General features: G+C 30.9%; 3 protein-coding genes and 1 long non-coding RNA gene across 4 annotated transcripts; 3 read left to right on the top strand and 1 right to left on the bottom strand.

Moving 5' to 3' along the window:
• Nucleotides 1-40194: 40194 nt before the first annotated feature.
• Nucleotides 40195-40692, top strand: LOC124930473 (cell wall / vacuolar inhibitor of fructosidase 1-like). Its single transcript, XM_047470814.1, has one exon. The coding sequence runs from the start codon at nt 40195-40197 to the stop codon at nt 40690-40692; it is 498 nt and encodes a 165-aa protein (XP_047326770.1).
• A 1792-nt stretch (nt 40693-42484) lies between these two features.
• On the top strand, nt 42485-42991 carry LOC124930472 (cell wall / vacuolar inhibitor of fructosidase 1-like). The gene has a single exon (XM_047470813.1). The coding sequence runs from the start codon at nt 42485-42487 to the stop codon at nt 42989-42991; it is 507 nt and encodes a 168-aa protein (XP_047326769.1).
• Nucleotides 42992-54106: 11115 nt separating this feature from the next.
• LOC124932118 lies at nt 54107-56031 on the bottom strand. The gene is made up of 3 exons (XM_047472723.1): nt 55871-56031; nt 54571-55735; nt 54107-54462 (listed from the first exon to the last, which is right to left on the bottom strand). Exons 2-3 carry the CDS (start codon nt 55705-55707, stop codon nt 54238-54240), a joined length of 1362 nt encoding a protein of 453 aa, XP_047328679.1. The 5' UTR covers nt 55708-55735; nt 55871-56031; the 3' UTR covers nt 54107-54237.
• Nucleotides 56032-69811: 13780 nt separating this feature from the next.
• On the top strand, nt 69812-70491 carry LOC124928912. Its single transcript, XR_007098609.1, has 2 exons — nt 69812-69917; nt 70057-70491. It is a non-coding gene; the product is annotated as an uncharacterized LOC124928912 (long non-coding RNA).
• The last annotated feature ends 1598 nt before the right edge of the window (nt 70492-72089 follow it).

Below are 72089 nucleotides of genomic sequence, written 5' to 3'. Positions count from 1 at the left end.
CTAAGACAATTACAATCACTAGCCGCAACCCATGTTTGGGCACCTTCACTAGGTCGATGTCAATTATGCCTTTTTAAATGGATACATTAATGAATATATTCAAGACATTCCACCTGATAAGGTTTGAAAACTTTGTTAAGAGTCTTTATGGACTTAAATTCAAGGTAGGGTTTATCATTCTTAAATACAATCTTTCCAAATCTAAATTGTTGATTTTTTCACAAAGTTTTTTGGAACATATTTGTTAAGATCAGTGACAACAATAGAAAGGGGGTTTTATTATTGTTGTGCTAATTATCACTTTCAATTCAATTTTAATTATGTCATAGATGAAATATGTTTCTATTCTTCGAAAAATTGTAAAAACTTTTGAATGGTTTCAAGTGCGAAATTACTTGCTAGATTTATAGCGGCAGATATCGAACTGTAAGAGGTAGTAAGGAAATAACACAAGAGTTTTATGAATGTTCGAAGATAAAACTCCTACGTCACTCATTCTTCTGTTTTCAGAAGGATTCCACTAGAAGGCTTTCATTTGTATAGCGGCTACACAAACCCAGTCAGAACTCAAGACTTAACAACTGCCTGTTCTGAAGCTAACACTCGCTTTTGAATAGACAACATTATGTTCAACTTACAATACAGAAAATACTCTCAGATAATACAATATTTTCTCTAAACGTACAAAGTGTATGCTTAACAGCTAGAGAGAGAGAGTAATCAATCATACTAAGGATATTTTGATTGAGCACAGAGAGTTAGAGAGATTCGTTGTTGTACTATGTTGCTCTTTTATATTGAAGTCATAGAAACAGTCGAATCTAATTCTTAGATATGTGTCAACTTTCTTATGGATGTAGGTCAAGTGTATGGGATAATACACATCGGAATATATTTGTTGGATCGTGACGTACCGGATTGTACTATGGAATATTCGGTGAACGTGGGTACTGAAAGGTACAATACAGACTAGTGGAATAATAGCGTACGTGGCTGTTGTACATTTTTATCGTATTGAGCTGACTCGACAGTCTGCTTAGCGGACACTGTAGTTGACGTGGCACAACTCTTTTCTACTCTTCAAGACTGTTGCTAACGTTACTCGTTATTAGCGCTTTTTTAGACTGCTGATGAAGCAAGGCTGTTGCTGAAGCAGAGCTGCTGCTAACGCTTCTTCAAGTTAATGTGAAGCAAGGCTGCTGTTAGCGCTTGTTCAGGGTTGCTTCTGAAGCAAGGCTGCTGCTAGCGCTTCTTCAGGGTGCCTACTGAAGCAAGACTGCTCCAATCGCTACTTCTGGCTGCTGCTGAAGCAAGGTTGCTTCCAGCGTTTTTTCTAACTACTGCTAAAACAAGGCTGCTGCTAGAACTTCTGTTAGACTACTATTGAAGCAAGGCTACTGTTACTGCTTCTTCAGACTGCTGTTGACATAAGCCAATTGTCAATTCTTCTTCAACCCTATTATTGAAGTGAACCTACTGACAGCATGCTAATTCAACTTTGCTGCTTTAATAAGACTGCTGCCAGCGTACTGAGGCCAACTATATTATTGGCAATCTTGTTGCCAATGTTCTCTTCAGTTCTACTGCCAGTGCCTTATAAGTAGTACATGCGCATTAAACAATTGCATAACTTAGTTTTATTCATTTAATAACGCATCATCAAAACTTGTCGTATTGATTAAACTTAGTTTTATTATCCTAAGTTCATTTTAATCAATTAAGGCGTTTTTCTTAATTCAACTTAATTAATTATTTCCTTTTAATAAATTTACTTTTTTCTTTCTTTAACTTAATCTAACAATTTCCCCCTTTTTGATGATGTTAAAATTAAGTCATAAGATCAGGAAATTAAAAGTAAATTATATATTTATATAAATATAAATCACAAAATATACAGAGTTTAGATTCCCGCTTTTTCGTTTTTCTTCCCCTCAGTAGCTTTAGCCTCCATCTGGCTTCTCTTCCTTGCTACCGTCCAGCTCCACCCTTAGAAGAAGCTTCCCCTTCTTCCTCGTCCAGGCTTGCCTCTACTTGATATTCCCCCTCGATTACTTTCCCCCTTTTTAACAACATCCGGATTTTCAATATGATTGTCTGCTGCGTTCTTGAGGTAGTTTGTACTTCGGTCAGTTAAATGCTGAGAGTATCAATTTTAGAGGAGAGATCCCCGTGTTAGTCAAAGGCAGTTCTGAGAAGAATGGATTTCAGCCATTCAAGACTCTTTGATGATCGTAACCTCAATAGAACTCTTCGAAACTTGGCTACGGTTATCATCCTACGCCAAAACTACCGAGGTCGTTGCTTTTGAGGTAGCAGCTGACTGCTCCTTCAGAAATTCCAATTCACCAAAGATTGTTGCGATACTCTGTTGCAGAGGCGCAATGGTTGTCTTGGATGAAGTGGAAAAGATCCACCGTTCCATGAGATGACTCCTCTAGAGAATTAGGAGCCGACTGTTCCAGATGGGAACCAGCTTGAAGGATCCGAAGAGGAGAAATCTGTGTACTTACCTCAATGGCAAACGTCGCAGAATCTTTTGAAGAAGAAAATGCTCGAAGAGTGGGCACCTTGATCAGCGCTTGCGATAAACCATCGACTTCTTGAATGACTACACTTTTTTTTTAAATCCTAGAGGGTTCTTCAAAGTGGTGGAGGCATCCGAAAGGAATTACTGCTCAGAGTCAGATGAGATCTACACAGCAGCCTGGGAAGGCTACTTTCAAAAATAGTGGAAGAACTCCGTTCAGCAGCTTCAGATGACTCTTTCTCTGAAGTGATGGAGGCAAACATCTTGAGAAAGTTGCATCTCGGGAGCAAGGCTGGAGTGCTGCTCAACATCTTGGGTTACCTGCTGCTCAACAGTTATGGGGAATTGTTGTTGCTTAGCAGCTTGAAGAGGCAACTTCTCTTTAATCAGGAAAGTTGCTACTACCCAACAACTTGGAGAGGCTATTGCTGTTCGGGAGCTTGTAGAGGATGTTGCTGTGTAATTTAGATAGGCAGTTGTTTTATAGAATGGAGGAACTGTTGTTCTGCCACATGGAGAGTTGTTGTACAACAGCAAGGGACCGCAGCGTCTCAACGAAGAATAGTTTCTCTTCGACATCTAAACTATTAAGCACAATCAATGACTTCCCTCTTTTTTGTTCATCGTTAATGGAGGACTCTATGTTGGATTTTGGATTTAAATATATGTAGAACATATTATTAGATTAAAGTCATGGACTTAATGATTATGAAATGAATAATTGTAGATACCCGTTTAGTATTTGTTTATTTGGTGATGTGACAAAACAAGTATTAATAATATGGTGGGCCTTCTTATATTGTGGGTTTTAACAATATATGTGCTTCAACTAGGGTTAGGTCCCTGAGACAAGTATTATTTAAGAAACAAGAGAGGGAGATTCAAAGAAGAAACTCTCATGCCTTCTCTCTCTCAAGTCTCCTCCGTTTTCTTGTCCTTTGATTTCCCCCGTCAATATCAGAGGAGAACGGATAATACTTAGTTTGGAAGACCTAGTCGTTCCTTTCAAGAACAGATCAATCCAGATCTACAATGGGATCATCTTCAGGTATGCTTCCGTTGCGTTATAATTATAGTCTATGTTCATGATTAGGATAAAGATAAACATTATATCACTCTGTGCCCTGTATGAAAGACAAGGAAATCGAACTGAACGAGTTAAGGATATGCTACAATCTGATATTGACCCTGGCGTTTAGCCATGCTGTTCTCTCCAAAAGATTATAGTTTTCCAACCTTTGTTTAAGGATCGGATGCATAGCACCTCCTCTAAGGTTGGCCACTACTAGTGCTCTCCTCTTTAGAGCTTCCTATATGTTCTTCGTGCAGGACCACTTCAGAACTGAGGTTTCCATAAATACCAGTGCCTTGAACTTTGATCGAGATCAGCATTGTAAAGAAATTGATCGAACCACCGATGGAGCCTTTTACGTCTCCAGTTTTTGAAAATTGTAAGCCTTTCCGACACCGTCTTTTCAACCTCCTCCATGATGAGATCGACTGTTTGCTTCTCAATAGATAGAGGTTTTGGTATAAAGATCACCGGGTCTTTACCCTTTCTTGCAACTTCGGTAGGCTGTTCAACATCAGGAACAGGTTCCCTGATACAATCCCTCTAGCAGCTTGAACACTTCTTTTAATGGCTGCTGGAGATACGACTGATATAGGGACAACATCTTTTGGAGTTGATGCAGCAGGGCAAGTAGCTGTCTGGACATCTTGAGTTTCAGCAGCCTTACCAACAGACACAACATCTAGCTCTGCAACAAGGGTGACAACAATCTCGCCTGTAGGTCTTTCAGTATAATAATACTAGCTGACACAATAGCTGTGTTTCAATCGTTCCTCAACAGGAACTTTAGCAGGCACTACGGCCAGAACAAATATAGGGGCTACTTTGGGAGTTACCTCTACAGCAGGGGAGTTCTCCAATCTCGCCTTCTTCAACTTGGAGACTGTTCTCAACAGTCTCTTCAACGTTTTCACGATTCTGGCTGTTGGAGCTCGCAATCGATTCCTCAATCTTCAGCTTTCTCCTCTTTACTAATGTTGAGCGACGAGAAGGGGTTGGGCGCTTGGAGATGGTGGTGAACTGTCCACTCGACTGTTGAGCGGAGGATTCACGACTGGTATCCTTGATACCTTTCTGTTAAAGAAATTTTTTCTATTCAAAACTCTGTTAGGGTGAACGTTTACTCCCTTGCCAAGGCTGACTTGATGATGCTCCAGCAGCCTGCTAATCTAAATAGAGAAGCCATCGCTCTACTTCTTCGGCATTGTCACCATTGTCACCAGGGTAGTGAACAATACAGATGGACCAGTTGATGGCCATACCCATGGTTACAACCACCATTATTTCGAAACGTTCTTGAGTCTAGGCATCAAACGATCCTACCTTTTCCTGGATAGATTTGGAGATAATGTCGTTGAGAAGACAAAACTCCGGCTTCATGAACTTTTTCTTCCAATGAGGTCTCAATAGGGAAAGAGACATCTAAGAAGGCTGTCTACATTTTAGAGAGAGATTCGGCCAGAATCTGGTCGAACACTATAAGTCCTTCCGTTGGAAGCCAAAAATATTGGGCAAAAATCTCTTCGGAAATAGAAATCTATGCTCCTTTCACCGTAGCCTGAATAGCGTCACCGATCATCCTCGAAGACTTGAAGAACTCACGAACCTCCGGTTCGTGAACGGTGAACAGACCCCCGAGAAACTTCCTTAGACCGGAAGCTTCTAGGGTTTTGAACATTTCCACCATCAGAGGCATCTCTAGAGAATATACGGATTCGATATCCAACTGCATCGTATTTTGAGCAAAAGGAAGCCATTTCAGAAATTAGGTTATGCGATGAAGAAGAAGAAGAAGAGTGGATTTCTAGAGAGAAGGTATAGATTTTAGGGTTTTAAAATCGCAAAGGGGTTAATGAATCATTTTAGGCATGCTAGGCACCCTTTATATAGCCTAACTGACACGTGTTTTAAAATTAAATAAAATACATTATTAAATAAGTATGCGTGTGATAATTAATTAACTATGCGTGTAGGTCACATGATATATAACATGATAGACACGTGTCTTCATGTTATTTTAAAATAAATGGAGGGAAATATTTATTTTAAAATGTGATCGTTCATTGTCTAAAGAAGAATTAAACAACAACGTATGGATAAAATTAAAATAGGTGTTCTGCTCAGCTTAAGACAAGTCGTCTGATATACACTTAAGACAGTCGACTAAATGTGTTGTTTGCATGCCTTGCATTTTAGATTAGTATAAAAATATGTTGAAGGCGTGCTGCTAACTCACATCAACAGCTGTGTTGACAGTAGACTGCTCATCATTTTAGTGTCTTACTATGCTGAAATTATAAGCTTCTTAAGCACAGCCCGTCTGATATATAGTGTCATCAGTCGACTATTCTTTCAGCATAATTAGAAATATTCGTTTTAACACGCCTGACTTATCAGCTAACTAACAAATTTCTCCTATATTTATGCATCTTTAATTAATTTAGATTTAGAAGACCTAAAATAGTTCTAAAGTAAGAAAAATAGTCTCAGAGAGTGGCTACGTGAAGATGTCGGTCACTTGGTGATCGATTGACATATATTCTAGTCGAATATGCTTCTACGCCACGTGATCCCGGATAAAGTGACGACATATGTCAATATGCTTCGTTCTTGAGTACAACACCGGATTATAAGTGATCGCAATAGAACTGGTGTTATCACAGAAAATAGGAGACTCGTTTGTCTAGATGCCAAAGTCTCTCAGCTGCTGTTGAACCCACAACAATTAAGCACATCAACTTCTTACGGAAAGATATTCTACTTCTGTTATAGACGTGGCGATAGACGTCTGCTTCTTGCTAAATTAAGAGATCGAATGATCACAAAGGAACTAACACGTTCCACTAGTGCTCTTCCGATCGATTTTGCAATCTGCATAGTCTGCATCAGAGTAACTAACCACAGTCCAACACATTGAGTTCCTTTTAGATATTTCAAAATACTCTTAGCAACTATGTAATGAGATTGTTTAGGATTAGCCTGAAAACGCCCACAAACGCCGACAAAAAACAGGATGTCTGATCGGTTGACAGTAAATATAGCAAAAATCCGATGATCCCTCGTTTGGTTGTGATGTCGACATCCTGGTCATCTTCATCCTTATCTAGATTTCTAGATGAGTTCATGGGTGTTGAGGCAGATGAGCAGTTCTCCATACTGAATTTCTTAAGTACCTCCTTGGTATACTTCGCTTGATTGATGAAAATACTAGTTTCAAGTTAACGAACTTGAAGACCAAGGAAGAACGTCAACTCACCCATCATACTCATCTCAAATTTATACTAATCAACTTAGAAACTTTTCACATAATTTGAGGTTAGTTGACCGAAATATGGTATCATCCACATAGATCTAGACAAGTAATATACGTGAATCTTTATTAATTCAGAAAAGTGTTTTATCTACCGTGCCTATAATAAAATCATGCTCAAACAAGAATTTAGTCAAAGTGTCATACCAAGCTCTAGGAGCTTGCTTAAGACCATATAAGATTTTATCTAATTTAAAAACATGATTAGGTAGAGAATAATTTTGAAAACCAGGTGGCTGTTCAACATACACGTCCTCATTAAGTATATCATTTAGAAAAGCACTTTTAACATCCATTTGATATACTTTAAAGTTTTTTAAAAGATGCATAATCTAGGAAAATTCTAATAACTTCAAGTCTAGCTACAAGGGCGAATGACTCCTCAAAGTCAATTCCTTCTTCTTGTCTATAGTCTTGAGCTACCAATTGTCTTTTTTTTTCACAACTAAGCTATCTTCACTGAGTTTATTTCTAAAAACTCATCTAGTTCCAATTACAAATTGATTTAATTCGTCTTGCATAGAATTGATCCAATCTGAATCAAGTAGTGCTTCATATATTTTCTTAGGCTCAATTTGAGAAATAAAAGCAAAGTTTGCAAATTTATTTATTATTTGGTTTCTAGTCCTAAGAGGTGCATTATGATTACCTATTATTAGTTTAGGTGGGTGATTTCTATTCCATCTAAAGTTCGGTCCTAGAGGGTCATCTGTTTGATTAGCTGTCTCAGCAATATCGGGACTCTCAGTTGCCTGCTAAATTTCAGTCTGGTTGTTTGGTTGAACTTCAACCGGTTTAGCTGGCTGATCAGACGAGTTGTTTTTGTTGACCTGAACTTCATCGTCACTATTAAATTGAAGGTTAGTTGCTTCCAACCTATTAGAAACTTCAATGATTTCTATTGAATTATTTTCAACAGATTCATCAAAAATAATATGGATAGATTTTTCAACAGTTAGAGTTTATTTATTAAAAAATCTATAAGCTTTGCTAACTTAAGAATAACCTAACATTATGTCAGCATTTGCTTTGGCATCAAAAGCAGTCAAATGAATTTTTTCGTTGTTATGAATAAAACACTTACAACCAAATATCCTAAAATATTAAATTTTAGGAACTTTACCATAAACAATTTTTTAAGGTATTTTATTAAAATGTTTATTAAGCATTGATCTATTTTGAGTATAGAAAGTTGTATTAATGGCTTCTGCCCATACTTTTTGAGATATACCGAAATCAGCTAGCATTGACTTAATTGCTTCATTAAGTATTTAGTTTCTCCTTTCAGCAACGCCATTCTGCTGTGGAGTTCTAGCACTAGACAACTCGTGTCTAATACCAGACTCCTCAAGGAAAGAAGACAAACTCCTGTTTGTAAATTCAGTCCCTTTATCACTTCTAATCTTTATGATGCTTAAAGATTTTTCATTTTGTACTCTTCTAAAATTTTAATTAAATTTTCAGCAGTTTGATCCTTTGATGATAAAATACAATCTAAGTAAATCTAGAATAATCATCAATTATGACTAGGGTATATCTCATTCCCCCTAAATTGGTCACTAGAATTGGACCAAACTAATCCATGTTTAATAATTCCAAGCACCCGTTGGATTGGATATTCCCTTTATTTTTAAAAGTTGATCTGACTTGTTAGCCCATCTGACAAGGAAGATATATCTTATCTTTAGAAAACTTCAGTTTAGGTATTCTAGTTACTATATATTATGAACAAATTTTGTTAATGGTTTTAAAATTAAGATGATTTAGTCTTTTATGACATAACTAGTTTTGATCATTTTTGCTATCATGCATACATGATCAGATGTCTTATTCTTCCAGTTCATCTTATATGAGTTTTTTACCCTACTTACTGTCAGCAGGGTGCTCCCCTGCTGATCCTTAACAAGGCATGCATGTTTTTGAAAATCTACTGTATATTCGTTATCACACATCTAACTTATACTAATTAAGTTATAGCATAGATTTTCTACTAGCAACACGTTATTAATAGTAAGGTTACCGTGGATAATCTAACCCTTACCCATAATTTTATCTTTGATGTTATCACCAAATGTGATATTAGTTTCTGTGCATCTCGTTATCTCAGTTAGTAGTCAGTTGTTGCCTGTCACGTGTCTGGAGCAGCCGCTGTCCAGATACTAGACCGAATCTTCCAGGCAGCTGTCCTGATTTACCTACAAATATACATATTTATAGCCCTGGTACCCATATTCACTTGGGTCCATGGTTGATCAGTCCCTTGGGGATCCATATTTAGGTTATTTTTATGGATCTCCCATTTTGAGTTGTTAACAGTGCGTATAATTTAGGCTTGGCAGACGTCTTCTTGCCAGCTGATGATCCCTTAACTTTAGAAGATGATTTTTGATGAAAACTTTTTGACTTTCTGTCAAGTTTTTGTTTGCAATACGAGGTTTCCCGCTTCTTGGACTTAAGCCTGATTGAAGTTGGCTTAATGTATTTAATCTCATCTTTTAAAGTTAAGTCATCACAGTTGTGATTAGTTATAGTGTCAGTTAAATTTCCCTTGATAAAGCTTATGGGTTTAAGCTCGCTTTTTACTAGGTTCAACTTTTTGTTGGACTCATTTGGGTTGCCATTAACAAATCCAAGACCGGATTTGTGTTCGGAAGGCCTTTGCTGATTAATCATCTGTTTGACGGCATCTCCAAATTTTGTCCAAGAACTAATCACATATTTAAATTATTGATTTTCAGAAAAAAGAGTTTGGATTGTTTCTTTGAGCTTCTCATTCTCAGATGGGACCTCATTTATTTTATTTTTAAAAACATCATGTTCATTGTTTTGAGATGAAGATCTTGTACTGTCAGTTTGTTTTTTCAAATTTATTTCATTAAAAGAGTTTGACAGTTTCTTGTACTCAATGACCATGTCATTGAGTGCAGTAGTTAACTCATCTCTTAAAAATTCTTTAGAGGAGAAATCAAATACCTCAGTGTCATCAGTCATGAAGCATTTGACGCTTTCGTCTTCACTCTCGCTTGATGAGCTATCGTCTGAATCGATGTCAGCCCACTTGCTTTTACTTTCTTCAACCAATAGAGCTTTCTTCTCCTTCTTGTTTCTTCTGTAAGGGGGCTTCTTGTCGTCCCTCTTTGGCTTCTGCAGTCTGCCTTGAAGTGACCTAATTTGTCACAGTTAAAGCATTTCAAGTTAGCTTTGGATTCATTCTTATAATTATTATTATTATTATTAGAGTTAGAATGAGTTTTTTTCATGAATTTGCCAAACTTCTTGACGAAGAGTGACATTGCATCATTGATGATCTTCTCAGCAGACTTCGCAGTTGTCGCGGCAGGTGGCTCTTCAGCAGTCACCGACACTTTTGTTGAGACGGAGGTGGATGGCTCCTCTTCATTCTTTGAATTTATTTCAAACTCATAGGATTTCAGATTAACGGACAGGTCATGCAGCTCAAGCTTGTTGAGATATTTGGATTCCCTCTTTGTCATCGTCTTGATGTCCTATTCTTTGGGCAGAACTCTCATGACTTTAATGGAACTTCTTTTTTGCTATATGTCTTTCCCAAAGTGGAGAGTTCAATGACAATACTACTTATTGATGTTGTCAAACTTCTGTGTGGCAACCATTAGTTTGTTAATGAAACTTCGGTGTGCCATCTTGATGTTAAATCTCAAATTGTTGATTTATTCACAAAGTTTTTGGAACATATTAAATTTCAACTTATGTTGTCCAAGATGACTTCATCTTGAAGGGGTGTGTGAAATTATATTTTTAAAATATTTGGATAATTTGATTTTATATGGTATGCCCGTAATTGATTGAGTCTGTAAAGTAAATAGTTAATTTTATCATAAAGTCAAAGGACTTAAACAATATAAAAAGTCAAAGGATTTAAACAATATTTCATATCATCAATTTTAATAAATACCAGCATAATTCCCATTTTGAGGGTTATTGCTTTTTCGTCATTTCTTTATCTTCTTATCGATTTCTTTATATTGTTTTGGATTTTAGTACAATTGATAATTGTTCTAACCCCCATTAAGTGTTTATTGGGCTTAATCGTGGCATCTTTTCTCTATCGGAGGCCCTCTAATTCTTCCTTCTTTTCAAATTAAACCCACAAGCTTCTTCTTTCATTTGTTTTTGCCTTTGAACTTTGGCTTGGCTGATGTTGGTCATTTGGGCTGGACCTGTGTCAACTCCCCGATCGCCTATTTAGCTCATCTCTTGTCAGCCAGATTTTAATAAATGATGTCATTCTTAACTCGCAAAGTGAAGCTCAATCTCAAAGTGAAGCCTAATCTTTATTATTAATTCATTGCTAACATATAAAAATGGATCCTATATAGGTTAATCAATCTTCATCTCAATCGAATTTCTTTTTAATATTGATTGCAATCTTTAGGAGTGAAAAAATGACTTTACAAACTATGTAGGGAAATACAATATGGGAAACAAAAATAATAATTATTTCTTAGAAGACAAAACATCCATTCAACTATATTTGAGTGGAAATAAGTCTCCACACTCACTGAAGGGAAGTAGGGCACATTGCTTTTCTTTATATAATAGAGGCGTTGTAAACTGTAGTACCAACTCTTTGCTACAAATAAAATTACCATTTGTATTGTTTCTAGCCTATTGCAATGCTGAAATTTTCTTTTAAAGTTTTTCAAAAATCTAATCATAGTTTTTTTCAATTTATCTTAACATTTCATTTCATTTTATGTTTCTTTGGAAAAATAGAAGATTTTTTTATTTATTTATATAATATTTATTATTAATAATAAAATACGCATTTTTATATTAGTAGGTAAATTTAATTTTTTTGCTTATTTGGAATTGAATAATAGATATGTAGTTTTTTTTTGTATGTTAAAAAAAATATTAGATAATTCAAATTTATAAATTTGATTTTATATATTAAGTTTATGTATTTATAATATATTAAAATAATAAAAAACAATAAAAACGTTTAGAATAAATTTGCAGGCACATATTGATTTATTATTGGAACATAATGATTTTTTACCGACACAAATTTATATGTCGGTAAATCATTTTTACCGACATTTATTATAACTACCGACACAAAGGTATGCATCGGTATACATTTATCGACTCTATTTTTACTGACGCTAATTTATTTGCCGGTAAATTTTGTGGTGGTATATTAATACGCCGACAAACCCTTAATTATGTGCCGGTAAAAGTTGTTTTGTTGTAGTGTTACTATTTCTATAATATTTATTATTTTTAGAATATGTATTTTTTGGAATTGTGTTTCTTGTATACATATATTTTTTTTTTTTGAACTAACAAGAAAGTTCCAACAAATAGAATAAAAAAAGTTTTATAAATGAGCATTGATATATATATAGGGACTAAAAAAATCATTATACTAAATATTAGTAGTATAGTGGTTTCAAGATAAACATTGTTTACTTTGCCCCCAAATTCGATTCCCCTCTATAATCTCTAGAAGCAACTTTTATAATACAAATTTATCTATAAACATGTCATTTTGGGTCATTTTAAGCCTAATAAAGCAAATAGAATACTACTTATGCAATAAATAAAATAAATAAACAAAGTGGTTATACATTTATGAACTTATACTTATTGTATTATTTTGTATTGTAGCAACAGATCACATCAGTTCCTGAAAGTATGAAATTTGGGCAGGAATCCAGTTGTTTACATTAATAAAATTCCTAAAAGTAAATTGATTGGCCTCATCTTTGGTGTGTAAAAATTTGCACCATCCGACATAGAGTTGGGCATCATGCATAAACATTTGTATTCGACTCAGACAAGTCCTGTTAGATTATCAATCGTGTTGTGTCGTGTCTCAATCTTATGTGTGTTGTATCGTGTCTTGACCCACTCAAAATATTATGATCAACGGGCTCTTTTCTATCGTGTTATTTGTGTCCATGAGTTTATTATTGTAGTGCTAACTTATGTTTAAATTCGTATTTCGTATTATTCCAACTATACTCATTTAATTATTTGTGTCCATGAGTTTATTATTGTCGTGCTAACTTGTGTTGTGTCGATGCACGTTTTAACGCGTGTTTTGACATACTCATTTAATTATTTATTTTCATTAACCTAATCCAAACCCTTAATGCAATATAAACATGTCATTTTGGGTCATTTTAATCATAATAAATCAAATATATTACTACCCATACAATAAATAAACAAAGTAGTTTTGCATTTATGAACTTATACTTATTGTATTATTTTGTATTGTAGCAACAGTTCACATCAGATCTTGAAAGTATGGAATTTGGGTAGGAATCCAGTTGTTTCCTTTAATAAAATTCCTAACAGTAAATTGATTGGCCTCTTTTTTAATATGCAAAAACTTGCACCATCCGACATAGAGATGGGTATTGTGCATAAACGTTTATATTCGACTCGAACAAGTCCTGTTAGACTCTCAATCGTGTAGTGTCGTGTCTCAATTTTATGTGTGTTGTATCGTGTCTTGCTCTTTCGTGTCGTGTTATTCGTGTCCATGAGTTTATTATTTTGTGTTAAGTTGTGTTTAAATTTGTGTTTCGTGTTATTCCGACTAGAGTTGATTATCGTTTCAACACAATCGTGTTGTGTGGATGCCCATTTTCATGAGCATCATGTCGTATCTTGACACACTCATGTTAATTATTTATTTCAATTAACATAATATAAACCTTTAATACAATATAAACAATTCTTTTTGGGTATTTTAAGCATAATAAAGTAAATAGGTTACTACCCATACAATAAATAAACAAAGTAGTTTTGCATTTATGAACTTATTGTATTATTTGTGTTGTATCAATAGTTACATCAGATCTTAAAAGTATGGAATTTGGGCAGGAATCCAATTGTTTCCATTAATAAAATTCCTAACAGTAAATTGATTGGCCTCATCTTTGCTATGTAAAAACTTGCACCATCCGACATAGAGCTAGAAATCGTTCATAAACGTTTGTATTTTATTGGCCAACTCGTTAGTTTGACTCTTAATCCTTGTGTCTTGTCGTATTTAATTTTAGTGTGTTGTACTGTGTTCTTGACCCACTCAAATATTCTGATTCAACTGGCTCTTTTTGCTACGTGTTTATTCGTGTTCATGAGTTTATTATTGTCGCGCCTAACTTGGTTTAAATTCGTTGTTAGTGTTATTTCGACTAGATCTGATCATGTTCAACAATCTTGTTGTATCGATGCCCATTTTCCTGCTATGTCATGACATATATGGACACACTCATATTAATTATTGATTTTAATTAACATAATATAAATCTTTTACATACTATAAACATTTCATTTTTGGGTCATTTTAATCTTAAATAAAGCAACTAGATTACTACACAAAAATAATAAACAAAGTAGTTTTTGCATTACGAACTTATATTTATTTATTATTTTGTATTGTCATCAACAATTCAATCATCATATCTTGAAAGTATGGAGTTTGGGCAGGAATCCAATTGTTTCCTTTAATAAACTCCTAACAGTAAATTGATTGTCCTGCAAAAACTTGCACCATCCGACATAGAGCTGGATAGTGCATAAATGTTATATTCGACACAGACAAGTCCTGTTAGACCTCAATCGTGTAAGTCGTGTCTCAGTCTTATGCGTGGGGTATCGTATCTTCACCCAATCAAATTAATGATCCCTTGCTCTTTCGTGTCGTGTTATTCGTGTCCATGAGTTATTATTGGTTGTTCTAAGTGTGTTTTAAATTCGTGTTTCGTGTTATTCCGACTAGAGACTGATCATCGTGTCAACACAATCGTGTTGTGTCAATGCCCATTTTCATGCGTGTTATGTCGTATATTGTACACACTTTGTTAATTATTTATTTTAATTAACATAATCCAAACCCTTAATACAATATAAACATTTCATTTTGGCTCATTTAAGCATAATAAAGCAAATAAATATACCCATACAATAAATAAACACAAGTAGTTTTGCATTATGAACTTATAATTATTGTATTATTTTGTATTGTATCAACAGTTACATAGATCTTGAAAGTATGGAATTTGGGCAAGAAATCAATTGTTTCCATTAATAAAATTCTTAACCGTACATTGATTGGCCTCATCTTTGCTATGTAAAAACTTGCACAATCTGACATAGAGCTGGGTATCGTGCATAAACCGTTGTATTCGACCTCGGTAATTCATGTGGAGACTCTCAATCGTATTGTGTTGTTTCTCAATCTTATGCTGTGTTGTATCGTGTCTTGACTCACTCAAAATATTATGATTCACGGACTCTATGTGCGTTTTATTCATGTCCATGAGTTTATTTTGTCGCGCTAACTTGGTTTAAATTTGGTTTCGTTGTTATTCTGACTAGAGCGGGATCATCGTGTCAACACATTCTTGTTGTGTCGATGCCCGTTTTCATGCAGCTCTATATAGAATTCATAATTTGACATGTCTTAATTTTGTTATTATTATTTAAATTATATATTATTAAAATTTATATTCAAAGTTTTTTTTTATTGTCTTTTCCAATTAATAAAACTTAGAGCTGAAAATAACAAAATGGACTTTCATTGCTTGTGTTTTTCATAGAAACCGGATACATGGTTGTTTTTTGTGTCAACAAAAAAATCTTTCATATATGTAGATAGAGAAACTAAAACAAAGCTTGGTGTTTGAGGTTCATCATTAAGATTGCTTAACTGTAGAACTCAATTTGTGAAGATCAAAGTGTTTCTTGGCCAACATTTTTGTATTTTTTGTTCTTCTATGCTTTGTTTATTGTGGATATCTATATTAATTTTATTGTGTGTAAGCTTGTAAAAATATATCTTTTACAACCCTCAAATACCGCAAATTTTTTTATTACACCACCTACTGATTAAGACATTGATTAGAAAAAAATTTGAAAAACACAACTAATAATTAAGACATTAGAAAATTATCATTCTAGCAATTTTACACACCACTTTACCTCTAAATAGAAATCATAATTTTCACACACTTCGTCCATGGGGTATAAATACACTAATCAACTAGCCAACTTCTCTCTTGAAGCTGAATAGAAGAAGAATCCCTAGAGGGTGGTTTTGGTAAGCTCAAATTTAAGTTCATTTTTTACTTTGTGTTCTCTCATTATCTTTTTCTCTTCAATAAACACCTGATTGTTTTTACTATTTCTTGATTGAAATATAAAAAAAAAAAAAAAAAAAAAACATTGAATTTTCATATAGATCTATCTTAATATTTAGAAGTGTAAATTGTATCTTAATTTTTTTTTAAGTTCAAATAGTTAACAATAACGGGAACAATATGAACCCACCATCATTATTCCCTCATCTCTTTCCATCACAATTAGTTAGCTCTACTAATTACTATTTAAAAAGAGTTATGACAAGTTACTATATCATGAACTAGAGTTGGAAAATGAGTTAGATTAACACGAACCAACACGATATTAGCACGGAACGACACAATACGATATTAACTCACTCCAGTCGTGCATTAAACACGACACAAGCACGAGACAACATGATCACGACCCGATTATGTATTTATACGATGATACCACGGTCACAAGTCAATACGGACAAGATCCGAGTATAGACACGACACGAGCCACGAGTATATACACAAAACGACATAAACACACTTAGTCATATGACTTAAGCTAATCAACTTTACATTAACATTTTATCTAAATCTATGTATATTCTCATCAATTAATAAATTATTTAATTTTATAAATGAATATATATATATAATTTAAACTACATATACTAAATTAAAATATTGAAATAAAATATTAACTTATAATATAAATTAAAATATAATATAATAAAATAAATAAATAAATTATATGACTAGAAATGTGAGTCCCTAATAAGATCTCCGAAATTATTTTTATTAATTTTTTTAATTTTAAAAAATTAAAATTATTTTATAATTTTTAATTATTATTAATACATTAAAAAAATAAATATATGATAATTATTAAATTTTAATAATATAATAATAATCATTATAATTTATGCTCACCTTTCCAATAAATTATAATATAATAATATATATTTATAAATATGTCAACTACAAATTCATTTAATTGTTACCCACATTTCTTATGTCCTTTCTAAAACTACCCACATATTTCCCATTTTCTTCCACAAACAACCCACATTTACATTAATATTCACAAACTACCACGTTTTTTCAACTATATTTACATTCTCGTTCAATTAATAATTATTTAATTTTCTAACATTATTATCTAATTTTATTTGTATAATTATTTGGTAAGTTTTAACACATTTTGATTAATTGTCAATCAAATTTTTATTTATGAAACTATAGGTTAAATTATATCTCTACACATCTTAATATTTAACATATCAATTACTTTTTTTAAAATAATATATTTCACACATTTAACTTATTAAATTAATTAAAATTTTATAAATTAAAATAAATAAATTTATAATTATATTCATAATTTTAATAACAATCTAATTTAATAATATATATATCTAAATAATAACATGAGTGTGTCAAGACCCAACATGAACACATGAAAACGGCATCGACACGAAACAATTAGTCGAAACTCTAGTCGGAATAATATGAACACGATTTAAACATGAATAAGCACGAACGAAATAAACTTGTGGACACGAATTAACACAACAGAAATAGCATGTAGAATCTTAATATTTTGAGTGGATCAAGACACAACAACACAAATAAGTTGAGGCACGACATGAGACGATGAAGCTACCCGTTACTTGCAATACGACCATTTATGCCGATGCCCAGCTCTATCACTTACAGGTGATTATTTCCATATGAAACTCCAATATTATGGTATAGCCCTTCTATCAATACTTTTGAGAGTGGAATTTTTTTGTGCTATTCAAAATATTATATATGTTGCAAGTGATGGAACATAGCGGATTCACTACTATTAGTGTTGTTATCACGACAGCTCTCAACAACAACATAACTCGTACATATCTAATAATAAAAAACGGGATTTTAAAAGAAAATATATTGTTCCATCAAGTAAAACAATGTTAACCTTCATAGGCTATGGAATGGACCAAAACGTTTGTGTCAAGTGATAGAAGAAATGGAAGTGGATTCGGACAAACAAAACAGCCGGTAAATAGTGATAATCTTTTTCTAACTAAATTACAAAGTAATTACAATGAATATTGATTTTAATTGACAATCTTACTAACTCTTCCATTTCCGTCTGTAAATATTTTCGGGGTTGATTTTCCATGAACATTACGTTTAAAACATGGTAGGAGCATCCAATAATTAGACCATGCATTAAAAGTGAAAATACGATGACCTTTGTTGTAGGTCCTAGGATATCATGATACCTTATGTGCAAATACAAACCCGAAATTCTAACGAGAATGTGAGATCTATGGCAACTGTGGACTTCATTTTGGGGCACAAAGTTGTTTTTCAAAATTATATAATCTTTGCGCGTATACCCCCAATATGTATCAGGAAACTATCACAGCTCACTCAAGAAATAGTCATACTGACATAGGTACGCATTCCACAACTGCACCATCAGAGCAACGTCTGACTGCAGAGATGGGTCAAAAACTACTTTGGCTGACCATGGAGAATCTACTTGAGGGTGGTTATATTGCAGTCGGATATTCATCCACTTATTGATCCCGGAGGATGGATGGAGTGAGATATCACCAAACAAGTGGATAATCTATATCACATTGGGTATGATAACAGATGTGCTGGAGAAGACACCTCTATGAGAGTACGAGTTGGGAAATGGATTGTATCAATACAAATCGACACAATCCAACACGATATTTGTATGAAACAATACGATACATTATTATCTCACTCAGGTCTTGGGTTGACACGACACAAACACGAGACGACACGATCACTAAACAATTATGAGTTTATACGACCATAACACGATCACGAGTCGACACGGACACAAGACGAGTATAGACACGACAGGAGTATAGACATGACATGAGTATACGCAATACGAGCACGAGGAAACACACAAAAAGACATAAACATAATTAGTCACATAAACTAAGATACGCACATTTAAATTAAGATTCTCTAAATCTATTACATTCTCATTCAATTAATAAATTATTTAATTTTATAAATGTAATATTTATAATCAAAATTAAATATAATAAAATAAAATATTAAATTAAAATAAAAAATATATAAATATAAATATAAAAAAATTATATGAATGTATTAATAATTCTCTTCGATATTTTTTTTTAATAATTAACATGAGTGAGTCAAGACACAACATTCACACATGAAAACGAGTATCGACACGAAATAATTAGGTCGAAATTCTAGTCGGAATAATATGAAACAAGAATTTAAACACGAGTTAGCTTGAAACGAATAAACTTGTGGACACTTATTAACACAACATGAAATAGTTTGTGGGTCTTATTTTGATTGGGTCAAGACACGACATAACACACATAAGATTGAGGCACGACATGACACAATTGTAGTATTAGTGTTAACTACCTCTACTAATTAATATTTAAAATGAGTTATGCAAGTTATTATATCATGTATAGGTGATGATTTCAATATGAAACTCCACAATTATGTGTTATATTGTTTTCACTTTTATCATCACATTTTTTACAGTGAAGTTTGTGCTCTTCAAAATATTATATATATTGCGAGAGATGGAAGTAGTGGATACACTACTATTGGAACAGCTATCGCGGAAGCTCCAAACAACAGTATAACTCGTACATATATAATAATAAAATCGGGGATTTATAGAGAGAACATTTTGTTCCATCAAGGTAAAACATTGTTAACCCTCATAGGCTATGGAATGGACAAAACATTTGTGTCAAGTGATAGGAGCAAGTGGATTCCGGACAGACAAATCAGTCAGTAAATAGCAATATGTGAAATCTTTTTCTAACTAAATTTCAAAGCAATTACAATGAATATTTATTTGAATTGACAATCTTACTAACTCTTCCATTCTCGTTTGTAGATATTTTCAGTGCTGATTTTGTTTCCATGAACATTATGTTTGAAAAAATGGTAAGAATATCCAATAATTTGGCCATAGCATTAAAAAGTGAAATACGATGACCTTTTGTTGTAGATTCCTGGAATATCAGGATACCATATGTGCAAATACATTGCAGCAATTCTATCGGGAATGTGAGATCTATGGCACCATGGACTTCATTTTTGGGGACGCAAAAGTTATTTTCCCAAATTATATCAAATTTATGCGTACACCCCTAGTGGGCATCAGAATACTATCATCGCTCAATCAATAAATAGTCCTACCGACATAGGATAATACGTATTCCACAACTGAATCATCAGAGTTGCATTCGACTTGAAGGGATGGGTCAAAACCTATTTTGGTTGACCATGGAGAATCTACTCGAGGATGATTATATTGCAGTCGGATATTCATCCACTTATCGATCCCAAAGGATGGATGAAGTGAGATATCACTAAACCGGTGGATAATCTATATTACATTGGGTATGATAACAGATGTGCTGGAAAAAGACACTTCTAGGAGATTAGGAGTTGGACAATGTATTATATCAACACAAATTAACACGATCAACACGATATTTGTACAGAATAATGCGATACATTTTTATCTCACTATATTCTTTGGTTCACACTTCACACAACATAAAATAAGATGACACGATCACGATACGATTATGAGTTTATACGACCGTAAACGATCACGCGTCAACACAGATACAACACGGGTATATACACGACACGAGCACGAGTAACACATAAAAGTACATAAACATAATTAGTCACATTAACTAAGATGCTCACATTTAAATTAAGATTCTTTAAATATATTTCATTCTCATTCAATTAATAAATTATTTAATTTTATAAATGTAATATTTATAATTAAAATTAAATAAACAAAAATAAAATCTTATATTATATTATATTAAATTAAAAAAATATAAATATAAAAAAAAATTATATGAATAGAAATATAAATGTACTAATAATTATCTTTGATATTTGTTTTAATAATTAACATGAGTGTGTTAAGACACAACTTGAGACACATGAAAACGAGCATTGACACGAAACAGTTAGGTCAAAACTCTAGTCGGAATAATATGAAACACGAATATAAACACGAGTAAACACGAAACGATTAAACTCGTGGACACGAATTAACACGACATAAAATAGTCTGTGGATCTTAATATTTTGAGTGGGTTACGACACGACACATCACACATAAGATTGAGGCACGACATGACACGATTGAAAGTCTATCATTACTTGTCTGAGTCGAATACGACCATTTATGCACGATTCTCATCTTTATCATGTACATGTGATTGATTTTAATATTAAAACTCCACAATTATGTGTTATAACCCTTCTATCGCTACTTTTTATAGTGGATTTTGAGCTTTTCAAAATATTATATACGTTGCGAGAGAAGGAAATGGCGGATTCACTACTATTGGAGTTGTTATCGCACCAGCTCTCAACAATAGCATAACGCGTACATATATAATAATAAAACACGGGTTTTATAAAGAAAATAGTATTATTCCAAAATTTTATCATCTTTGCGCATATTCCCCTTATTGGGCATCAAAATACTATCACTACTCAATCAAGAAATAGTCCTACCAACATAGGAGGATACAAACTCCACAACTAAACAATCAAATTTGCGTCTGACTTGCAGGGAATGGTCAAGACCTACTTTGGACGACCATGGAGAATCTATTCGAGGGTGGTTATATTGCAGTCAGATACTCATCCACTTATCGATCCTGAAGGATGGATGAAGTGGGATGTCACTAAACCGGTGATAATTTATATTACACTGGTATGATAATAGAGGTGCTGGAGAAGACACCTCTAGGAGAGTAGGTGTTGGACAAGGGGTTGTATCAACATAAACCGACACGATACAACACAATATTTGTACAGAACAATACGATACATTATTATCTTATTTTAGTCTTTGGTTGACACGACACAAACACGAGATGACACGATCATAACACGATTATGAGTTTATACGACCTTAACACGATCACAAGTCGACACGGACACAACACTTGTATTGATACAACACGAATATATACACGATACGAGCACGAATAAACACACGAAAAGACATAAACATAATTAGTCACGTGAACAAAGAGACTCACATTTAAATTAAGATTCTCTAAATATATTACATTCTCATTTAATTAATAAATTATTTAATTTTATAATTGTAATATTTATAATTAAAATTAAATATACTAAAATTAAATAATATTAACTTAAAATAAAATACAAATATAAAAAATAAATTATATGAATAGAAATGTGAATGTACTAATAATTCTATTCGATATAATTTTTTTAATAATTAACATGAGTGTGTCTAGACACAAAATTACACAATGAAAATGAGCATCGACACAAAACAAATAGGTCGAAACTATAGTCGGAATAATATTAAACACAAATTTGCACGAAACGAATAAACTCGTGGACACGAATTAACACGACATAAAATAGTCCGTGAAACTTAATATTTTGAGTGATTCAAGACACGACACAACACACATATGATTGAGGCACGACATGACACGATTAAAAGTCAATCATTACTTGCCCGAGTCGAATACAACCATTTATGCACGATGTCCATCTCTATCATGTGCCTGTGAATTTATTTCAATATGAAAACTCAACAATTATGTATTATAGCCTTTCTATCACTACTTTTGACAGTGAATTTTGAGCTCTTCAAAATATTATATACGTTGCGAGAAATGGAAATAGCGGATTCACTACTATTGGAGTTGTTATCGCGACAGCTCTCAACAATAGCATAACTCGTACATATATAATAATAAAACCCAGGATTTATAAAGAAAACATTATTGTTCCACCAAGTAAAACAAGTTAACCCTCATAGGCTATGGAATGGACAAAACGTTTGTGTCAAGTGATAGGACCAATGGAAGTGGATTCTGAAAAGATAAAACATCCGGAAAATAGCAATTTGTGAAATCTTTTTCTAACTAAATTACAAAGTAATTACAATGAATATTGATTTTAATTGACAATCTTACTAATTCTTCCATTCTCGTTTGTAGATATTTTCAGGGCTGATTTTTTTGCCATGAACATTACGTTTGAAAACATGGCAGGAGCATCTAATAATTAGGCCATAACATTAAAAATTGAAGTGCGATGACCTTTTGTTGTAGGTTCCTAGGATATCAGGATACTTTATGTGCAAATATAGGGCAGCCATTCTATCAAGAATGTGAGATCTATGGCACCATGGACTTCATTTTTGGGGATTTAAAAGTTGTTTTCAAAAATTATATCAAATTTGCGCGTACACCCCCAATAGGCATCAGAATACTATCACCGCTCAATCAAGAAATAGTCATACCGACATAGGAGGATACATATTCCACAACTGAACCATCATAGTTGCGTCCAAATTGTATGGATGGATCAAAACTTACTTTGGTCGACCTAGGAGAATGTACTCGAGGATGGTTATATTGTAGTTGGATATTCATCCACTTATCGATCCCAAAGGATGGATGAAGTGGGATGTCACTAAATTGGTAAATAATTACATTGGGTATAATAACAGATGTGATAGAGTTAGGAGTTGGACAATGGGTTGTATCAACACAAACCGACACGATTCAACACGATATTTGTACGGAAAAATACAATACATTATAATCTCACTCTAGTATTGTTTTGCCACGACACAAATACAAAACGACACTATTACAAGAAAATTATGATTTTATACGACGGTAACACGATCACGAGTCGACACGGACACAACACGAATATAGACACTACACGAGTATATACGCGACACGAGTATGACTAAACACATAAAAAGACATAAACATAATTAGTCACATGAACTAAGATCCTCACATTTAAATTAAGATTCTTTAAATCTATTACATTCTCATTCAATTAATAATTTATTTAATTTTATAAATGTAATATTTATAATTTAAATTAAATATACAAAAAATAAAATATTAAATTATATTATATTAAATTAAAATAAATAGAAATGGAAATAAATTATATGAATAGAAATATGAATGTACTAATAATTCTCTTCGATATTATTTTTTTAATAATTAACATGAGTATGTCGAGACACATAATTACACACATGAAAAAGACAATCGACACGATTAGGTCGAAAGTCTAATAGGAATAATATGAAACACGATATTAAACACGTGTTAGCACGAAACGAATAAAATGTGGACACGAATTAACACGACAATAAATAGTCCGTGAATCTTTGTATTTTGAGTGATTCAAGACACGACATAACACACATAAGATTAAGGCACGACATGACATAATTGAAAGTCTACCATTACTTGTCCGAGTCGAATACGACCATTTATGCACGATGCCCAGCTCGATCATGTACATGTGATTTATTTCAATATGAAAACTCCAAAATTATGTGTTATAGCCCTTCTATCGCTACTTTTGACTGTGGATTTTGAGCTCTTAAAATAATATATACGTTGCGAGAGATGAAAATAGCGGATTCACTACTATTGGAGTTGTTATCATAGCATCTCTCAACAACAGCATAACTCCTACATATATAATAATAAAAATCAAAATTTATAAAGAAAACATTATTGTTCCATCAAGTAAAACAAGTTAACCCTCATAGGCTATGGAATGGACAAAACGTTTGTGTCAAGTGGTAGGAACAATAGAAGTGGATTCCAGACAAACAAAACAGTCGGTAAATAGCAATTTGTGAAATCTTTTTCTAACTAAATTACAAAGTAATTACAATGAATATGATTTAATTAGCAATCATACTAATTCTTCCATTCTCATTTGTAGTATTTTCGAGGTATATTTTGTTGTCATGAACATTACGTTTGAAAACATGCAGGAGCATCCAATAATTAGGCCATAGCATTAAAAAGTGAAGTATGATGACCTTTCGTTGTAGGTTCCTGGGATATTAGGATACAGGCAGCAATATCGAGAATGTGAGATCTATGGCACAGTGGACTTCATTTTTTGTGACGCAAAAGTTTTTTTCCAAAATTATATCAAATTTGCGCGTACACCCCTAGTGGGCAACATAATACTATCACCGCTCAATCAAGAAATAGTCCTACCGACATAAAAGGATACGTTTTCCACAACTTAACCATCTAAGTTACGTCTGACTTATTGGGATGAGTTAAAACCTACTTTGTCCGACCATGGAGAATCAACTCGAGGATAATTATATTGAAGTCAGATATTCATCCACTTATCGATCCTGAATGATGGATGAAGTGGGATGTCACTAAATTTGTGGATAATTTATATTACATGGGTATGATAATAATGTGCTGGAGGGAAAACACTTCTAGGAGAGTAGGAGTTGGACAATGGGTTGTATAAACACAAACCGATACGATCTAACACAATATTTATACGGAACAATACGATACATTATTATCTCACTCTACTCTTGGGTTGACATGACACAAATATGAGATGACACGATCACAACACGTTCATGAGTTTATACGACCGTAAACGATCACGCGTCAACACAGATACAACACGGGTATATACACGACACGAGCACGAGTAAACACATAAAAAGACATAAACATAATTAGTCACATTAACTAAGATACTCACATTTAAATTAAGATTCTTTTAAATCTATTACATTCTCATTCAATTAATAAATTATTTACTTTTATAAATGTAATATTTATAATTAAATTTAAATATACAATATTAAAATATTATATTATATTAAATTAAATTAAATTAAATTAAATTAAATTAAATTAAATTAAATTAAATTATATGAATATAAATATGAATCTACTAATAATTCTCTTCAATATTTCTTTTTAATAATTAATATAGTGTGTCAAGACACTGCATGAGACACATGAAAACGAGCATCGACACGAAACAATTAGGTCCAAACTCTAATCGAATAATATGAAAAACGAATTTAAACACGAGTAAGCACGAAACGAATAAACTCGTCGACACGAATTAACATGACATAAAATAGCATGTGGATCTTAATATTTTGAGTGATTCAAGACACGACACAACAACACATATAAGATTGAGGCACGACATGACACGATTGAAAGTCTACTATTATTTGACCGAGTTGAATACGGCCATTTATGCACGATGCCTAGTTCTATCACGTACAGATTATTGATTTCGAAATAAAAACTCCACAATTATGTGTTATGTCCCTTCTATCTCTACATTTGACGGTGGATTTTATGCTCTTCAAAATATTATATGCGTTGCGAGAGATGGAAATAGCGGATTCACTACTATTGGAGCTAATATCGTGACATCTCTCAGCAACAACATAACTCGTACATATATAATAACAAAACTCGAGATTTATAAAGAAAACATTATTATTCCATCAAGTAAAATAAAATGTTAAGACTCATAGGCTATAGAATGGACAAAACGTTTGTGTCAAGTGATAGGAGCAATGGAAGTGGATTCCGGACAGACAAAACAGCCGATAAATAGCAATTTGTGAAATCTTTATCTAACTAAATTACAATGTAATTACAATGAATATTGATTTTAATTGACAATCTTACTAACTCTTCTATTCTCGTTTATAGATATTTTTGGGGCTGATTTTGTTTCCATGAACATTACGTTTGAAATTATGGCATGAGCATCCAATAATTACGCCATAGCATTAAAAATTGAAGTACGACAACCTTTCGTTGTAGGTTCTTTAGATATCAGGATACCTTATGTGCAAATACAGGGCAGCAATTCTATCGAGAATCTGATATCTATGGTACCGTGGACTTCATTTTGGGGGATGCAAAAGCTGTTTTCCAAAAATATATCATCTTTGCGCGTACACCACCTAATGGGCATCAGAATACTATCACCACTCAATCAAGAAATAGTCCTACCGACATAGGAGGATACGTATTCCACAACTGAACCATCATAGCTGCGTCCGACTTGCAGGGATGGGTCAAGACCTACTTATGCCAACCTTGGAGAATCTAATGGAGGGTGGTTATATTACCGTCGGATATTCATCCACTTATAGTTCCCGAAGGATGGATGAAGTGGGATGTCACTAAACCGGTGGATAATCTATATTACACTAGGTACGATAACAAAGGTGTTGGAGAAGACACCTCTAAGAGAGTAGGAGCTAGACAATGGGTTGTATCCATACATACCGACACGATCCAACACGATATTTGTACGGAACAATATGACACATTATTATCTTACTTGGGTCTTGGGTTGACACGACACAAACACGAGATGACACAATTTAGAGTTTATACAACCGTAAAATGATCACGAGTCGACACGGACACAACACGAATATAGATACGACACGAGTATATACACGACACGAGCATGAGTAAACACACAAAAAGATATAAACATAATTAGTCACATGAACTAATATACTCACATTTAAATTAAGATTCTCTAAATCTATTACATTCTCATTCAATTAATAAATTATTTAGTTTTATAAATGTAATAATTATAATTATTGTTAAATATACTAAAATAAAATTTTTAAACAAAATAATATTAAATTAAAATAAAATATAAATATAAAAATAAATAAATTATATGAACAGAAATGTCAATGTATTAATAATTACCTTCTATATTATTTTTATTAATTACTTATTCTTTTTTTTAATAATTAACATGAGTGTGTCAAGACACAACATGTCACTAATGAAAACGAGCATCGACACAAAACAATTAGGTCAAAACTCTAGTTGGAATGATATGAAACACGAATTTAAACACGAGTTAACACGAAACGAATAAACTCATTGACACGAATTAACACGAAATGAAATAGCCCGTGGATCTTAATATTTTTAGTGGATCAAGATACGACACAACACACATATGATTATGGCACGACACGACACGTTTGAAAGTCTACCATTACTTTCCCGAGTCGAATACGACTATTTATGCATGATGCCCAACTCTATCATGTACATGTGATTGTTTTCAATATGAAAACTCCACAATTATGTGTTATAGCCATTCTATCGCTACTTTTGACGGTGGATTTGTGCTCTTCAAAATATTATATACGTTGCGGGAGATGAAAATAGTGGATTCACTACTATTGGAGTTCCTATCGCGATAGCTCTCAACAACAACATAACTCGTACATATATAATAATAAAAGTCTGGATTTATGAAGAAAACATTATTGTTCCATCAAGTAAAACAATGTTAACCCTCATATAATATGGAATGGACAAAACATTTGTGTCAAGTGATAGGAGCCATGGAAGTGGATTCCGGACAGACAAAACAGTCTATAAATAACAATTTGTGAAATCTTTTTCTAACTAAATTACAAAGTAATTAAAATGAATATTGATTTTAATTTACAATCTTACTAACTCTTCCATTCTCGTTTGTAGATATTTTAGGGCTGATTTTGTTTCCATGAACATTACGTTTGAAAACATGGCAAGAGCATCCAATAATAGGCCATAACATTAAAAAGTGAAGTACGATAACCTTTCGTTGTAGGTTCCTAAGATATCAAGATACAGGGCAGCAATTCTATCCGAATGTGAGATATATGGCACCGTGGACTTCATTTTGGGGGACGCAAAATTTGTTTTCCAAAATTATATCATCTTTGTGCGTACACCCCCACCCCGTGCGTACACCCCACCCCCCACCCCCCACCCCCATGGGCATCAGAATACTATCACCTCTCAATCAAGAAATAGTCCTACCGGCATAGGCGAATACGTATTCCACATATGAACCATCAGAGCGACATCCGACTTGTAGCGATGGGTCAAGACCTACTTTGGCCGACCATGGAGAATCTACTCGACGTTGGTTAAATTTGAGTCAGATATTCATCCACTTATCAATCTCTCGAAGGATGGATGAAGTTGGATGTCACTAAACTGGTGGATAATCTATATTACATTGGGTATGATAACAAAGGTGTTGGAGAAGACACCTCTAGGAGAGTAGGAGCTGAACAATGGGTTGTATCAACACAAACCGACACGATCCAACACGATATTTGTACGAAACAATACGATACATTATTATCTCACTCGGGTTTTAGGTTGAAACGACATAAACACGAGACAACACGATCATGACACAATTATGAGTTTATACAACCGTAACATGATCACGAGTCGACACGGACACAACATGGGTATAGACATAACACGAGTATATAAACGACACGAGCACGAGTAAACACGCGAAAAGACATAAACATAATTATTCATAAAAAAAAACTTGTACACTAGGGTTTGAGTTAAAAGTCACTACATTTGCATATCTCATATATCCATGTCACCAAACTCTTTTCAACCTCAAATCTATTTGTAATGTTAACAATTTAACACATTTTAAAAATGATAGAATGAAAACATTTCCAAATAAATTAATAATTCTGAAGTCTAAATAAATTTAATAAGCTAGAAAACTAGCCAATAAACATAAAATTTCTTATAAACTTAATCTTTAACAAATTATTAACTAATTTCATTAAAAAAATTATTAATTAGACATTTTTTTATGAAAATCCTTTGGCTCTCTCAAACTTGCCATAGACATTTGTACAAGGTTCATACCCTTAAGCCCACAAGATCTACCTAATTCAAAAGGTAAAATCAAGCACATTTATGCATAAAGATCACATTATAATAAATTAAGGAGTACTCCATGTTTTTAATTACTCTATCAAACTAAGTTCCTTAATATTCTTTACTCTCTTCTTCATCTTCATGGTCTTCTCTTCTTAACCCTACTTCTTATTCTTCTTCACCCTACTTCTTACATTTTTTATTAAAACACAAAATAGCATGAACCCGTAAAACTTAATCACAATATAAAGAGATATGTTTTACGTCAAGTATATGTCATTGTAGAGACCGTCTTAGGACTATTGATTACGGTGTACTTATAGGCAAACTAAGTATTCAAAGTTCTTATCTCATCGTAATGAACACTTACTTAGTTCAAAGTTTAAAATTAAAACTTAGTGGTGAATCATAAAACCTGAATGATAAATATATATCATTCAACTATTAATCTCTAAACACGAACTAGGTTAATTTTTTTTAATAAGATGTGTAGGGCATTAAAAAGTTTTACGTCAACAACTAGGATATCGTTTGAAAGTTTTATCTCTATGCTCATTTTAGGACTGAAAATATTTAAATAATCAAACTCATGTTAAGTATATACAAGGAAAAGAATGTGAGAAGAATCAAAAAGTTTATATATTAAGTTGAAAGAAACTTCATAGATAGGCTAAAAGTCCAGAAAGAATTGAAAAAAAAAACATATAGACTAAAGGTAATTTCGAAATAAATTTGAACAACTATAAGATCTTAAACTATAATGTTATGGGAATTTAGTAGTTATGAAGAGATATTCAATTCGTTGTGCTTTATATTTCATGGGTTCAGATGAGCTTTACATTTAGTCGTAACGAGAGATCAATGTTTAATTTTTTTTTAAATCTATGTAATATGATTTAAATTATAATCGTTTAATCATAACGACAAAAATAATAAAAAAACACGAATGTTCACCTTGTTACCAAACACATCAAAATACAACAAGATTAACCATTTAAAAACAACAATAAAAATCCAAAAATGTTTATCAATGAACAATATAAGATAAAATCTAACATTAACGAGCTTGGAGATTCTCGAGAAGATCAATTAGTTCACCGATCACTTTCACTGGTTCACCGACCGCTTTCACTAGTTTCCAGAAGATATCGCCATTATCGTCATAATTTTAGCGATGTGAGTGTAAATGCATTGGTTGACCGCGATCATTGAACGTCCTATAGTTTTTTTTTAGCCAAGTAGTCCATCTGAAAATAATTGGGATATAAACTCAACGACTCAATCCAACCGAGCTCTGTTTCTATTCAAACATCCCAAAAACTGAAGATTGACTCAGGCATCACTCACTTAATGTCAATCATGTTTCAAAGTAGGCTTCAAATCGCAATCACTTATTTAGAATGAAAAGGCAAATGAGGTGTTGTATTCACCTTTTCGCAACACATTTTGTAACGACTAACCATAATGCAATCGTATTTCATATATCTATCATCAGTTAAGATCTATTAAAAAACTAAAATTTTTGAAGGAAAATTAGAGAGATCAATGTTATTATTTTTAAACAATTTGAAGTAATTGCAATTGTTATTGGTTTGAGAACATTTAGAAAATTAGAATCTATTTACGATAATGAAAAATTAGAATAGTGTTCCCTATTTATATAACCTTAATTTTTACAATGTATAAGAATATATAAAATTACAGTAAACTTTTTAATTTCATCTATTATAACTCAATAACTAGAAATTCCTAACATTACATAAATTATATATAATTCTTATACCACCCCAATAGGAATAGGTGTTTCTTGCTTTTAATTTTGGTGATGTTTATCCATCAATTTTATTTTTTTTAATCAGCTGAGCGAAGTACCTCTTTTATTTCTTTGACCTTTGAACCTGGGCTGGGCTGGGCTGGGCTGAGCTGGGCTGGGCTGGGCTGGGCTGGGCTGAAGCTGGTCAATTGGGGCCTTTGTGGGCCGGGATGAGTTTGACCTCTAAAAATAAGATTCTAATTTTATTATAAATAATAATTTATTTATTTTTAGATTCTAATTTTTCATATCCATTGATACAAATTTCCGTACAAATAATGTCATATAAAAGTATTTAAGTTTATCTGTTAGCTAAAAATTATAAATTAAGGATAAAAATGGAGTGTTTATAACTTATTTTAATGTTATACATTTAATATTAAAGATAGAAATACTCTAATTTGATGGGAAAATATAGAAAATTTAAAGTAAATATTTATGTAAGAAATATCTTAAAAGGACAAATTTTACTAATCCTTATATTTTGTGATCACATATTATAGTAAAAACAACTTAATAAAATATATTTTGTTCATGAAGTCAGAGTCAGCCCCGAGTTTTGGGCTGTTCTATCCCCAATAAAAATAAAAGTTTGTTTTTTTGTTATTGTCCTAGGTCTAGTATTAAAAGTTAATTTAAAAAATTGGTTTTTGGTAAAATTTGAACCAATAACCAAATAAAAATCTTGAACCACTAAGTTACAACATGTTATGCTATGTTTAAAAAATACATAAACTTATTTTAAATATCTTATATATTTCATTAAATGTGTTGCCCTGAGCTTCCCGGTCTAGGCGGCAGGGCCGGCCTGTATGAAGTTATAACATAATTGTCAAAGAAAACTCACACTAATATCTAGATTGTTTATTTGGTATATGATATTTGATTTAATGTGCAGATTTGGATAAATATTGATTTAATGGATAGACATTGATAATCAAAAGTAAATTATTAGGAGTTCCGATCTAGTACTTCTTCAAGTAATCCCGGTGATGTACCTGTTTGGATTTCTGGAAATTATTAGGATAGAATCTATGTACCCTTTAAAGTGATGAACGTTACAAGGTGGACTATTGTGAAGGTTTGAAATGTTATAAATAAAATTTTATATAATCAAAGTTTTATTTATATATTAAAGTTAAATCTCCATCAGGATCGCAAAACAAGATGTAACCCCGAGAAGTCCATAGTCCGCAGCTTAACACGTGTTAGATGACACATGATAATACGGGGAATCACAAGGTGACTCAAGGTTTAATGCGTTTCAACTTTAGTTTGCGTGCTATGCATCTTTTTCTAAATGAAACATTATTTTAAGAGTTTATCCTAGTACCGCCCTACATTAAGTTATAACATAATTGTCCTAAAAAGAAAACTCAACCTAATATCTGGATCAATTAATTAAATTTCGCTCTTTATTTGGTATATATAGATATGATATTTGATTTAATGTGCAGATTTGGATAAATATTGATTTGATGGATAGACATTGATAATCAAAAGTAATATATATTAAATATACCTTTATAACTTTATAATCTTATTGATTTAAATCATACCTAATATTCTTTTCATATATAATTCTATTCATCCAATAGGAAAAACACTCTTAACTACAACAATTTTGAAGTTTTGCTACAAGAAGCAATGCAGACGATTAATAAGACCATGGTTATGGTCTTTTTCTGCCTCCTCGTTTTAAATAGTTTTTCAGAAGCTGATTTGATTGACTCTACTTGTAAGAAAACTTCTTTTCCTAATCTTTGCCTAACCACTTTAAGATCAAGTGGTGTTAGTGTTAAAGCAAGTGTGAATGAGCTTGTCATTAACATATTAAAAGCATCTTTGAGTTATGCATCTGATCAGTGGCGGACCCAGAAATGTTTTCTCGGGGGGGCCAAGGCCAAATATATGGTAACGTAACATTTTTTGGTGATCAATTAAATACATTTTTTAATTAAAATTTACTCGATAATTACATAAAAATACTAACAAACACAATTACAAAATACTAATAAACACAATCACTAAATTATTCTTGTTCATGACTCGGTTCAAAAGAAGACAAATTTATTTTACGAGATTCTATTTGTTGAAAATATTACAATATTTGGCTCATTTTCAATTGTTGAGAAAATATCTTTCTCAACATATACAACTAAACTATCATTCATCTATTCATCTCCCATTCGATTACGCAAATCAATCTTCACGGTCTTCATTGCAGAAAAAAACTCTTTCAACGGATGCAGTTGCAACTGATAAAACTAAAGCCAACTCTATCAATCGATAAACCAATGGAAAGACTATATGTTTTTCTGTTGCAATCAATTTTTGAGCAAGAATTCCCAAGTCTTCAATTTAAGAAAATTGAGGATCATCCCGCAAATTAAATAAGTAAGCCCGAAGTTGTTGTTCCAAAAATAAATAATCATTGCCTGTGAAATTTTTTGGATAAAGTTTGGCAAGACGAATGAGTTTACGAATATCAAATTGGGAGAATGAATTTCTAGGAGGAAGACATGATATGCAGCCAAATAATTCTGTATTAAATTCTGAAAAACGATTATTCATTTATTGCATAATCAAGTCAACAACCTAACATTAAATAATAAATAATAACTATTAATAAATAATAAATAATAACTATTAATAGATAAAAAATAATTTTTATTATACCTGACAAAAGATTTCCACACGATAATGATGAAGATTAGTGATGAGTTCCCCTTTTCTTCTCCGCCTATCATTGCTATCAATTATCATATGCTTATTCATATCAAATATTAAGATCGAATGTAATTGACAAAAACTGTTAATTTGGTCCAAAATATCATGTCATCCATCTTCTCTAAATTTTTATAATTGATTTTTCGAACTCGAAATCAATGACATGGCTTGAACTATATTTTGCTCTCCTCTTTGTAGGCAAAGTGACAACTCACTTGTAATTCCCAATAAATTTTTCATCAAATGCAACACAAAAACAAATTCATAAAAAATTAACTATATAAAAAAGATATGAAAATCTAATTTAATAGATTTTAGCCTAACTATTTTGAAAATATAAATTTTTAAAATTAAGAAATATAAAACACTATTATTATTTTAATATATCTTAAAATAAATTAAAGGTGAGGCCAGGGTTTGATCACCTGACCTCATCTTCAGAGTTCAGTTATCAAACCAACTGGGCTAAGAGATACTTGTCAAATATATATATAAAAAAATAATTTATCTTAAGGTTGGGGGAGGCCCGGGCCTCCCAAGGCCCCCCTTGTAGGTCCGCCACTGCATCTGATAGTAGTAATCAGATAAACGATCTACTTAAGAAAGAAACAGGAGGATTCCAAAAACAATGTTTGAAGATTTGTGCGAAAAATTATGATGTGGCGATTTCTGGTATACGTGAAGCAATTCAAGAGATAGGTCGGAACGAAATATCTATGGCTCAATCTCCCATTAATTCAATAGACGCTGAAGCTCGTAATTGTGACAGTGCATGCAAACTTAGAATTAGTATACCATTTAGTGCAAGAAATACTATGTTATCACATTTTGCAACTATAATGTTAGAGATACTTAAAGGTTAGCAACTATAATGTTAGAGATACTTAAATGTCTACCTTGATATATGTCATAATCGTGCAAGTCAAAGTCGATGCTATTCTAAGATGGTATTAAATTTTAAGAATAAATGAAATGATTTATTGAAAGGTAATGAGTTAAATTTTACTTTTTTTAATTCTTTGTTTTATAGTTGTATAAATAAAAAATTAAATGCAAGGAAATAAAGAGTAAGTGAAGAATAAATAGAGCCTTTTGGTTTCTTGAATATTAATATAACGTATTGTTGGAAATTTCATGCGTCTAGATTATTCAATATTCAATTCATTCGTTCAACTACTCCAAATAAACTTCTAATTTGGTTCATTTTCAATAAAACCTTCCACATTTTGAAAACAACAAATACATTATACTTCTTCTTCATAAAGTATACTCATACATTTTTTTGTCAAATGATCAATAAACATCGTGTAATAGTGTGATCCGCAAATAGAAGAAACATGGGTAGGTCTACATACATCAGTGTATCAACTCTAGTAATTCCTTCTTGAGATCCTTTCCAATATTTATGAAATTCACACATTTTTATTTTCCAATAATGTAGTTTTCACATATATAATGTTGATGCTCAATAGACTTTAGTTATGGAATCTAACCATTCTTTAAAAGAATTCTCATGACTCTATTTTGCTATCAACTTATAGAAGCAACACATCAGTGATAGTTTATGTAACTGTGTTAGCTGTATTATTTTTATCATCACCATTTCTCTTTGGTGTTTTGTAGTTCATCTTTAAGTGACAATACTTACCACAATTCTAGCAATCAAGTTTCATCCACACTTGGACCGACTTCTCATATTCCTCAACATAGATTAGATCTTACCTCAGTTGGAATTTTATCATTACCTCTACCCCTATTTTGAACATTTAGAGCAAAACCTTTGAACCTTTTACCATAATTTGATCTTTAACTTCAATAGAATTTGGAAGATGATTAGTTTATATTGGATTAATAATAGAGAATTAAATTAAATTTATATAATTTAGGTAACCTTAACCCAACCCAACCCAAATTAATATTTTGAGTTTGGGTTTGGGTAAACCCAAATTATGCTCACCCCTACTTATACACAAACTAAGTATTCAAAGTTCTTCTCTCATTATAACCGAACATTTACTTAGTTAAGAGTTTAAAATTAAAACTAAGTTGTGACTCATAAAAACTGAATAATACGAAGAAAATTCTAACAGCAAATTCTCTAATCATGAAAACACGATCGGTACAAACGACACGATTGGCACAAACGATATGATTTGCACAAATGGAATGATCATCACAATCAAAAATATATCAAGGCCACGGTTCTCTTATTTTGATTGCGGTTGTTAGTCGCTTAGGGTCGCTTTCAGCACGATAGACACAATCGGCACAAACGACACGGTAACTCTAATAGCTAGGTCATCTGTAAAACATGGTTGGAAGGTTAGGGTTTCTAATTTACTATTATCTGTAATAGCTAGGGTTTCTAGTGTACCATGTTCTATAATTGCTCTATTTTGTTACTATTTTATGTTCTTCATTTTAATGGGAAGAAAGAAAAACAATAAGGATAAGAAAGTTAAAGAATTTGTGATGGAAGGTTTAAGAGAGGCAGCTGAAAAAGAAATATATATGATTGATGTAGAAATTATTAAGGAAAAATAAGAATGCAACAAAGGTAAAGAACCAATTGTTGATAAAAAAAAATTCTGAAGAAATTGTATCAGGAAAATAGGGGAAGAAAAAAGGAATTTAGGAGGTTGATTAAAATGCATCAAACAACCGTCCAATTGAATGTACACTATCTTAAGGACTGAAATTTACTAAAGAATGAAGAGTATGAAAAGATTGTAAACTGGTCAGTTAAAATAATGAGGGAGTTGATGAAGTCCCCTAAATCTAAGACCTATACTATCATGAGCAATTCCAACTGGAGAGTTAACAAAGTCTGGAAAAATAATGCAAGAAAGAAAAAAGAGGATCATGCTTATATAAGAAAAATCTACTTGGACGATGTTAAAAAAAAATGGAGGTACTCAATTATCCTTTTGAATTTAAACTGCCAACTGAAGTGGAGGAAAAATGTGTTAAAGAATAGGAAAATATAGTTGTTGGAAACCACATAGGGAAGATTAAAGTATCATTCTCAATCACCAAGGAAGCCTTAATCAAACAATGGAAGCAGAATGGACTAAAGAAGGTTTCTGCAAATATACATTATCTCTATTTTTGGTAATTTAAGAAGGGATCAAACTTGGATTATATTCTGAAATATGGGCATACTTATATTGGATCCAACTGTATAAATCTCGAGAGATGGTCTGAAAAATTGAACCTACTAAGCAAACCAAAAGAAACAACCCAGATATGGTTTAAGTTTTGGAACATCCTAGCACACATGTATAATGTAGAAGCTTTAAGTCATTTTACAAGTTTATTGGGGAAACCATTTTACATGGACTCAATTACAGAAGGAGGATAACAACTTACCTTTGCTAGAATAAGCATTGAAGTACATCCTCGAAGTACGCTGCCAAAGAACATGACAGTAGTTGACATGAAAGGAAAGTTTACAGTTATGGAAATCTCATATGAATGGAGACCAGACATGTGTGCTTTTTTCATACTTTTTAACATGCTAGCACTAAATATGGAAAAGCAATTGAGAAAAGAGCATAAAATCCTGAAGCCCAAAAAGAAGAAAAGAATAAAAATAAATCGGAAGAATCAAATATCAAAGAGAATATTTGGGAAGTTAAAGATAATCATCAATACAGAGGAAGAAATCAAAGAAGAATCAGAGAAGGAAGAAAGTAATGATGTAGAGGAATAAAGCAAGGTAGAATCGATAATGAATAAATCAATGAAATTGATGAAATAGGGGATGCTGAAGAAGATAAACCTAAAGATAAGTAGGAGGAAAAAGCAGAAGATGAAAGCAAAAATATAATATGGTGTTAAATCAAAACTAGGAGTTGTCTAGTTTTGATTATTGACCCTCCCACTTTTGGGTTTTTTAATAATATGGTGTTAAATCATTTTTTTTTAAACTTGATAATAAATATACCCTTTAACTATTATTCTAAACGTGAACTGGTTAATTTTTTTTTAATAAGATGGGTCGGGCAATAAAAGGTTTTACTTCAACAAATTAGGATATCGTTGAAAGGTTTTATCTCTATGCTCATTTTAGGACTGAAAATATTGAAATGATCAAACTCATGTTAAGTATATATGCAAGAAAAAAAATGTGAGAAGAATCAAAAAGATTATATGTTAAGTTGAAATAAACTTCATAAATAGGCTAAAAGTCCAGAAATAATTAAAAAAAAAACATATAGACTAAAGGTAATTTCGAAATAAATTTGAACCACTATAAGATCTTAAACTATAATGTTAGGGGACTTTAGTAGTTATGAAGAAGTATTCAATTCGTTGTACTTTATATATATCATGGGTCCGAATGAACTTTATATTTAGTCATAACAAGAGATCAATGTTTATTTTTTTTTTTTAAACATTCATACAATATGATATAAATTATAGTCGTTTAAACATAACGACAAAAACAATACAAAAACACGAGTGTTTACCTTGTATCCAAACACATCAAAACACAACGAAATTAACCATTTAAAAGTTACAATAAAAAACATCAACAAAAAAAAATGTTCATCAACGAACAACATAAAATAAAATCTAACATTAACGAGTTAGGAGAGCCTCAAGAAAATCAATTAGTTCACCCACCGATTTTACTGATTTTTCAGAAGAGATTTTATTATTGTCATAATAATAACGATGTAGAGTGTAAACGCATTAGTTGACCGCGATCACTGAACGTTCTACGATTTCTTTCGAACCAAATAGTCCATCATAAAATAATTGGGATAAAGACTCATCGACTCAATGCAACCGAGCTCACATTTTATATCCAAACATCCCAAAAACTGACGATTTTGAATCAGGCATCGTCCACTCAATGTCAAGCATGTTTCAAAGTAGACTTTAAATCGCAATCACTCATTTGCAATGCAAAAGCAAATGAGGTGTCGTCTTCACCTCTTCACAACTCATTATGTAATGACTAACCATAATGCACTCGTATACTTCCGTCAAAATCTATTAAAAAACGAAATTTTGGAAGGAAATTTAGAGATCAATGTTTATTCTTTTTAAACAATTTGAAGCAGTTGCAATTATTATTGGTTCCCACCCCCAATAGGTGCTTCTTGGGTTTAATTTTGGCGTCGTTTCTCTATTTATTTATTTTCTTCAGTCAACTGATTTCAAGGACCTCTTATTCTTCTTTTATTGGTTTAACCTTTGAACTTTGGCTGGGCTGAAGCTGGTCACTTGGGGCCTTTGTGGGCCGCGGGCTGAGTTTGATCTGTAAAATTTTTTATTATTTTTTTCAATTAATAATAATTTATTATTATTATATTTATTTAATTATTTTTATATTCTAATTTGTCAAGTCCATTTATACAAATTTCTAAATTAAATATGAATTTTAATTCCGTGGAAATAATGTCATATAAAAATATTTTAATTTATTTGTTAGCTAAAAATTATAAATTATAGAATAAAAATTGAGTGTTTATAAGTTATTTGTATGTTATATATTTAATATTAAAGATAGGAATAGTCTAATTTAATGGGTAAATATAGAACATCTCTAAAGTAAATATTTATGTAATATATATATTAAAAAGACATAATTTTACTAATCCTTATATTTTGTGATCACATATTATGGTAAAAACAACTTAATAAAATTTATTTTGATTCATAAAGTTATAACATAATTGTCATCTCTTTACCATCAAAAGAAAACTCACACTAATATTTGATCAAATTAATTAAATTTCTCTGTTTATTTGGTATGATATTTGATTTTAATTGTGTGGATTTGGATAGATATTGATAATCAAAAGTAAATATTTTAAATATACCTTTATAACTTTATAATCTTATAATAGATGTATATATCATACCCAATATCCTTTTTCATATATAATTCTATTAATCCAATAGACAAAACATTCTACTAGAACAATTTTGAAGTCTTGCTACAAGAAGCGCAATGCAGGCGATGAATAAGACCATGGTTATAGTCTTATTCTCCCTCTTCATTTTAAATAATTTTTCTGAAGCTGATTTGATTGATTCTACTTGTAAGAAAACTTCTTATCCTAATCTCTGCCTAACCACTTTAAGATCAAGTGGTGTTAGTGTTAAAGCAAGTGTGAATTTGCTTGTCATTAACATATTAAAAGCATCTTTGAGTTATGCCTCTGATACTAGTAATCAGATAAACAATCTTCTTAAAAAAACAACTGGAGGATACCAAAAACAATGTTTGGAGATTTGTGAAGAAAATTATGAGGTGGCAATTGCTGATATACCTGATGCAATTAAATGGATAGGTCGGAACGAAACAGATATTGCTCAATCTTCGATTAATTCACTGGATGTTGAAGCTCGTAATTGTGACGATGCATGTCATGAACTTCAAATTAGTCTACCATTTAGTGCAAGAAATATTATGTTATCACATTTCGCAACTATAATGCTAGAGATACTTCAAGGTCTACCTTCTTGATATATGCCATAAGTCTAAGTAGATATAATTCTATGATGGTATTCATTTTTAATATTAAATGAATAATAAAAAATGAAATGATTAATTTAAAGGTATTGAATTAAATTTTAGTTTTTTTTAATTTTCTACTTTTATAAATGAAATTTTAAATGCAGTGAAACAAAGGGGAAATGAAGAATAAAGCTCTTTGGTTTCTTGAATATTAGTAGTTTGTATTGTATTTGATCTCATTTCAGTGATAAATGATTGGGTTGTATATAAATACATCTAAGATGACAAATGAAAAAGGAAAACAAATGATGACTAATTTTAAAATAATTAATGATAACTTAGTTAAAAACAATTAATGATAACTAGCTAGAACACATGCATTCTATGATTTTACAAAATGTATAAAATAAAGTTATTAGTTTGTATAATTATTAGATTTAAATTAATTTAGACGGTGAGTTTCCCTTTTATTGAGACATTGAGATGCAATTCAAGTATCATAACACTAATCGTCTTTGCATGTTCCCTTTCCCTTGAGAGATGTGATCTTTGGACCAAAAAGTCAAATTCACTGTTAAACTCTTTATTTTTGAGTAAGAGTGTTTTCTACTGTTGTGTTGTTTGTGTGCTGAAATGGCATTGAGACCTTGAGAATACTTTCCTTTAACTCAAATATAAGATTTTTACTCTTTTAATTATAAAATATTTTCATTGGATATGTTTATCTTTTATATTTGTTGAAAGTAGTTTAGACGAAGAAGGATAAAACTTTATATGAATTTTGTGAGATGTTTTTGATAGAAAATGACTCCACCCCTCAAAAAGAGAGAAAGATTGATATGAAGAATATATAAAAATGTGTGTGATAGATCTATTTTTTATATTTTTTAACCACCAATCCCAATCGAGACCCTCTAATCTCGTGAGTTTGCGATACTTTGTTACCTATCTTTTACCCCTCAACAAACTAAGCACCAAATTTACACACCTCTTATCTATCGGCAAACCAACCACCAAATCTCAATCGATCTCTAATCTTGTGACATCACGATATTTTGTTACTGACCTCTTATCCATCAACAAACCACGTCTCAATCAAACTTTTATAGGTCTATTATCTCTCAACAAACCAATCACCATCTCAATAAACATTTAATCTCGTAACCTCGTGATCTTTTGTTAAAGACTTTTTATCCCTCGACAAACCAACCACAACCGACCTCTTATCCACACATATGATTCATTTAAATTTGTATTTGTAAGGATTTTAATTCTAGTATCGAGTATAAAGTATTAACACTTTAACCATTATATCACTTGTTTATGATTGATGAGTTTGATTTTATAATTTTGTTCATAAATGCTGTATATTTTTTAAACTAATAAAATTTCAAAATTTTGATGTTTTTTTTATAAAATTCAAAAATAACATTTAACTTTTTATTAATAAACTATAACTATTTTTTTAATATAAAATATAGATAAATAACAAAAATTAATAATTTATTTTATTCAAATATATCGTAAATTAAGTTTTATATAATTTTTGAAAATTTATCAGTTTTAAAAGTATATATATATATATATATACTTACTTTTAAAACTGATAAATTTTTGGATAAATATTGATTTAATGGATAGATATTGATAATCTAAAGTAAATATATTAAATATACCTTTATAACTTTATAATCTTATTGATTTAAATCATACCTAATATTCTTTTCATATATAATTCTATTCATCCAATAGGAAAAACACTCTTATCTACAACAATTTTGAAGTTTTGCTACAAGAAGCAATGCAGACGATTAATAAGACCATGGTTATGGTCTTTTTCTGCCTCCTCGTTTTAAATAGTTTTTCAGAAGCTGATTTGATTGACTCTACTTGTAAGAAAACTTCTTTTCCTAATCTTTGCCTAACCACTTTAAGATCAAGTGGTGTTAGTGTTAAAGCAAGTGTGAATGAGCTTGTCATTAACATATTAAAAGCATCTTTGAGTTATGCATCTGATAGTAGTAATCAGATAAACGATCTACTTAAGAAAGCAACAGGAGGATTCCAAAAACAATGTTTGAAGATTTGTGCGAAAAATTATGATGTGGCAATTTCTGGTATACGTGAAGCAATTCAAGAGATAGGTCGGAACGAAATATCTATGGCTCAATCTCCCATTAATTCAATAGACGTTGAAGCTCGTAATTGTGACAGTGCATGCAAACTTAGAATTAGTATACCATTTAGTGTAAGAAATACTATGTTATCACATTTTGCAACTATAATGTTAGAGATACTTAAAGGTTAGCAACTATAATGTTAGAGATATTTAAAGGTCTACCTTGATATATGTCATAATCGCGCAAGTCAAAGTCTATGCTAAGATGGTATTAAATTTTAAGAATAAATGAAATGATTTATTGAAAGGTAATGAGTTAAATTTTACTTTTTTTAATTTTTTGTTTTATAATTGTATAAATAAAAAATTAAATGCAATGAAACTTGGAAAACGGATATGAAAAAGGGGAGAAATTTAGAGAATATTACAACATAAAGAGAGAAGAATAATGACAAATATTATGTGTATTAAACTTAATTAAGACCATATATTTATAGGTCACATAACATAGTGAACTCAAATATCAAATAGTTATAATTTCTTTTATTGCATCATGAGCCTATGCCTAAGCCTCTGTAAACCCCCAAGAAGTCCCTAGTATGTATCTTAGCACGTGTCAGATGACATGTGGTAGTACGGGAAATCACGAGGTGGCTCGAGGTTCGATGCCTTTCAACCTTAGTTTGCGTGTCAGACATCTTTTTTAAATGAAACATTAATTTAAAAAATGTTGATTGTACATGGATGCTTTTAAAATTTACTATGTAAAAATAATTAATTTTATTCAAATTTTAATAATCTGGGGATTAAATGATAATTTGATTAAAGTCCAGTTTAAATTAACCATATATAATTAATTTAATAAAAGATTATTTATTTGAAAACAGAGTCTTCAAATGATTTTTAAAAAATATGTAAAATATACGTGTAAAAACGTACTTTATACCGGAGTTTCCGTAAGGGTTCGTTTTGTGGTTACGCTCGGGAAAGGGCTTTCGCGTTATGTTCTTCGTGCCCGTCGAATGACGGTTTTATTTTTTAAAAGGCTAGTTATTAAAAGATTTGTTAATAACATTTATTTCCTTTAATTATTAGTTTGGGAGTCCTAAACAAGGATAATTTTAGATTATGTAAATAATTGTACAAAATTATTTAAAAGGGCGTACAGGCGATTACATTTATTAAAGATTTAGTAAAAACTCTTAAAATATTAGAAAAAGTATTAGAATTTAAAAATAAATTACAAATGAGACCTTAGTTAAAATATTTGTTTTGGAAATATCCCAAAAATATTTAAAAAATATTTATGACATTTTAGGATTATTTGAAAATGGATTGGGATTCCAAAATTACAAAAATAACTTTGGATTTTGAAAAGTGGAACCAAACCGGCCTTAGGATCGGAGTCCTAGGGCTTGGGTCCATTTTTACTAATTTGGGCTCGGTTTCGACCGAGGGTGGTCTAGATCGGGGCTCGGGACACTTGGTCAAGGAACCGGAGGGTTTGGCCTTGGGGTTCGGGAGGCTCGGTTCTGAACTTAGACTGTTCGGTCCTAGGTCTAGGAGTTCGATCCCAGATCTAGCTTCCTATGTCGTGGGTCTTGGGAGTCTCGGTCCCAGATTAGACCTCTCGGTCCTATGTGAGAATCATCGGTCGGAATTCTCGGTCCTTGCTTAAGAACACTGGTCTTTGGGCTCGGTCCTAACACAAGAACATTGGTCATTGGTCATTAGTCTTAGTCCTATGTCAATTTTCTCGTTTCATGGTCTCGATCAGGACTGAGAGTTCTCGGTCCTACAAGACTCTATCATCTTCTTCATTTGGTATGAAGATTGCAGGTTTCGTAACTTTCAATGTAGATCATGAAAATATTATCTGTAAATTCAAACAACTCATATGGATGCAGGGATCAAAATCCTTAATCCTAGAATTGATTAATCGATCTCTAAGATGATCAATTTCTAAACCCGATTTTTAGGTCAAGATTTGTGAACTTTTGATTTAGGCCATCTCATGACCTAATTCTTGTTCCAACATCTTTGAAATGATGTTTATAGTCAAACACAGCACAACAAGAACTTCAATCAAGTTCTATAACAACTTTTAAAATTGAAATTATAACGTAATTTTTTTTTAAATTTCAGTTGGATCAAACATGATCGAGATATTAATTTTATGATTTGAAAATCATACTAACATGTTTACAAACATGTTAAGCAGCTAATTGAATCAAAATTCAAGCTTAAAAGCTCAAGAACGTAAAATTCAAAATTTTCATATTTTCAAATCAAATTTAGATTTTTTCGATTAAAATTGAATTGATGAAATTTATTTTGACAGAAACCTTAGAAATCATTTAAGGAATGATTTCAACTAAAGAAAACACTTAATTGAACCCTAAATAAGATCAACACAATCAAACTTAGAAATATCCAGTTTTGAATCCTTATTTGAATTACAGTAGGTCTGGAAGCTTACAAGTGATTGGAGAACACTCTAATGATGCGTAGAAAGCTTTTCTAAGCCCTGGATCGAATCCTAGATCGTCGGAGAAGTTTCTTCAAAAAACAGTCGTCGGAGTTCTTCACACTGCTTCAAATTTGGCTGTAATGTTTGGATTTTTTTTGATGGATTGGAAGAAGAACACCTAAAGCCTATTTATACCCGAACTAAGTCAGTTTCATAGTCAAATTCAACATCAATTTTGCTTCTGAAATTGCTTCTTCTTCGTTTTATTAGGGTATAGGTTTTGACTTCTAAGCTTAGGGGTAATGATGGTGAGGTAGAGACGTACACGTTGGTGAAAGAATGGAGGGATAAGATTGAGAAACGGAGGAGATATGCTTTTTGTAAGGATCGCCAGCATCGATCACGAGCCTCTGGCATTCACCCTATTGATCGGGAAAGACGAACAAAATGACATCGTTTCATTTAATATGAAACATGTCGTTGTGTTCCGTTGGCGATCCATTAGTGATCAGGCGGTTAGGCTAACGGGGTTAGCGTCCCGCAAGCTGATCACGTGTGACCCAGGCGCATGTTTCTTTGGTTACAACCGGCTACGCGGTGTGGTCATGGGCGCTAGATGAAAATTCAGCACTAATCCGATGAACGAACACCCTGGTGCAGCTAATTCTTTTATTTTCGGCCACACCGGATTATCAATTTTTTTTTATAAAAGGGTTTATTTGAAATCAAATTTTAACTATTTTTTTCCATTTTTCTTCACCAAATTAATACACAAAATATTTTTGACAGCATAATAAAAATTATTTTTATTTATTTTATTTTTGGGTATTTTGGGGTATTTATTTAATTGTTATACGCCTGAAATTATACACAATTTATGTTTAAAATCATAATTAAATTATTTCAACTCCTTTTTTAGTTTAATTTGGGTTAAATAAATACAATATTTTAACCTTAAATTATTTTTTATTTTTATTTAATTTTTCTAATTATGGTTTAATTATCACAATAATTAGTCCTAATTTGATTTTAAATCTCTTTTTAGTTTATTTTGAATTTAAAAATTCAAAATATTATTTTAATTTTATTATAATATTAATAATATTATAATAAATTGAGGTATGTCAAATTTTCATGCTTACAGTCCCGATCAAAACTCATATATGACACCATAACTCTAACAATTTCCACATCGACACAGATCCAATATGTCAAAAGAAAAATTGATCTTCAAAATATAAACAGCAACCATAACAGTATCCACCTCTTCCAAAAGCCCCCGTGGAATTAATAACCAATACCAACTAAGTTCGAGCAATGTTCAAACTTAGCAATAACGAGTGTCTTTGTCATCATATTAACAAGATTATCAACAATACTAATCATGATCACATCAATATCACCAGGAACAGTAACATCAAATACATAATGATATCGCACATCAATGTGCTTAGTTCTTTCATGGAATGTCTAATTTTTCGTTAGAAAAATGTCATTTTGACTATTACAAAAGACTGTCGTCATCTCTAAATCCTTCTTAAGTTTCCCCAAATAAGTATTCTTTACCAACTCTTGTAATAGCCATGTATTCTACCTCGGTAGTAGACAACGCAATGGTACTCTTTAGAGTAGCTTTCCAAATAACCGTATAATTTCTAATGCAAAAAACAAAAATATGAGCGATCTTCTTCTGTCAAGATCCATTGAACTACTCTACAATACTTTTATTATCTACCAATTGCATTTATTAAATATGTCAAATTTAATCGAGTACAAACTATTGCATACATAAATAAACCAATTGCAATGAAATATGAAGTTCGTAACATATACTCGATATCCTCATCAAACTAAGGTGACATATGAGAAGAGAGTTTAAAGTAAGTTGTTAATGGAAAACTCACGGAACTAGCATCAAACATGTTGTAAACAAATGACTTTCAAACTTATGTATAATTTTCTAGTTGCTCTATCTTTGGAAATCCCCATTCCATTTTTTTAAATGATCCATGCGAAATAAAAGAAATGAGAGTAGTTTGAGCTCAACGAAAAAAACATTACAAAAAATTGAAAGAAAAATACACAACACAAAATTTTCACAAAAAAAACATACAAAAAGATCAAATTTTAACGAGCATAAAGGTCTTCGAGAAGATTAATGAATTTTCAACCCCTCAACCAGATTACCTAATGAAACTAATTGTCATAATAATATAATTATGAATTAAACGCATTTGTCGACAACGATCACTAAACGCTCTACAATTTCTTTCAAGTCAAATGGTCCACCATAAGATAAGTGGGATAAGAGCCCAACAACTTAAACTAACTGAACTCATAGTCTCTATTCATACTTCTCAAGAACTAAAGAAAATAATTACATATTATCGAGATGTCACCCCAAATACTGCATCCCACTGTCCGATTAATAGGCTTAGTGAATCAGATAGACCAATCATATTCATATTTACATCTGATCATAGTATCCCACAAAGAGGTAGGCTTATTTGCAGCTACTAAATTTATAATATGAAACTATTTACCAAGTTTCACATACATTTATTTTATCTCCTTCAGATCATTAACTACTATCAATATAAAATCAGCATATAAGAGGAGATAAACAAACGAACTACCGTAATTAACTTTAAACTAGACGAAACTATCAAAATTAGTATTTTGAAGTAATGAATGCTCATAAAACTGTTGAAACTTTTATACCAATGTCTTGGCAATTGCTTTAAACCATAAAAAATTTTCTTTAAATAACAAATACAATCATATTCTCTTAAGACTATAAATCATGTGGGTTGATGCATATGAATGTCTTCATCAAAATCTTAATGTAGAAATGCGGTGTTCATATTTAGATGCTCAAGCTCTAAAATATGCATTGTCACGATGTGAATTAGTGCTCAAATCAAAATGTGTTTCACAACCTTAACTTGTCTCACATCACAAGTGTTCGAGTAGCTTCATCAAACATCTTTATTTGTATTGTTCATATACCTACGACATTACATGATGAATTGTTTCTCATTAACACAACACCTTTAAAAATTGTATCATATGTTGAAAAAAAAGTCTCAATTCATACACATATGATACGTACAACTAAAATTGAATATCCAATCTTCTTGCAATCTTGCATAACAAACAAAATCTATGAGGAGTTCATTGTTTTCAGCTTTAGCAATACTGCTTTCGACGAAATAGTTTGTCAACTTTTCAGTCAGAATACCATCCTATTTCTTAATTTTATTTTGTAGTTTTCAACACTCAAATTTTATGTGACATCTTTTTTTGTAATAATTGCAAGTCTTCTATGAGTTTCTTGAATTTGATTCATTTGTCTAATAGCATTTTGAAACCCTTTATGAGTTCTCCCTCCAGCAATAAGGTCATATGTCAGATAATCAGAATGACTAATAATGCAACATAAACATCATTAATTGTGATAATATTATGACTAAATAAAATAGTATCTTAAAATGTGATATACAATGGGGGCAACGAACACAGAAAAATCAAAGCTAAATCATTATCATCATACTTGACTTTCAAGGCCTCCAAATTAACCATAGTTTTTCTAAATGTCGATAAATACTCTTGTAAAGACTTACCTTTTGGCATACGATAGAAATATAATTTCTACTTCAAATGCATATTACTAGTAAGACTTTTCGTCATACATAACTGTTTTAGCTTCAGACATAACCCATCACCACTCATCTCCTTCAAAACATCATGTAGAATATTATTCGATAGATGAAGATGTATATGAGACATAGCTTTGCGATCTTTCCTCTTATTCTCTTCTACTATCCACGAATTGGGCATCTTATCAAATCTAAATAAAGTTTTGTCCAAATCCATCTAAACGAGTATAACTCGCATCTTTACCTACCATAAAGAAAATCTAGTATTACTATCCAACAACGAAATATTGTACTTCATACTCGAACAGATATAATCTTAGAATCATAAAGATCAAAGCTCTAAAATATGATATGTAATTGAGACTAATCGAGATAATGAATATATGAAATAACAATAAAGAAAGCACGTAATGACACGATATTTACGCGATACCCAAAATGGAAAAGTACGTGCAAAGGATTAAACTTTTTACTATATTGTCAAGAGAATATCATAAATTAGAGAGAGAAAAATAATGACAAATATTTTGTGTATAAAACCTAACTAAGACTATATATTTATAGGTCACATAATTGTGCTAAATCTCAAACCGTTATGATTTATTTTATCGCACTATGGCCCTGGCCTTAATAAAACTTATCTAAGTTACCATAACTATAAGATGCACTGTATTTGATTACATTTAAGTGATAATTGATTGTGTTGTATATAAATACATTTAACATGACAAATGAAAGGGGCAAACAACAAATAGTGAACTAATTTAAAAATAATAATAATATAACATAAACGTTAAAATATTTTAATATTAAACTCATTTTGAATAATATAAGTATGACAAAAAAAAATTTGTGGAATTAATGACACAAAATTTATCCTGATTAAACATTAATCAAGTTAGTTGTAAAGAGTTCTTGAACTTTTTTAAATAAAAGTAAATAAACTCGACTAATCTTAATATATTTGTTTACAATCTAAGTAATAAAATTTTAATATTATAATGATACATATATCCTAGAATATTAAAAATAAGTTAATAATCTAACTATAGAAAGCTAAAATCACAAAATCAAATAGTTACCGAGGGTGAGTTACCATCTTTTAAAATAGAGGTTAAAGCACAATGTCAACATTTAAGCTCTTTTATTAATTAGTTAGGTTTATTAAGCACACAAATTTGTATAAATAGAAAATGGAAAATTTCTTATTAAACAATTTATATGTCTTATATGTACAATCTTTTAAAATAAACAATAAAAGAAATTAGTAAATCTTTATGTCTTTTTCTTAATTACGTCTAACAAACACATAAATTTCATAAATATAAAATAAAAAGCTTGTTATTTATCACTTTAACCTGATTAGTTAAAACAACTTAATCTATTTTAACTTTTTAATTTAAACTTATTAGGTTAATTTGTAAATAAAATACGAAAAAATTCGACTTCTTAAATATATTAGAGATCTTTTCAAATATAAAAAATTGTTTGTGTCTGGCATGTCAAATTCTCATTGAAAAAAAATATATTTAAACAATCAAAATAAACTCCTCCTCACATATTTAATTAACTGGATTTCATTCACGTGTATATACCACCACTACTCTCCCATTAAGTTTTTTTTATATATTTCAAATAACTCTCTCAAATTCACATTAACTCGAATATTAAATATGAATACTTTAACTATTCTAATATTTGTATTATTAAATTATATTAATAATTTTATGAATTAATATGTATTTTATAGGTTTGTTTTTGATTAATGGATTGCTCTGAAATATTAACTCAAGAGTAACCATAATCATTTATACTCACATCAAACTCTAAATTAAGTATGAACACACAATTCAATTACCTTCTCTTAATTAACAATTTGAAAACACGATATACCGTTCAAATTTTGTCATTTAAAAATTTGTTTAAAACTAACTTTCAAAATAAATTTTATTTTTGCACATAAAAGCCTCAACTTAATTTTTCCCACAAAATTAGGAAAATAATAAATTTAGCATATAAAACATTTTTTCAAAAGATTCTATTTTTTATGAGTTCGGAATTTGGTTACACGTGGAAATGGCTTTAACATTGTGTCTCCTGTGCCTATTAGACAAAGAACTATATTTTAAACTTTTGGTCAGTAAAAAGAAAATATATTTTTACTTTATTTATTATTTTCAAATTCTATTCATATTTTTTAAATTCTGACTTAATCTCTATCCTAGAACAAATAATACATCATAATTGTTGTAATACTAAAATTCAACTTAACTAATTTATAAATTTAAAAGTAATTATTTTGATTTATTTTCAAATAAATAAAATCAAAATAATTAACCTAAGACAAAAAAAAATATAATTAAACAATTAATTAGATTAATTATTTTGATAATTAAACATAATTAATTAAAGAAAATGGACAAGTAGAATAAATAAAATTATTTGGGATAAATGTTTTACTCATTTTATCTCAAAATAATTTTAGAAAAATTAAAAAACTAAAATAAATAATTTAAGATGAAATGTGGTGCCCATTTTATCCCCAAAAATTATTTATTTAACCCAAGTATGTAAAAAAAATTAAAAATTGATAAAATATTTGTCATATTTATTTTAAATATTTTGTGTAGTTTAAATATTTAAAAATAAACCAAAAGAAAAAACAATTTCAAATAAACCCTTAAGGTTTTAAAATAAATAAAAATCAGTAATCTTGTGCCGTCGAAACCCAAAGGATTCGTTGCAACATGAACTACAGCCTTCGGATAGGCGCCAGATTTTCATCCAACGCCTCAGCATTACCCGTGTCGCCTGCTGAAATGAAGGAAGCGTGCATCCGCGAAGCAGATGATCGAGTAACATGCGCCTCAGCGATGTTAACATAAACGCAACGGAACGTCCGAAATGCGACGGACCGCTCCGCGTCCGCGTTCTCTCCCGAAACGATGTCATTTCATTCCTCGATCATCTTCTTCGTTGCGATCGCTGGAAGAATAAGACCGAATCCCATCTTTAATTTTTCAAAGATGGAAATCAACCTTTAGTCCACTATTTCCGGTGATTCAAAATGTGAAATGAACACCCTACTTCGGTGATCATTTCTTTTATAATCATAGACATAAGTATTTCCTAAACAAGCAGCTAGGATGAAGAATAGCCAAAATATCATAAATAGATTTTGATTGATTCAATCTACGACTCTCTCAACCAACTTCGGGAGGCTATAAATAACATCCTTAACAATTTCAAAGACAAGAGATAAGATCTAAAGCCACAAATCAAAAGTTTCAGAAAATCCATCATTGAAGCTCCAAGCTTCTAGTTTTTTCGAATTTTTATGCAAGGCCTTAAAGCTTAGTTTCAGGCACCTAGAAAGCTTTCTTAAGGTTTAAGGAGTGTTCTCCAATACTTGGTAAGCTTCCAATCATCCTTTAATTTATATTTCAAGTTTGAAATTGAAATTTTTATATTTCAGTTTTCATAAGTTTGTATGATATCTAGTTCCTAAATTTATTGGTTGGAAATCGATCTAAGGATCATTTGTGAGCTTTATGTGAAAGTCAGGATCGATCAATTGATCTTAAACAAAAAAAACCAAATTTGAATTTGGAAAAATTAAAAAACGGGTTTTTTTGTTCTTGAGCTAATCCTCAAGAACATCAGCTTATAAAGTTTTCTAACATGTTTCTAATGATGTTGGGCAACTATTTGGATCATGTTGGATCAAAATCATTATTTTCAAAATAAATGGAAATTTTTAGTTTTGAATTGGTCCAAATTAACCGCCAATATTCATGTTTTGGTACCAATAATGTATATGGAGTATAAGGAAGCTATTGTCAAGCTCTTTACACTTTAAAACAACTTTAAAACCAAAATCTCAATTTTTGGCCATAAATTATTTTAAATGAATTGATAATCACCTAGATCAATTGATACCTTGGAATGATGTTCCTAATGTTCCTAGGAGTTTTGCGAAGCTACTCAGTCCCTTGGATAAAAGAATTCAATTCTCCATCAAAATTGCAAAACCTGCAATTTTGATGTTTTTGAGGACCAGGAAATTTCAACTATGACTGAGAGGTTCGACCGAGGTTTTTCAGTCATGACCGAGAAGTCCGACCGAGGATTTTTACCTACAACCGGGAAACCAAAACTAGAGGAATTTATGTGTAGTTGGCATGTTTTGGTTGTGGAGCAAAAATAATGAATATTGTTAATTTTTAATTTCAATGATCTCTCAGATAATTACAAATATAGTGGTTCATGATTGAATTCGATTCCTAATAATCAGACATACAATTAAGTGGTTTAGTTCATCCGTGTAGTATTCAACTAGTCGATTATTCATGATAAATTAGTTGGTTATACTTTTTTTAATTTATAAAATTTGTAGAAATAAATTCCTTAAATAAAATACATACAAAATTATACATAGTGGAGTGATGTTAGCTTAAATTGGTTAGTGTAAGTTTAATTTCATATATGGACATGATTTAAATTCTTTTTTAAACAAATTTAGATTAATAAGAAAAAAATGTACGTCATTTTATTTTCTTCTCATGATTATTTCTGGATATATAAGATCAAAAAAGTGTAAATGAATCACTTTATGTTGATTTGTAAAAATTTCAAATCGTATTCACTTCGTGTTAAACCGATTGAGTCGATCGATTATGTCGGCTTTATCCACTAATAAAACATGGAACCTTTAACATTGGGAAATCTCATTCCATTGTTATTAAAAAAACAATGTCATTAAAAGTCTTTATCAACAATTTTTTTACCATAGATATTAAGGAAATCTCCCGTGGCTTAACTATAGTAAAATTATCGTCGTTAAAAACTAATCAATAATGAGTATAACAATATTGTGGTTACTTACCAAAATGTCAATAATTTGTGTTAAATGGAGATATGTCGCATCGCCGGTTACTTACCAAAATGTCAATAATTTGTGTTAAATGGAGATATATCGCATCGCCTCGTTGAAGAACGAAGACAATATTAGTATGATTGAATGTCCATACTCACCTACAAATTGAAGCATAGTTCCTTTCGATCCAAATGTCCCATAAAACTATGGCAAACATAAACACTAAGATCCCTTAATTGCTCGATTCGCAAGTCAAACACACATATGTTCAGTCTCATGTAACAACATCATTCAAGAATTAACAATTTTGTAATCATTTATTATAAAACTAAAGAACAAAATGGATAAAATATTACTATACATAACATGTGTCCTAGTTTCTTCAAAATCCCTTATATTTTTGGGTAATTTTAACTCATGATAATAAAATTTATACTCTACCAATAGGAGAAAATGGTGGATTGAGAGCGAATGGCGGTTGAACACTTCTCGTTGAATCAGCTTGTAGCAATCGTTTGTCTGTACAATGTAAGATAGCAATGCAAATCGAGAATGTTTGTAACATGGACAAACGCGTTTGGAAGTCAACCGAATAGGAACCGCCATCTATAGCTTTCATTGATAAGCCCGGTTCATTTTCCTTTCCTCCTCGTCCCTAAGCACCAAAACAATATGTGGAGAAACATTCATAAACTCATAATACATTTGAAACCTAGAAAACAATTGTTTTTCTTTTTTGAAAATGAACTAGACAAACATATACCTCGAAAAAAAGTTGAAGAGGCCTAGGCTGAGGCTGATTATGGAGTGTTGAGTTAGTGAGGACTGTTATTGGACATGCCATATCCCAACCGCCACACTCACAACCTCCGTTTAGCCTCCAGCGATCGAGTAATGGCGAAGGCCCGATGTTTTCACTACTTGGCTGAGAATGGGAACCAGCTGGGATTACAATGTTGATCGTTGGCAGTATTGAATCGGGTTTTTGAGTGGATGTTTCGATTACAATAGCTGCAATTTCAGTGTGGGGATGTAATCCTGATGTAGATGAGGAGGAACAACATGAATTCTCTAGTTCATCGTACAAAACAAATTCAGTGACAACATTGTCTTTACACGAAACTTGCATCTCCCCGATTATAATAGATGGTTTTTTACTGCAATCTTCGAAAACCCATCTACCAGTTGTATTCTTTTTCACGGCTTTCCATTTAACATCATCCTCTTCGATGGAGTTAACTGAGAATTCAAATGAAGGAAACCCTTTTCTAATTCTTACCTTTAGAAAACCATGAAGATGAGCTGATGAACTTGAACCAACAGAACAACAGATTTCCATCCTTGATTTCTCAGAAGATTTAGAATTTCTAGTCATGCTGTTCCTCTGAATCTTATGGGATTTTGATTTTGCAAACGAGTTTAACATCCTTTTCATCATCAAGCTAGGCCTTGAACTATTGATTCCTGAATGAACAGGCAAATCAGCCAAAGAGAATTCTAAGAACTCATCTGAACAACAAGCAATGTTTCCTCCTCTGTTCTTCTTAATCTGTTCTTCATCCTCATCAGAACTGCAGAAAGAATCTAATATTTTAAAAGAGAATGGGGCATCACTTTTCCTTGATATTTCAATCTTCTTTCTCTCTTTACAGTTGTTTTCTTTTGAGCTTTGATATACAGATACAGAACCCCTCTTCAACAATTCATTCTTGTCTAACCCAGATGCTCTATTTGCAACAGTTTTACAAGAAAAACTACGGAAACGATTAAAGTTTATCTCTTTGAATTCTTGTTTCAAGTTCTTTCTTCTGTTGCTTATTCTATGAACTTCTGGAGGAAGAAGAACAGTATTAGGACTTTCATCTTCTATAACACAATACCTTTCGAAATCCAATTCCATTCTCCAACTCCAAGCTTCATAAACAAATCTAGAAAATAACACAAAACAGCATAAAGTTCAGATCCATTGTCTTCTTCTTCTTCGAACAAAAATCCCAAAACCCAAAACCCATAAATCTTATTACAATGATAAAGACACTAAAAGAAGTAAGTTTAAAGAATACCTGAGATTTCTCTTAAACAAATGGAATCAATAAAACCCAATGAAGAACAAATGGAATCAATCATATGATGTCTATTCGTTTGAGCAAAATGTTGTTAACCAACTACATTGTGGAAATGGATCCGACTGAAAAAGAAAGAGCCGTCAGTAATCGAGAATAGCTTCTTGGGGGCGGGGATTGAAAGAGAAAGAGAGAGTAGTGATTATTCCAGGCCCCAATGATGGGTAAAAAGCACAAATGGACAAAAATATGAAAGATAGAGTTGTTTGACTGTGGAATATCATGAATTAAATTGGATAGTGATTGATATTGGGTTATTTGAAATTTTTATGAAAAACAAAATTAATAAAAAAAATATTAAATTTTTAATAATTTAGAATTATTATAATATATTTTAGTATTTTATTTAATAAATTAAATATTAAAAAGTTCTAAAAATTATATAATAATTTTAAAAAAAAATTAAAATCTAATAAGATTGGATAATATATTAATGTACTTTTGGAGTTATATTTGATAGGGATATTTTATGGATTTTTCTAGATTTTATTCTGATTTTAAAAATTCTCTCTTATATCATATTATTATTTTTTAACCTCTTAGTTGAGAAAAATGATTTTTAAGAGATATTAATTTTCAACATTCAAACAAAATATTATTTTAATTATTAAATTATTTATTTTATTAATTAAAATATTTTACTTTATTATAATCAAAATTTTAAATTAAAAAAATATTATAATAACTAAATAATTAAAAAAAAATCAAATCATCTGATTTTTTATCATACAAAAATTTTAGATAAAACTCAAAAAAAACAAATCTTACAAAAACCAAGATCAAACAAGCTCTTAATGAGCTAAAGGAATGGTGAGCTTTTTAAGTTGATAAGAAAATGATTTATTACATCATTCATATTCATTAAATTATTTAATTAATTCAACTTAAATAACTTAACATTTTATCAAATAATATTTTTTCAAAATATATATATACAAATCCTAAGAAACACAATATCAAACAAGCTCTTAAGAACTAAGAGAGACCACCTGACCTAGACACTAGCCTAGTGACTTAATTGTTTTCCTAAAATGTCTATGCGCGCCATATTCATAGTTAGGACTTGTTTGATGTTGGTTATTTAGTGTTTTTTATTGTATTTTCAAAAACTTTTGTTCATAAAAAAAAGTGAATTATTTGGGTTTTAATTGGTTAAATTAGTATAATATTTTGTATTTTAATTTTATAAAAATAAAATAAATATATTTTAATTAATAAATTTAGTGATTTAATAATTAAAAAGAAAGATAATAAGATATAAAAAAAATTGGTAAAATTCTCAAATAACCCATATCAAACAAATTGTTATAAACACTTTATTTTTATTTGTTTCATCATGATCAAATCTAAAATTATATTGTTACATATAAAATAGTGTTTCCTATGAATTGTGGGTTTGTAATAAATGATATTCCCTCATTTTGCAAAAATACAACAAAACAGTAACAAAAAATTATCATTAATTTTGAGAGGTGTAATGATATCTAAAAAGTGGATCTCAGTGGTTCTATGGTGATGTCACAAATAAATTAACTTACTATTTGTAATTTACACCACTTTATTTACATTTGGGTTGGTAGGTTTTATATTAAGGTACATTAAAATTGTTATTTAATATTATATACAATAGCATTTAATGTCATTTATACAATAGTAGCCCCGAGATTGGGATTGGGTATCGTAAAGGAAAAAATATAATTTTTTTTATTTTTTATTTAGTAATTATATTTTATATTCTATTAAATAAATATAACAAGTTTTTTTTTTTTTTTAATAAAAATAACATAATTTAGTTGATTATATTTTACTTTTTTTGATTTTAATCCTCGGAGAGGTTGTGGCCGCCTAGTTAGGCTTAGTTATATATATATCCTGGTTTATTTGTGTTGTTAATCTGTAAGATTATATTCCACTACAAGAAACTAAAATTGAACATTGATTAATCTAAAAACATTTGTGTATAATATGGTTGATAATCTCTTAGTAATTTAAAAAAAATACACAATGAGATATGTTTTTTATATATAAAAAGTTGTAGTTAATTAAATACATTTTTAACATAACTCTTTTATTAAAATTATTAATTTCTTATCATGAGAACTAAAAAATGACAATGAATTTAACCTGGTTAAAATGCTTATTAATATAATTATTCCATAAATTATTTTTAATAATATAAACAATCTGCTATCAAGGATCGAACAATGTCATAAAATTTTTCATTAAATATCTAACATGTTGGCTTAAGAGATAAAAAAGTCGCGAGTTTAATTTTATTTGAAAGTGTTTTAAGTTTAAACGGGGACTATAACGGTGGAGTGTCAGGCTAGTTATTCTCTAATTTCAAAAATAAAAACACATCTCAAACATTTGTATAAGTTCTTTATCAAAATAAAGTTAAGGATAGAGAATGTTCCTATAGAAATAGTGTGAAGGCCAAAATGAATTTTATTCCAAACATAATAAAAACCCTAAACCTATAATTAATATATTGTTTTCTCATCGATTTCAATGAAGGGTTGGAACGTGGTAACACTTTTGAAAAATTCATTTGATATTGGTCATTGGGAAATGCATGCAATTTTTTATTGACTGATTAGGTAAATTACAGATTAGCCCTCAAGGCCTAAAACAGTATTTAAAGCAAAGTTGACAATACAGTACTAACTAATTGTGATTACTATAACTAATTGTCAGCTATGCATTCAATATTCATGAATTTTATAATTTTTATTTGAATAAAATATTAATTAAATCCAGGTCTCAATTTAAACGTAAGAACATTAATAATTGTTTTTTAAGAATTAAAATATAATATATATATATATATATATATATATATATATATATATATATATTAATTTTAAGAAACTATCACAATCTGAGATGTTTGTTCTATAATGTAAGACTTTCTTAGTATTCAATAATCAATTTATTAACATTTTCTTAGTTCAAATTTATACTCAAATTCAAATAATAAAAAAATTGTAATAAGGTTGTAATGGTTTCCTTAAATTAACCAGTGTCATAATAGATTTAACGACAATTTTTAGCAATAAAGTGGTCTTTTTAATTTATTGTTAAACAAGTTTTTCTTTAAATTGTGTTTCATTTTTTTAAATTCATACAAAATTCAATTGAAAATTTTATTTTTAATAACTGGCAATATGTATCCTTTAATTAATTCATGTCATAATCATATATTTAGTGACGATTTTTTAGTATTAAAGTGGTTGTTTGATGTATGTTATTTGGAAATAATTTTATAAAAAAAATTTGTGTTTTGTTTATTTTGAAAATTATATTATTATATATTTAGTATTTAATATTATATAATAATTAATATTAATTATATATTATTGGATGAATTGTATAATTATGGATTAAACCTATCGGAAAGAATTGCAAAACCCATTAATTCGCTTTGGGCTTATATAAGAATGTATAAGATGGAACATAATAATTATCATAAATTTATAAAGACTCAATTAAAAGTAGGCATACCTAAATTATAAAAACATAAATTATCATAACATATTATAATATAATTTTACATACCCCGTTTTTTGTCTAGAAGTCCAAAATATATACTACGATCTATAAGTTTTTTGAAAATGTGGTTTGTTGCACGATAAATGTGTAGTAGTTAAATAAAATATCGTTTGAAGTTATTTATATCAATAAGACAATATATGTCTAAGTGTTATGCTCTCTATTGAAAAATCAAATTTTCAAGAAAGTGTATTGATGCTTTATCGTCACATCAAAGAGGATCGATCGACTAACTTTTGAATTAAAGTATTTCAACATATAAGAGATCAATTTAAGGTTACAAACTATTTTTTAAATGTTTCATGCAAAATTATATAAATGAGAGTCGTTTAAGCTCAACGACAAAAATATTATAAAAAAAAATTGAAAACAAAAATTAGAAAATAGCATAACACAAAAATGTTCATCAATGGCAACAAAAAACAAAAAAAAAACATTTTTTAAAGAGCACGGAAATCCTCGAGAAGATCAATGAGCTCTCCAACCGCCTCAATCGGTCTATCCAATGAAACCTCCCCGATTGTCATAAAAATAAAACTATGAATTAAACGCATCAGTTGACAAAAATCACTAAACATTCTACGAGTTTTTTTAAGCTAAATGGTCCACCAGAAGATAAGAGGGATATGTGCCAATGACTTAGACCAATCAAGCTCACCGTCTCTATCCACACTTCCGAATAACTAACGATAGATTTCGGCATAACGCACTGAATACCAACATGTTCCATAATAAGCTCCATATCGCAACCACTCCATCATAGTGTAAGAGCAAGTGGGGCACTAACTCCGCCTCTTTATGACACATTCTACAATGAATCGCCATAATAAACCTTTTTTATGCATCTGTTATTCGTTAAAATTCCTCCATGCATGACACACCATCCAAAGAACGATATCTTTTATAGAAACTCGGAGTCCCACAATTTCTCTCATATAAGGTCGTAAGGAGTAGTCTTCGTAATTAAAGAGTAGCAATGACTAACCTTAAAATTATCGATATCTTGCCAGCGCAAAATATCACATGAAGAAGGATTCACCTCTTTACGGCCCACCAAGTTCAACACTTTATCATGGGAATCTAACTCTTCAACATTAATTTAGTCTTTTCATATACTTAATTTTCATTGCCAAACCATTACTACTCATGCCAAACATGTCATTGACTATAGCATCTCTATAAATAACGATCGATACAAGAGCCATGGACAATGAGGAAATATCTCTAACACTACACCATTCATCCCAGAAATTAATACTTCAGGTTTACCATGTATCCCTTCTATACTATAGTGGACATACTATTCAGATTTAACTCTTGTTCATGTGATAATGTACTCTAATTTTTTTTGTTTGTTAGACCTCCAATTTTAATGCAATAATCTGTAAGATATTTTTGGTTATTTATACATATTACCCAATTTATTTTTGAGATTTCCTCAAGTAAACAGTTAAAATTACAAGGATAAAAAATTCTAGTGAAATTATGTCTTTAGGTAGCGTTTGGTATGTATTACTAGTAGCGTGTGGTGCGTGGCACAAATTATATATAATATAAATTATATAAAATTATATAAATATATATGAGATATAAATAGTATATGGTAGTATAAGTTGTATATGTTATTATTGTTTGGTTTGAATTATAAAAATGATATAAGTTGTATATGATGTATAATTTCTTTGTTTTCAATTATAAACGTCCAAATTCACTTACTAAAATCATTAACTATAGTAAGCATTAAAAGAATAACTAATAAATGATTTTTTCCTATATGTACCCCAAACATCAATATGAATCAATTCAAAATATTTTGAGTTACTTGTTTCAATAATTTAAAATGACCGTTAATTCATTTTAGATTTGTTACTGTTGAAAAACAGGATATAAATCTGAGACTAATCAAGATAAATAAGAGATAAAGTATCAACTAAGAAAATACGATAAATAACACGAGATTTACGTTGAACCCATATATTTATAGTCACGTAATTGGGCCTAGTGGGCCCAATATCATACAATTAGGATTTTAATTTATTTTATTATAACGCAGGCATATGCCTAGGCCTAGATCAAAACTCATATGGATCACCATAATCTAACAATCTCCACATTGACACAAATCCAATATGTCAAAAGGAAAATTGATCTTCAAAATATAGACAATAATCATAATAGTCTCCACCTCTTCCAAAAGCCCTATGGGTTTCAACAACCAAGACCAACTAAGTTCGAGCAATGCTCAAACTTAGCAATGGGGAGTGCCTTCACCGTCATATAAGTAGGATTGTCAACAGTACTAATTTTGCTTACATCAATATCACCACCAGCAGTAACATCATGTACAAAGTGGTATCGCACATCAATGTGCTTCTTCAAAAAAATATTATTTTGACTATCACAAAAGACTTTCGTCATCTGTAAATTCTTCTTAACTTCCCCGAATAGTCCTCTCAACTAGATAGCTTCTTTACAAGCTTATATAATGGCCATGTATTATGCCTCTATAGTAGACAACACGACTGTAATTTGTAGAGTATATTTCCAACTAATCACACAACCTCCAATACATAAAACAAAACATGTAAGTGATATTCTTCTGTCAAGATTGTCAGCATAATTAGAGTCGACATAACCGAAAACTCCATCTTTAGTCCTCCCAAACTGTAGGTGAACATCAATTGAACTTATTAAATAACATAAGATTCACCAAACTTCTCTTCAATACTCTTTACCTGAATTTATCAGGTATCTTCTAGTGCTAACTGTATTTACTGAATATGTCAAATCTAATCGAGAACAAACCATTGCATACATACAGTGCCGACCCTAGGGTAAGGCAATCAATGCAGTTGCATAGGGCCCCCCACTTTTATAGGGCCCTCATTTTTTTATATTTAATAATATTATATTATTAATATTATTTTTTCCTCTTTTTTCTCCTTTAATATTAAATATATATTATAAAAATAATTTTTTTTATCTCCTTTTTAGTCTCGTATTATAATTTATTAATTATTTATATTTTGTTTTATTAATTAAAAATTAATTTTTTTTACTATTTTAGAGGCCCCAAAATTTAAATTTGTATAGGACCCCAAATTCTAGGGGCTTCTGAGGGCCGGCACTACATACATAAGTGAGTCAATTGCAATGAAATATGGAGCTCGTAACAAATACTCGATATCCTCATCAGACTAAGGTGACATAGTTGAAGAGAGTTTAAAATAAGTTGATAATGGAAAACTCACAGGACTAGCATAAAAATTGTTGAATAGATAAAAGATTTTGAAGTAGATGCAACTATCAAAATTACTTCTATTGAAGTAATAAGTGGTCAGAGTCAAAAAAAAATTATACCACCGCCTTTGCGATTGTTTTAAATCATGAAAAAATTTCTTCAAATAACAAATACAGTCATCTTCTCTTAAGACTGTAAATTCTTTAGGTTAATGCATTTAGGTGTCTTCATCTAAAACTCCGTGTAGAAACGCAGTCTTCACATCTAACTACTCAAGATCCAAAATATGCATCGCCGCGATGCCAATTAATACTCAAAACAAAATATATATTTACAACCGGAGAAAACACGTTAATAAATTCAATTATAGAATTTGACTGTAACCTTTTGCAACCAGTCTCACTTTAAACCTTGCTTGTATCTTCAATGCCAAGTGTACATTCTTTTTTTTAATACACCCACTTACAACGAATAGCCTTCTTTCCAACGGGTAATTTTACGAGGTTCCACGTACTATTTTTATGAAAATATTTCATCTATTCATTCATATCAATCATCCACTTATTAGAGTCATCACAAGTGACTTCATCAGAATATGAAGAAGGTTCTTCATAAGAATCAATAGTTTATGCAACACTCAATGCATGAATAACTAAATCAACTTCATCGAGTCTTTGAGGAGATTTAATATCACGTCTTGGCCTGTCAGTAGCAATAGAATATTATGGTGGTGTAGGCGGTGGTGAAGTATCAGACAACTCTAGTGTAGTTGACGGTAGTATTACAAGTTTAGATTATGATATGCTCTCAAACTCCACATGTGTACTAGAGTCTTGTTGAGTATTATTACCAGAAGTGTTAGATTCTTGTTGAACATCATTGCAAAAAGATATTGAGAATGTAGCATGTAACATATGTGTTTCATCGAAATTAACATTTTGACTATTATTACCTTTCTAGTTTCTGGACACCATAGTTTGTACCCTTTTACACCAAATTTATAATCAATAAATACACTTCACATGTCGAGTTTCCAGTTTTCCTTGATCAAAATGAGCATACGTCGAACAACTCAAAAATCTCAAATTATAATAACTAGAAGGAATATCATACCATACTTCCTGTGGAATCTATTTTTAATTACAGTTGATGGAGAATGGTTGACTAGGAAGCATGCTAAAGTTGTAGCTTTAGCCTAAAAAGACTTTGATAAATCAACATTAAGGAGCATACAACGCACCTTCTCCGTCAAAGTTCTATTCATCCTCTCTACCACACAATTCTGTTGTGGATTATTAGTCATTGTGTGGTGTCTTACGATTCCTTTAGTTCTACATAGAGCATTAAATTTTTCAGAACAGAACTCCAAACTATTATCAGTACATAAACGTTTTATTAGTTTCCCTGTCTGTTTCTCAATCATAGTCTTCCACTCCTTAAACTTAGAGAACACGATCACTCTTTTGCTTCAAGAAGAAAGCCCAACGTTTCTGGAGAAATCATTGATAATGGTCAGCATATAATAAGCACTTCTCATATAAGGCACCATAGCTAGTCCCCAAAGATCAGAGTGGATACAATCCAATGTTCCTTAGTGTTGTGGATTACTTTAGAGAACCTAACTCTTTTTTTTATTATTGATGACGCAATGATCACTAAACTTCAATTTACTAATACTCTGGCCATCAAGAAGTCCTCGCTTGTTCAACTCGGTCATGTCATTCTCACTTATATGACCAAGTCACATATGCCACAATTTTGTGACATCATCATTAGATAACGAGGAGGTAGCGACATCAACATTACCTACAACTGGTGTTTTTAAGAACATATAACATGTCAAGTTTTCTTTCAACTTTCATCACGACAAAAACACCTCTACTAACCTTCATAACTCTATATTCAAAATTGTACTTGTAACCTTTTGAATCGAGGGTACTAAGAGAAATAAGATTTCTCCTCAAATTAGGAACATGTTGTTGGAATTAAGCTGATTCCATTAATGAATGGAAATAAAATTATGAATAAATAAAATCAAATAAAATTTACACAAATTCAAATGTGAATTAACGGTGAATTTAATCCAAATTATAATTAAATATTAATTATTTAATTAATATTTAATGCCTAATTAGAAAATTAAAGTATAATGTTATGATAACCATCTAATTTTAATTGGCCTATCAATTGGCTAACGTTTAGACACTTCAATTAGCTAGCATTGAATGTCTAACATTGTATTTCAATAAATTAACGTACAGGCAACGATGTTAATTATTTACGGACTAATTAACAAATTAATGAGCAACATTCATTGTTGATAAACGTTTTGGATTGTTTTATTTGAAGGTTTAATTCTCAGCAATATATACCCATTCATTATTCATTTTACATCACTACATCATTTTATATTTTCTCACTCTAGAATTTCAAAAGTCCTCTTCTTGTTTTGTGAGTGTTCTTCGAGTTCTTTGCTCGATATTTCCGTTGAAACTCGGTGATAGTTCATTACATTAATCAAGTTCGACGAGTAGTGATTTTAGTGCAGAATAACTGCTGGATTCATTGTACCCTAGGAGACAACCATCTACGATAAGTTCTAGCACAAACGAGAGACGAATGAACTATTTTAAGGGAAATGTGCCTCGAATCAACATCTCAATCGGTGATTTCGTTCTTCGTATATTTAATTTTACTTAATTTATTTGTAACATCATATGTATATATATTTTCTAATTTATTTCAAGGAAAGATATCTAACACATGTCTCACATCATCAAGTGTACGAAAAGCTCCATCAAACATCTTGATTTTTATTGTTCTTATACCCACAACCTTGCATGATGAATTGTCTCCCATTAATACAACACCTTTGGAAATTGTATCATATGTTGAAAACTAGTCCTGATTGGGACACATATGATACGTACAACCATAATCAAGTATTCAATCATCTTACGACCTTGCATCGCAAACAGAAGCCATGAGGAGTTCACTATCTTTAGCGTCAATAATACTGGTTTTACTGCAATTTTCTATCATCTTTTCAATCAGAATATCTTCCTCTTTTTAAATTTTATTTTGTAGATTTCAACACTCATATTTTACGTGGCCTTTCTTGTAGTAATTGCAAGTCTTTCAAAGTTTTCTTGAATTTGATCCATTTGTTTGACAACATTTTGAACAAATTTCTTGGGTTCTTCCTCGAGTAGTAAGACCCTCTACCGGACCATCGAAATGACTAACAAAATGTTTCATCTTCTCTTTAGAGAATAATGTATCAAAAATATCAGTAGTAGTGACTACATCACAACTAAATAGAATAGTATCCCGAAAAGTTATATATGATGGGGCAACGAACACAGAAGAATCAAGGTTAAATCTTCATCGTCATACTTGACTTTCAAGGCTTCCAAATCAATAATAGTTTCTTTAAATGTCGATATATTCTCTTGTAGAGACGTACCTTCTAATATACGATAAAAATATAATCGATGTTTCAGATGAAATTTACTAGAAAGACTTTTTGTCATACATAGTTGTTCTAGCTTCATCCATAATCTAACAGCACTCGTCTCTTTTAGAACATCTTATAGAATATTGTTCGATAAATATAGATGTAATAGAGACAATGTCTTACGATCCATTCTCTTTTTCTCTTATGTTGTCCACGAATTGGGCATCCTATCAAACCCTAGTAGAGTTTCATCCAAATCCATCTGAGTGAGCAAACCTCACATCTTTATTTGTCATAAAGAAAATCTGGTATTGTGATCGAATAATGGAATGTCGTACTTAATACTTGACACCTCCAAAAATAGATATAGTCTTAGAATAAAAAAAAGCTCAAGACTTTGATATCAATTATTGAAAAATGGGATATGAATCTAAGACTAATCAAGATAAAAAAGATATGAAGTATCAACCAAGAAAGCACTATAAATAACACAAAATTTATGTGAAAACTTAAGACTGAAAAAACCACAAGAAGAAGGAAAATTCAATATGATTAAAGTAGAATATTATAACTTAGAGAGAGAAGAATAATATCAAATATTATGCGTGTTTTTTTGTAAATAAAACTCTAACTAAGACCATATATTTATAGTCACATAATTGAGCCTAGTGGGCCAAATATCAGACAGTTATGATTTCATTTTATTTTATATTATTTTATTATATCGCGAGTCTAGTCCCGGTCCCCGATCCAAACTCATCTGGGTCACCATAATCTAACAGTTACCTACTTCACAATATCTATTTTTTGAATTATATATAGGATACATGTGTTTTAATACACAGTCGGAAGGATGCTCAAATCTAACATTCAAAAGATCATTTTCAACAACACTTGAACAAATTGAATCATTCATCTTATTCAAGTCAACGTTGTTCTTAATATAAGAAAATATTTTTTTAGTATCTATAACATATAGTAAATTCGATATGAAACCGAAATCTAAAATATCACTAATATCATGGTCCTTCATTTTACAATGTGAAGAATCAAGAAAATATTTAATTTTGTTTCATTTAAAATGTTTTGAAACAAAAATAAGATTATACTCAAATTCTGGAATAAGAAAAATATTTTCAAGAATAAGTTTTTTATTTATCAATTTCACTTTATCTATAAAATTGACAAAAGCTTGTGTTTTGTTTTGTTGGGAAGAAATACACAAACTAGTTCGACTAATGTTTTATTTTCAAACATATTATGTTTTTCAAAACATACATTATTACTAGAACTAGTGTCAATGATCCATGATTGTTATTTGAGTTTTAAAAATTGTATTTATTTGATTTAGAACAATTATAGATTTCAAAAAATACTTTAGAATAAAACTAACCCACAACATTTCTATTAATTAATGATTCAAAAGAGGAAGAACTATTCTACTTCATTTGTTATAGTATAACATTCGGTATATTAATTGTTTCTTGAGAATTTTCTTGATGAGAGATGTTCTTCTTCTCATCATCACAATAACTAATCGAGTTGAAGCTATATTAATTTGATTCTTTATTTTCTTCCCTTCTTTATTTATTTTCCACCACTCAGGATACCCTATTAATTTGAAACAACCCTCTTGTAGATGTTTAGTTCCTCGATAGAATTTACAATATAAATTTACCAATTTAGTGGTTTTCTTTTATGTTCCGACTTTACTACGATAAATTCATTTCCTCCACCAGTATTGATTGTCATTGCATTATGTTCAATAATCTCCTTCTAAACATGACTATTTTTTTTTTAACCGAGAGAATATAAGCATATGTTTTATCAATATTTGTTGCAAATTCAAACAAAAAAATTTGGCTTCTTACAAAATCGTAAGAGTCATTTAAACTTGTCCAGAATTGACTCATTCTCCTCTTAACATCATTTTCTTTCACTTGGTCTGAAATTTTGCAACATTTGTAAACTCTAATCTTGCAATCGCATCTTGACAATGGGTTTAATGCTCTAAATTCATCCCTCAATTGGATCATCTTGGATTAATAAGGTACCATATGGGCAATGTTTCATTAAATTAATCTCTTTTTGAAGTTCGAAAGAAGACTGTTCATTTTTTACTTGATATCGTTTCTTGAGTCCTTGCCATAAGTCCATTGTAGTCTTAATATGAACAAAATTTTCTTTCACTTTTGCAGTTAACGAATTCATTATCCAAGACTTAGCAAGTGAATATATTCGAATTCATCGAATTTGTCTAGCAACATCTTTTGGACAAGAAACCAATATTTCTATAAATCCTTACTTGAATTTTACTTTAAATGCAATACACATGATTCTACTTCAACTAATATAATTTTTTCCATTAAAAATGTGGTAACGATTGGTATACCAGTGCATCATCTGAAAGTTGCGTCATTATTTCTTGAGGTTTAATCGACGGTTTTTCTTCGACCTTCTCTGATTTTTCTTAAACTCTTGATTTCGACGTAACTTTGATTGTTTCAGATCATTCACTACTTGCTTCAGATTTATCTTGCTTTGATACTATCTAAAGATTCAAACTAAAAATTATGTATGAGATCTTGATAAAATATATATGGTTAGCAAGAGAGAAACCAACTAATGAAAAATTCAAAACACAAAAGTGACTACTCCTACGAGGTTATAAAAAGATATTAAATTTATGAATATGTTAATTCTATCAAATTACTACAAATTTAACCTTCTAAGTTTTGTAGTTAAATTATAGATAAAATTATTACAAATTGATACATGAGAATTCTCATTTTATAACTCGATAAATTGGCATTCCCAATACATAACTAATTTTAACAACGTTAATCTATTTTTTTTATTTTTTAGTAGCGTGGTTGTTTGGCAACTAAAGAGAAGTTATTGTGTAAGTAATCTCATTCTTTTGATTGTTATCATTTTACATTAGTGTACTTTGTCACCAATTGTTTGACTTAAGTCCTCTAATTTAGAAATGTAACTAGACTTCAAGTATTTAATCCAATTAGTTCCTCATTCACGACAATTTCTCAATATGTAAGTTTTTTTTAATTCTAAATGTTCATTATTTATACACTTTGTTGTTTATGAAAGAGTATAAATACTTGGAGGGTGCTCATTTTCTTTACCACCACTCATATATGAATTGGTATTTTATTTTTGTTTAGTTGGATCGATTTTTTCGTCCCAAAATTTAAAATTCGAATAATACTCTCAACTTTTTGTAGGTCGTTTGTTGCTCATACCCGTTAAATGTCTTGATGATGTTTACTCGAGTCTATATATGTACATTCTCTTATAAGCAGCAAATGAGATAAAGTAATCAGATATGAAATTATTTCTTCTTTTGTTCAATAAAAAGTTTTTGAAGTTGATTTTCATTTGAAGACTCTCTTACATGGGAAAATTTGATCAAATGACCCTGAAAAGGGTTGTTAGTTTAAAAATAACCTAGCCCAAAAAGTTTTTGCAAAAGTAATATTTTTTCAAAAAAATTGACCATTCCCTTAATATTTTTTTTTATTTCTTTTTCTTTTCTCCCTCATTTTCTCTTCTCTTGTTTCCCTCTTCCCCGGGCGACCGTTCCTATCCTCCCTCCCCGACTCCCTGAAGAATCTTTCATAATTGAAATTTGTTTGGGAATAGAGGGTATTTTGGAGGTGCAAGAAACATTGGGCAGTATTTGGATGTTATTCAAATTAGTATGTTCTACTCTATATGAGGTAGTCCAGTCATGTATCATGAATTGTTTGTTAGTTGCTTGCTCATAACATTTGTTAATTTGTTGATGCATTGGTTGGTTGCACATATAATGTTAGTGAATGAGTTTTAATTTCACATTCTATTAAATTCCTTCTACAGTGAGGAAGACCTTCGGAAGGCATTTGGGCAGTTTGGTCCTCTCAAGGATGTCTACATTCCAAAGTCTTACATTACTGGGTATGGTTCTTTAGATTTAATTAGTCTTGTTATTGAGCTTATGCTGCTCTGTTATCTCTTGATTTTGTTTTTACATTGAGGTTCTTGATACATAACAGTGGAATAAAAGTCTTGAAGACACTAATCAAGTTTTAAGAGGTCAACGGGAGAATCAAGTAGTAAGAGATCTATTGACATCAATGAAGTAGTAAAAGTTGTGTTCAAGGTTTTGTAACGATAGAGAGAAGATTCAATGAGTTTTTTTAATTTTTGTATTCTTCTACTTACTTACTAGAAGGGCCGAATGATACTAACTCTTGAGAACTCGCCGTAAACTTGGGAGTTGTAACTTCAAATGCATCAAATATTTTGTTATGATTTTTAAAATCTCTAAGCTATTTACCATTTTTTTTAATAAAATACATTTCATTATAAGAATAATGAAAAACAAATTGGAGATTTTATGTCCAAATTCTTTTTCCTATTAGATTCAAGTTATTTGGAGACTTTTTTTTTATTTAGATTTAATCTAATTAACCAACATCAAACAAACCCTTAATTTGTAATTGATATGAAAGGGGAAAGTAAAAGAATCATTAATCAAGAATATCATTGCTAAATTAAATTTAATCACACCACAAACTGGTCAGAAAACAAGATTGAAGAAGTTTCATAAATACTCTCCTCTATATCATATCAACAAATTTCATCTTCACAAGAAGCAAATTAAAATAGACTAAAAACAAAGCATTTCAAATGAGTAAAGATATATTCACAATTCATCTCTTCTTCCTTTTAGTTCTAAAACAACCCAAAGGTGTTCTCGCCACTGTAAATCATGTAAAGAAAGTCATCTTCGTCCTTATTTCCTCATAAACCGCAGACATCATTGAAGCTGCAACACAATACAATAATTCAACAATAACCTATTTAGAGATTCAATAGAACTCATTATAGCAGTTATCAATTGCAAGTTCGTAACTAACCTATGGGTGGCAAAATGTTCTTGACAAAAATGAAGATAGCATTTTCAGGGCTCAATTTGATTATCTTCCTCACCACATACACAAATTGACCAGACGCAATGTAAAAAAACAAAAAAGTTGCTTGGAATCAAACCCTAATTGAACCCTGATCACTTATATGATAGACAGAAATAAGTATCACTATACTACAATTACTTTGTTTTTAATTATGTCGACGCAAACTATATTTGCGTGGACACAAACTATATTTTACCCGCATCTTGCGCCGACGCAAACTAACTTTTATCTCGACCACTGCATTGTCTTCTAGTATGAGAAAAAGTCCAGTGAAGCGACCTGTTCGACACCATGGTCCTCATCTTTTGTATCAACTGCTACAATCGCCTTGCTACAGTTGCATGCATGGTCTGGCGAGCTGTTGAAGTTGGGGCTTGCGGAGAAGCGTCCTCCGGCGTTGTTTGGCGATCGTCAAGAGTAGGGGATTCGGGAAGGTAACTGGGGAAGCAAGGGGAGGCAAGCGGGCAAGGGCGAATCCAGAATTTTTTTTTCCACGAGGCTAACTAAAATATTATAGGTATTACACTAATACGGGTAATAAATGAAAATATTAATCAAATCGTCCACGTGGGCTTCTCTTTTATTCATTTCCTTTTGTCTTCTTTTCTCCCGTTTCTCTCGTTATCACTCGAGCTCGTTCCTAAACCTTTCAGACGTCGAACCTCAATTAGGATTGATCTACAAGTGAAAGTCGTAGTTCCTCGGGTCTTCCGCCCCATCTTACTAATAATAATAATGAAGGGCTGCCAGCAAGCATTTTTGTAGTTGTTGGAGAGTAGGGTTTCAAACCTTGTTTTTTTCTAATATAATGCTCCCTTTTAATAATAATACCTTACTAAAATAAAATAAATATACAAAATCTAATCAAAGATAAGAATACTCGATTTAAAAAAATTATAAAGTTAAAATTATATATTTAAAGAAAAATTTGTT

Source organism: Impatiens glandulifera, chromosome 3, assembly GCF_907164915.1.
Source record: "Impatiens glandulifera chromosome 3, dImpGla2.1, whole genome shotgun sequence".
In the NCBI taxonomy this organism is placed as follows: Eukaryota; Viridiplantae; Streptophyta; class Magnoliopsida; order Ericales; family Balsaminaceae; genus Impatiens; species Impatiens glandulifera.
This window is presented reverse-complemented; position numbering and strand designations above follow the sequence as displayed.

Coding starts and splice junctions, on each gene's coding strand:
- LOC124930473 (XM_047470814.1), top strand. CDS start 40,195: ATGGTTATAGTCTTATTCTCCCTCTTCATTTTAAATAATTTTTCTGAA.
- LOC124930472 (XM_047470813.1), top strand. CDS start 42,485: ATGCAGACGATTAATAAGACCATGGTTATGGTCTTTTTCTGCCTCCTC.
- LOC124932118 (XM_047472723.1), bottom strand. CDS start 55,707: ATGGAATTGGATTTCGAAAGGTATTGTGTTATAGAAGATGAAAGTCCT. Junction 54,463..54,570: donor CTCTTCAACTTTTTTTCGAG/GTATATGTTTGT, acceptor TTTGGTGCTTAG/GGACGAGGAGGAAAGGAAAA.